The following is a 66,935-nucleotide window of genomic DNA, read 5'->3' as shown; positions in this document are numbered from 1 at the left end:
TGCAGTGACAACTTGCGCAATGCACGTAATAAGGCTGAATACAGCCGTGGCGGGATTCACACCGCAGAGAAAAACACTCGCAGTTCATGTGGTGGCCTGTGATGCGTCTTGCACCAGTGGTGTCTGCAGTGCCATGCCCATTTTGTCAGCTACAGAAGCCAAACGATTCTTCCAAGCCGGCATTTGCAAGGCATTCGGGCTCTTCAAAGTTTTGAACCTACCGAGGATCGACTGTATTGTTATGCTGCCGGGTGTCAAGGGTCATGACAGAATCTAGGTCGTTGCCGACAAACTCAGCAAGTATGCCTATTTATTCTTTGACCCAGCTCTACAACTGCCAAGGAGGCTGCTCAATTATTTTCGGCTCATATCTGTAGACCTTATGATTCCTTAGGAGCATCATAACGATACAGAGGTCTGAACTTCGTTGGCATGCTCTGGCGTGACTTTATGTCCCAGCAGGACATGATCATAAAGCCGCAATGCAAGTCATCCAAAGGCCCATAGACGGAGAGAGCACACCAACAGCGCATGCCTGCAGTAATTGCAATTCTGCCTACAAGAATCTATTTGTCTGCCTTGTGTGCTGTCCTTGTAACGATGGGGCTTAGGATACGACGATACACTGATCTATCCATTGCTCTCCCGCATCCCCCGGTCTACATTAAGGAGCCCTCGTCTGATTCACGCCCGAGTCTGGTGGTCCAGTGTCAGCGCCTACCGTAAGCGGCGGAAGCATTCAGGGAACAGCTGGCTGTTGCGTGCACACGGATGCGAAGAGCTCGTGACAGACAGGGACGAAATTGTAATAAGCGGCAGTCAGCGGTGAATTCAAGCCCTAATAATTTGTCTTGGTTGACTAGGGGGTTTAATGTAACGCACTATACGATGACCAGACGAATAAGGTTGCGACTAGATGACTAGGATCATTTGCGATTCTACCACAAAGCAGTGTTCATTCTCACTCTGCCAAGCCCTTATAAGTTGAAGCTGTGAACTGTTATTGATGGCTTCGTCAGGGGGTTTCAATCTTCCTCGACTTTTTTGCGGACTCTGCCGCGCGAGAATGCAATCGTATAAAGGCAGAGAATTCTCATGGAGCCCTGTAAGTGCGAAATTCAAGGATTGATGAGAACCGAGAAAACAGCGGACGAGAGTTTCTGGTAAAATGAGGTTGGGAACGGCGACATTAATGATTGATGAGGAAGCATTTGCAAGCTTCGCTCCCTACGGGAGGATATGTGGGTCTGCTTGGTTCAGAGTGTTAGTCGCTTCGAAGGATGCCTCGAGGAACAAAGCTACACTTCAACACAATCTGTCACGCCAGCTCTATTTAAAAAAGAATTATTTAAGAGTTGAATATCGGGTTCTTGAGAGAAGGCACGCAAGCGAAGGAATGGATTACTATCCAAAATTCCCTTGACTTTTTGTTGAGCTTGAGTCGTGCCTGAAGCTACTGAAATAGTTACCTTCATCTGCAAGAAATTCTTGAAAATCTCTCAGGCACTACCGTTAGTTTTCCCTCTACACTCACATTTTAGCGCCGGCACTCTCTGGCATACTGTCTCTAAATGCTCGCCAATGCGTTATTTGGAGATTCGAAGTGGACCGTGCCGCATTTACCGGCAGTGTTTGCATCTAAACGTTGCCTTGAGCGGCGTAGAGGCACTGGTAAAGCATATCCAGGGAATTCATTTACTATCCTGCAGACAGCTGGTGGGCTTGCGTTTAAAAGTTGTAGAAGGCTAGGTTACAGCTCAACACTATTAACCACGTGAGTCATACTTTGTTCAACATTGGTCGAAAATTGAATACTTGGTCTGTCAGCCCGCAGAACTAATTTTTTGCAGACTGCTGTAAACTTACTACAAGAAGAACCAGCGTTTTGCGCGTGTACCGTAGATGCTACGTGCAACTAAATATGAACGCTCAGAGTGCTAAGATGGGGCAGCTAGGCTCTCCATAGTTGTCTTCTCCATTAATGTCTGATCCCTGAGGGGCAGGGGCATGCGAAACAGGGGGAATTTGTAAAAACTACTCAATAACTTCGTATAAAAGTTGTTTCGAGCCTGGATTTCGTACGTAACGAACTCTACTACGCATCGAGTAGGACGACCATAATTAGTAGTCAAAGGCAACTAGAGTAGTAGAGAGTGCCTAAATGTACTTTAACTGGCTACAATCATAGTGAGCCATAGCTCACTAGCATGTGAGACATATTCAGAAGGAAGCTTTTCTTTCTAGGCCCAAGCTAAAAAAATGGGAGCTTAATATCTTTCAATGAATACTTTTATCACCATCGGACCTTTCTTTGCCTTGAATGGGAGGTCTCAGACAACTGCAGAATGAAGCTGGATTATTCCTGTCGATCCTCACTTGCGTCATTCAGCTCAGTTGCCGCGCTCACTGATTGCATTCACCAAGCTCCAGTAACAGGACTATCGGGCAAAAATTTTTCAAATAAGGCCACTTAAAATATTACGCTCCCTCAGACACATAGGTCTTGAGCCCGAACTTTTAGAGCGTGAGAGCTTGTCTCGTATGGGGAGTGTAGCTCTGATGGTCTCTCCCTGTAAGCCCTTGACCTGGTTTGGCCCGGCTGGGGTCCCTTAATATTTTTTGTACTGGCACAATTTGTAGCTTAATCCGGTTGCTGCGTGGCATATTACCTCATCACCCTAGGGAAAAGTTCGGCGGCATAAAAGAACTCGGGGAAGGCCGCGCCTAGTGAAGTGCCTTGCGGGATTGCCCATCTGATATCTGGTCGCTTTGCAAGAGGAAATCTACAGGTTACCGATGTATAGGTCCTATATAATCTAAATAGAGGCACTATTTCACCTAGTGTGGCATTTTAAAAGCTCTTTCTGGATCAAGAAGTACCCCTACCGCTAGTGGAAGATGGGCATTCATTTGACGTGGAATAGGTCAACCGGAACCTGCTTGGAATAAGTGAATAATGCTTTATCCAGATAAATAATTTGGCTTGTACTTGCCCTTGAAAGAGTTACTGGCTTTAGCAGTGGAAATTCAAGGGATTGCTGAGAGAAGCGGACTGCAGGACACAGACGGCCTGTTCGCTGCGGTACGCTTTCAAAGATACAGTCTACCCCGCTGCATACTTCATCTGGCATTTCCAATAAATCTTCTTATGTGTTGTATTTATGGTCTTCGTTTAGCTAGAGTCTGCTTGGGCCTTGAGTAGAGGCTCAACTAAGCACCCCAGTTCGTTGCTTCCGCCCTGATCCAGAGGCGTCTACGCAGCTTCGCCCCCATTTGCAACAGAGATCATCATCAGCTTCAGGTCACCACTGTTGGACGGAACTAAGTCAACCAAAAGCACGCTGCGTGCATCTTTACTTTTTTGATTCGCCTCTCCCATCGAGCCACGGGTGGCACTGCGCGCCCACATCGGGCCAAGGCTATACCGTAGAAACTTTTGCTACTTGATCCTGCCTGCATTTGACGCTTGAGCGTGTTAACACAATGGCATGCAGCTGTGTTAGACCAAATTACAAAGGGCCAGGTGTTGGAATTTGGGCTTTGGCCCTGGGGCTCCAGTTTGCAGTTGGTGCTTTGATGATATTCTTGGGTGCTCAGTCTACAGATGTGTCTGGCCTACAGAACATTGACCTTACACAGAGCTCGTTATATGAGGATGGAAACGCTTCCAAAGTTGTCAATGTCCTCGGCTGGTTGCATCTTCTGTTTGCCGTGGTTTGCGGGGCCTTTGTCGTGCTGGGCCTGTTTGTCTGCGGAATATTCTTGTGTCCTCTCTGTGTGCTTGGTTGGATCCAGTCACTCTTTTGTCTTATATCCACCTGTACGACAGCAGCATACCTCCGTGGCTACTTGGATAAGATGAAAGATCCTTCAAACGACAGCTCGGTGTTCAAGACGGGAGACCTCTTATTTGCATCACAAAACTGTGGAGGCTTGCTGCTCGCGTGCGTCCTCGCCTTCGCCGCATGTGTTCTTTTATCAAGAGCAACTAAAGTCAGCAGTGGAGAGTCTGTCACTGGCTCTGTCTTGTAAGTTTCACTGAATACTGCATAAGGGGGAGAAGCCTCCCTTCTTGCTCTGACTTTTCTTTGCGACCTGTTACTATATTTCCACTGTATACTGGATAACGTGTTATGGACTTTGCATGGGTAAATGTGAGATGCGTTAACGGGGCTACTGGTGTATGTAGAATGGCTCAAGGTGCCCCGGGTGGTTGCACCGTCTGGTGCAATTGATTGCTCTTCCATTGTCCACTCTCACTGTGTACTATGTTCGACGCAGGATGATTTTCTCTATGGGATTATATGGCGCAACTGGAGCTATTTTGGCATGTGGTGGGGGCGGTTTGTCTCCCACTCCAGCCCTTAGCGTCCTGTGGGTTACCTTGACTGTTATTGGGGCATTCTTCATGAACGTCCGCAGCTGTTTCTGCGAAAAGTTATGCAATGTCTTCATGATCGTTCTCTTTGGAGTCGGTGCCGCTCTGGCCTTTATCACTACCGTGGTGTTGGCTTGCATATATTCTACGACCACTAGAGACATTGACGCCCGCCCGGAGTTCATGCTCCTCGTACAAGTTATGCAGGACGGGAAGGGATTTTTTGCATCCGTCGGTCTCACTGCCGCTGCTTTCATCTTGTCCCTTCTAGCTGCGCTCTACGCTGCCCGCTCTCTTCTTTGCTGTGGACCGGGTGTCAGCCACAACTAAGCCAGCTGGTCCGCTAGGTAGCTGCCTAGCTTCCCAATACCGAGCTGGTAGGAGTGCTCTTACTAAATTTAGATGCGACAACACCGTCGCGCACACAATGAGATTCGTGGCAGTTGCTCATTCTGTCATCTAGCAGTGCACTTCCATTGCGCATGAGGTCGGCATGGTATCGACTTCGAACAGTAGATGACCCCTCGGTACTAGGTGAATCCATTACCAAACAATTTTTCAAGGGGGCACAGCCCTCCAGGGTCCGTGCGTCCTTCGCGTTTGTTAAAGTTCCTCGGTATTGTTTGTTTTTGTTGAGAACTTGGTCATGTGTAATGAGGATTAGCATTGCAACAAGCGCTTATCAAAACTGGCTTGGTGTGCTTCAGTGCTATGGCTGCCTGAGAATGTTTCTTTTGTAAGGTTATTGCGCGCTGCACTCCCTTGTAGGGATTTTTGCTCAGCACGCTTGTATGGCGTATCGGCGCCATTTGTGTTGCGCTGGGTACGTGATTTCTCTTGCGGAGTTTTGGTGCCGCTACGGCATACTATCAATTCCACTCGAGTTGCTATGGAGTAAGCTTTGGCCTTGGCAGTCGTTCAATGACCGTTAATATTTTCCTTCTCAAGTGGTAAAAAATGAGCGATACAAACGGGGGGAGGGAAAGACACATAAAATGTCAATCTTCGCGCCTGTTGCTCTAGGGCTTTGTGCTCATTTCATTCTTGACCCCCTTTTGCTTGTCTTCCTTTCTTCCCTACCATCGTGAGTCCGTCGTTAGTAAGGGTTCCCAGGCCTCATGAGTGCAGCCTCGAGCCTCTCTCCTGTGATTGCTGGGGGGAGTGCAGCCGGCAAATAGCGAGAAAAGTGTTTATCGGGAACGTCTGCATATTTGAAATTTTCGTAGTGGGGACTGTGAGTGAAGCTGAAGATACAAACAGTAGATGAAGCACATACACACACACAGATACGTACACACACAAGCAACGGACCTAACGCCTTTCAGGGGTGTACTTACTGGCTATGTGCAAACTGGCGATCTTTTTTACTACGAATGAGTACGCACAGAAAAAACAGAGCGGTAGGGAGACAGGGAAAGGGCAGAATGGGGGGAGCAGCAAGGAAGACATGAAAAGGTTTTTCTCAAGCAAAGGATAGCACACGAAGAAAAGGCCTAAAAGGCCCGCCGGTCTTGGCTGCTTCCGCTGCTTGCCCATGGTGATAGTGGAATGTTGATGCACGCTTGTATTTCGTCTGCCACTCTATAAGTCTCTTTCAGTAGTCAGTTTCCTTGCGTGTGTCCCCAGCAGTGCCATCTTTGCTGGTCTTGGGAGAGTGAAAGGGCGGAGGCTGCTGCAAGAGATAGGCTACCACGGTGTCTGGATTTCTGCGAGGACGGATATGCCTTACGAGAAGGGAATGAAAACGATGATTGACGGAGCAGAGAGCGATTGACTCAGAAGGAGCAAGACACAGGCAGAGAATGAGGCACAAGCAGGGAGGGGGGAGAAATAAAGGGGGGGTTGAGGGGCGGCTGTGGAGTGGCTGACTCTGGGGGCAGTGTTTGCTCAAGCTCATTATCGTCAGGATATGCGCTTTGCCTCTTTAGCCACTGCTCATAGTCCACGGCACCTCCGTCCCACTCCCATTCCTGATCTCCTACGGCGACGCCCACTTGCACCCCTCCAAAGGCGTCTAAAACGACATCCGTCTCCGGATTGAAATGTATTGCAACAGCTTCAGAAGGGAGTTCTGAGGGCGGCAGAGGAGGAGGGCTCATAGACACCTGGTAGCTCCCCTTGTCGAGGAGTCTGCATACACAGGGCATGGCAGATTTGCAAGGAATGGCAACCTGCGGGCATTTTCTGGATGAACGCAGACCGCCCGAAAGGCCAACAAAAGACGGGTTATGACAAGGCGTACTTTCCCCCAGCTGCTGAGCTACTACGGGGTGTGTGGGAAGGACAGTGTCGGTGCAGCTCTTCAAGAGCTGAGGTACAAACGAGAAGGAGCTCGTGAAAGCGTGTTTGACACGGACGAACCTGCAGAAGCTGCTGCAGTATGCAACACATTCCGCAGTCTCCCTCCAGATCGGCCCCACCGAGACTCTGGAGGGCCTCGAGAGGTCATGGTGGGGAGCGACAGGCTGTGTTTTGTGGGATCCTTTGGAGGTTGTTCTGCGGCTTTGGGCCCTCTTGTGCTGCTGATGCTCTTGCTGCCGCCATTCTTGTCGCTTCTGGCGCTGGAAGTGAGGCAGGGCAGGGGCACCCTGCACCCAGAAGGTGACGGGGAATGGCAGGTGCCACCCAGGCCTGGTGATGAGTTTTAGCGAACAAAATCCAGGGAGCGACTCAGGGGTTCCATCTGGGTAAAACCAAAGCTGCAGATACAGCAGAAACAACAGGGAAAGCAGCTCAATAGCAGCATCTCTAGGAGAAGCACCCGTGAGGAGGCGCGCAAGAAATCATTTATACAACGGCAGCCAAGACACGTTCGGGATTCACCGATACACCACAGCCCTGCCCTGTCGTGTACGCCTACGGCCAAGGCCTCACACCTGCGCCTTTCTCCTCTTCCCCCTTTCTCCCCGAAAGCTGTGCGCCCATAACTTAGCATGTTGTGCGCCTTGCGAGCTGACCTGAAGGGGGTCAATGCCGCCAAGGGAGAAGCAATCACTTTTGATGGGTTGACCGCCCCTGATGTGCTTCTTCGCCAGCCAGGGGACCCAGTAGAGGGCCCATGAAAAGGAAGATCCAGCATCCGCAGCATACGGGGGCCCTTCAACAGCTCCGAAGAACTGAGGATCGAAGTAACTGTCGGTGTTGCGGTTTGGATCCCCTATCCCCGTTTCCAAAAAGGACCTACACGCGAAGCACAGAGCAAGATTGCCTCCCAGCATATATATATATATCCATATACTGCGATATTTGCACATTCACCTGCATCGACTCCAGTAATCGCACGTCTGAAACAAAGATGAGAAGCCGCAGAGGGAGACAATCGTAGGGGCAAAGCAGCTGGGCGCCGCAACGCCTCCAGGTAGCCATCCCAAAGGCTGCCCAGCCCTCCCAAAGGTCCACTTATTTATGAAGAACCATGTGAGGAGCTAGACAGTCAGGCTCCGAGCGCCTTAGCTGGAGGAGAGCAAGTCAAAGAAAAAAGAGCACAGGCGCGCCGGCTGTTTGACACCCAGTCGCTATAAGATTTCGGGCTCCAGTACATGTAGAGCAGCAGACGATGAAAGCCTCCTAGCCTTTTTCGTGCAAATACTAGGAGGCAGACTGAGAAAGAGCAGCAGCAGTGGCTGCTGCTACTGCTTCTGCTGCCAACAAACCTCTTGTAGTGGTTCTTGTCCACAAGGGTCGGGTGCTCGCGAGTCCAGTCCACTGAATCCACCAACTCCTGTACAGCAGCAGCAACAACACCACAAGCAGCCTCCCGAAAGTTTCGGCGACAGCAGCTTCTGTGCAGCTGCAGAAACAGCCACTGTGAAAATGTTGCTCGAACCTTGAAGCGGTCATTTGGGGCCCCCTGGGGGCCCCTGGGTATATCGCCCTTCACGTCGTCCATACCCCACTTCTGGCGCTGCTGAGGCCCTGAAACAATCAAACGCGAGAGGACAAATCCGGCAGCAGCAGCCACAATAATCGCGGTGGCGTCAAGGGAACATGCGGAAGGTCGGTGATTGCAGCATGTCTATAGTAGCTGGAGGCACCAGTCAGTGCACACGAATTTACCCGAGTCGGCTTCTCTTCGCTCGTATTCCATGAGCCTTCCAGTCCTCAGGAAGGGGTTTCTAGGGTTCACGTAGGAGGGGGACCTTTCTGGGATAAGTCCGGGGGCTCCAGTGGCTCCATGGGGGCCCCCTAGCTCGAACTCGGGGGCCCCATAGCCGTCAGCTCCAGCAAGAGCAGCGGCAGCTCTTTTAACTTTTGCGTCGGGGGTCACGCGAAGCCACTCCGGCCCAGGTTCCTCCTCCTGTTGTTGCTGCTGCCTCTGCTGCTGCAGCAGGGGGTGCTCGGAAGCCTGGAGGATGAAGACGCGATCTGGATAGAGGGGTGGAAACACCAAAAAGCCGTCCCGTATTGGCTCGTAGCGCACACCAGGTCCAAAATAGGTCTCATAGTCAAAGCTGGAGAATATGCGCATGTCCGTATCTGTTGGTGGCAGTGCTTCAGTTCCGCGTCCTGCTGTCGCTGCCGCGCTGGCGCTGCTTTCAGCACTTTCACTGGTGGAAATGCTGCTGCTGCTGCTGCTGCTGCTGCTGCTGTTGCTCTTCCTCAGATTCAGAAGGAAGTCTACAGGATCCGCGGGGGGGCTTTTCAGAGGGGCTCGTCCTGCATCTGGAGCTTTGAAGGGAAGAGCGAGTGACCTGCCGAGGTGCAGGCGCAGCAGCAGCCACACAAGTAAGACATGTTTAAATACATATTTATTGGCAGGATCGGGCAGCAGTACCACCCAAGGTATGACGCCTTCAATGTGGCAGGAGCAGCAGCAGCATGAGCAAATGGCGCAACGGCATCCGAAGAGCACCTGTCATATCCACGCATTACGTCCTGATAGCCAAGGGGCTGCGCAGCAAAAGGACTTGCACCACCAAAAACTGAAGCATCTAACACGAAGGCCGTCTTAGAGTCTTCTGCAGCTTTTGCTGCCACTGCTGCAGCTTCTGATGCAGAAACCTTCACATGCTGCTTTGAACTGTCCTCTTCTTGGGGGCATATAGGCAAAGAGTCAGTAGTTGCAGTATTTGCCGAACCAGCAGCTGCGATTCCAACTGTTGTTCCTGAAGTAGCAAGTAAGGGCCTGCGGGGTCTCTGGTGATAAGAACAGTGTCTTCTCGGCGGATTGGACGAGGTTAGCGTAACTTTTGGTGCTGCTGCTGCTGAAAGACTCAGAAACCCCTGTGGCACAAAGCGCTGAGGCTTTGCAGCCCAGGGTCCGAGACTATGACATAGCTGCTGCTGCTGACTCTGCTGCAGTATTTGCACAGCATAGCTACTGCTAAATAGGCAAAAGCAGCAGAGCGCACACAGGAAGAGCAAAAGCGGTGCCAGCTGGACGGGATGCAGCGCCTGCAGCAGACATCTGAAGTACCAACTCATTGCGCTTGAGACGCACTGCTGCAGTAGCTGCTGCAGCAGCCGACGCTGCTACAACATGAGTGCGCCGCCGTGTGTTCGCTGGCTTCGAAGAATTCCAGACCGAAACGCAGAAAGCTCCGCATTCCTGTGTGTCACACTCGCACCAAGAGAAATTGCCTTGCCGAGCACTCTGATTGTATTCTCCTCTGAGAGGGAGAGGAATCAGACTTCATGACGGTATAACATTCAGCAAAGTGCCGTTGAGTGTGGGTTGATGACCCCTGCAGGGCCATTTGTGAGGGGCCCCACAGACGACTGCAACAGGGCCCCTATCAAACCACCGAAGGAGACGTCAGCGGTAATTTCGGGCTTCAAAGCAAAGAATGGTAGTCTTTGAGTTTATTATTCGAAATTCCACTCCCCATATGGTTTATTCTGCTTTCCTCATGCAAGCAAGGCAACCTAGTGCCACTGTTGTGTAGTCCCAGCTGTAGTGAGGGGCCCCATCCCACCCACCCCGGTGTTCGTGGAACCCCTGCAGTATACATATTGAAATTCCCTGTTCTCTAGGCGTTATCATCTTTGTTTCTGATTGCAATAGTGTCATGTGCAAATGAACGCTTCCTCGTTTTTGAGACACTTTCCCTGCCTTGCCGGCCTTTAAACCCTTAAGACATCACTGGGGGGCCCCGGAAGACCCCCACTCCCCCCCACCATGCCTGTGCCTTCAGATGCCCCCATAATCGGCATAAGGGGACAGTTCTGAGGCCCTTGGGGGCCCCTGACCGGTGACGCGGCGGAAGGGGCCCTTGTACGTATGTTGCAGTAGCCGCCGCTGCACATGCATAAGCAGTTTGCAATGCAGCAACAGCAGCGGCCGTCACAGCAGCAACAGCTGTAGAGCACCACCATCAGCAGCGTCTGTTGAGCAGACCAGCTGCATCGAAAGGGCCCGCTGCCGCCCCAGTAATAGCCTCGTCACTAGCGTCGGCGGCTCCCGCAGCACCAGCACCAATGGGAGAAATTCAGCCTCCTGACTGCTCGATTTGCTTTGAGCCGGCCACTACAGACCTCGCTGCTGTCTCCTGTGGACACGTCTTCCACCTCAAGTGGTATGCCAGCATTCAAAGAGAGGGGCCTCTAGGCACGTGGACGGGGGAGGATGTTGCGTGCTTCTTACAACTCCTGAGAACTCCCCTAGGGGCCCTCAAAACTCTCTTTTGTGCCTTTCTTTGCCTCGAGGACGGGCTGGCGGCTCTGAGGTGCTGCTCTTAGAGCGTCAAATATGTGCATGTACCTCGGGCTCCTTCCACAGTAACCTACAGGCACTTGTGGCCTCTCCGATGTATCGAGATCCCCCTCCGCTGCCGTGGGCTGACGCGCACTCTTGTCGGGGGGCTCACATAGGCCGTGATGCTTGCGTGTGAAGTGTCTCTACAGCGTGGATCAGTGGCTAGCCAGCAGCGGGCACGGCAGCAAGGGAGGATGCCCTATCTGCAGGAAGACTTGCGGGCCCCGTTTGAAGCTTCGCTTTATGTGGAGTTCGGCGCATGCAGGCAAGGGCATGCACGATGTGACAGTTTGCCTACTGCTTAGGAAGTGCTTTCTTGAGGATAGTTCTTGACGGAGGCTTAGGGCTTCCAATAAAGACGAACGGGAGTGGGTGGGATCTACACATTGGGGCTTTAGGGTTTGTCCTGTGTCTTGACTGAGCAGAAACTTTCCCTTCTCAAGAACCCGAGCCTCTCTTGGAAAAGCTGAGGGTAGGCGTTAGGAATCTCGGCTTTTTAAAAAAGGAAGGAATCGCTTTGGCTTTAGGGATTTGGCACTACGTTGTACAGCCTAGACGTTCGCTGCGACTGCCTCAGGGGGAGCTCATGATAGTTCGCAAAGAGAAGCAAGCCCTCGAGGTAAGCTCTTGCTTCTGCTGTTGGCGTGTCTCCTGCTGTCCCTCCTTGTGTCTCGCTCGCGCTGCAGCACTTGTTGGTGTGTTGCTGCTGCCGCCGCTACAGACACGTTTGGAAGAGCTGGAAGCCGCGGTCAGAGCTCACGCAGGGGAAATCGAGGCGGTGGAGAAGCGGTGTGCTGCGGAAACGGCCAAAGAGAGAGCAGCAGCAGCATCGGCAGCGTCAACAGCGGAGAAAGAGCTGCAGCAAACCCTCAGACAGCTGGTAGTCGAGCAAGCCAAAACAAGGAAGGCCCTTGGACAGTTAGAATTGGCAAGACAACAGCAAACGGCTCTTGAGAAGACACTCAAAGGGCACGTCTTGCTGCGGCTGCTGCCAGTGATGCGGACTGTGTACTTCACGCTGATAAGACCTGCGGGTGGTAGTGTTGATGCTGCTTCTATTAGAGCTTGGGGTGCTGCTGATTCAGTGGCTGCTGCTGCCGCTGCACACAACTCGTGCATCAGTTTGATGCACCTGCATGCATAAGCCATCATTCTTTATAGTCGTACGGCCCGTATGGTGAGGTTGCTTCAGGTTGATCGGAGATGCGCCTCCTGAGGATCGAGCTCAGCTGCTGCTTAATGACTTTAGATCGGTCCGCGTGCCAGCCAACTGCGCTGCTGAAAGGGTCCCTTATGCTGATTTCCGTGTGCTCCCGGCAAAAACGTTGAGGGTCTCTGTTTCCTCGACGTTTAGTGCAGCTGAGCTGTGTGCTGGTGTGTTGCTGCCACTGCTCAGTGGGGCAGATTGGAAGACGCCGTGCTGACCCTGCATAGAGCCATGACAGTCCTGCAAAGGTAGGCTCCCTTTTTTGTTCAGGTGGTGCTGTCGATGCTGCGGCTGTTGCTCTCGTTGCTGCATCTATAACGGTCTTTCATTTTTACCCTTTATTGCTGGTTTGTTGCAGGGACAAAGAGAGGCTCAAAAAGGAAAAGCTGCGGCAAGAATGGACTGCGAAGAAGCGCCTTCACGAGTATCTTCCAAGCCATACACCCAAAATCCCGAATGCATCATGACACTTATCTCTTCTTCTAGACCCTTATCCGTGATGACTCAGCACAAGCCATAGAGCTTGCTGAGGATGCTGCTTTTAAGAGATCCCCGCAGTTCTGGGAACCGAAAGAAAAATTCCAGTTCGACCTGTTCATTTTCCTGAAAGAGCTCTGTTGCATGCGTGGACTCCGCAGACTGCGCAAGGCATTAGAAGCCCTGCAAGACTCCTGCAGATGCGGGTAAGAAAGGGAATCAATGCATTGTCTTTCGCTTTCACGGCAACGCATAGTCGTGCTCCTGAGATCGCAAATGGTCTCAACACCGCGGCCCCTTCGCTGGATGGTGCGTGCAATGTTGCAGCTCCTCAAGCCCTCGATTGAAAGCCAACTCCGCCCCTTCGACTATTCCTGCGGATAGCTCAGCGGAGAGGACACCCACATCGATCACCGCAGCAGCCGCAACGGCATCGCTCCGCAGGAAACGCCGTCCGCCTTTGGACGCCCTTACATCGCGGTCCGAGATGCCAGAAGAGCGACCCTCGGGAGAAAGAGCAACAAATACAGCAGCTCATACTATCTCCGTCGAATCGGAGGATGAGGAAGACGAATTGGAAAGCCTGCGTAGCTCCGAATCCCTGCGCACACTAAGAGGGCTGTTCCAGCAGCAGCAGCAGCAGCAGCAGCAGCAGCGTACGCTACTTCGCTCTACAGTTCTTGAATCCGGTGTCAGGTCCTCAATAAGACCTCCCAAAAAGGGCCCCAAGGAACAACCCACCGGCTCGTCGGTATCGCAGGCCGTACTCGCAGCGAGTGGTAGTGGTGGGGTTGCTGCTGCTGCAGTACCACCCCCTGCGCGCACCGCAGAAACACCACCAGCAGCAACCCACAATGGCCCAGCGGAGCTTCGTCTACAAACAGAGGCGCAACAGCAGCAGCCACAGCAGTTGCAGCAGCACACTGCGCCTGAGGCATTCAGCATCAGCAGCAATGAGTCGCAGGATTTCTCAGACCCCCGGATGCTAAGAATTGCAGATTGCCTTTCCTTTCACCGTGAGGCAGCACCAACGGTAACCTCACTCCCACCAGTACCGAGTGCTGCTCCGATCGAAAGAGAATTAAATGCAGCAGGTGCCCTGCGACAGAGTGCGCGCCAGACTGCTCCCGCGGCTGATGCTCGCTGTGGAACGGCCGGTTACATTCACACCTTCAGCCACAGCAACAACAGCTCCCCCAAGGGCAACAACAGCGCAAGGGAGAATGAGATGCAGCAACCCGAGGTTTTTGACTTGGGAGAAGGCGAATCCTATGAAGACGACCCCAAGGCCGCCCTAAACGTCTTGCTGCAGCCAGTATATCCCCCATCAACTCCCCCCGTTCCTTCAGCGGACTCCACCAGCAACAGCAGCAGCAGCAGCAGCAACAGTAGCAGCAGCAGCAGCAGTAGCAGTAGCAGCAGCAGCAGCACGGACGACGTCGTTAGTGGATCCCTTTCTCCTGGTATGCCTTCAACCCCTTCGGCGGTGCAGGGTGCCTCTTTTTCACTCCGACTTGGATGGTCAACACCCCACACGTCCATGAGGGGGATACCAGGAGGCCTGACAAGGGGTGTCCCCTCTCAACCGCAAGCCCTCGCTTCATCGAGAAGTTTGTGCTGCAGCGCCTCAGCAACTCCGCGCACTGTGAGGACCTTCAGAGGAAGGGCAAAGGAGCTGCCCAAAGTGCCGATCTGTAGCCTTCGCCCGATGGATGCATTTCCATGCTGTCACTATGTCGCTGTTTGTGCTAGCCTCCAGATCCATATGTGTGCTTCTCCGTCTCACTCCTTGCCAGTCGCTCTGCCTTAGTCTGGCCTTAAGTTTCTCTTTCTGTCGATCCCGCTCGCTGTTCTCTGTGCTGCAGCACACACTTGTCTGCTGCCCGACACTGCTCCTCCCTGATATGCGTCTAGCTGAACCTGTGTCTCTTTGCTCAGAGAGCGGCGCCACTTGGTGGAAGCAACACTAAACTACATGACATCCGCGTCTTCTTCAAGCCCGCCTAGGCCTCCCAAGGCTCTCGAAGCAGCAGAGGCCCATGTAGATACAACGAGCAGCGGCCCATTGTGGAAGGGTCTTGTACCACGAAGGTGCTGATGAGCGAGAAAGCCGTTCAGGGCCTCGCTCGTTGCGGTGGCTGCTGCTGCTGATGCTGCAGCAAGCAGCCCTGTGTGAGATGGATTGAAGGTTTGATAATCAATAAGCTGGTTTTCGGGTCAGGATGCATCTAGTTGAAATTTTGCATATAATTGCTTGTGCTTATCTACATGCTCTGGGTCTTAGTGTGCGGTCATATATTTTCTCGCCTGTGTCTCTATACCTTAGTGCACCATTGTGTTGGGTAGGCAGCGGGTAAGCGAGAAATGAAGACTTCTAAACAGGCTTCTGCCTGAGGGGAATACCGGCTGTCGAATGAGAAAGAGAGGCAGGCAGGCAGGACGATAGATGTGTGGCAGCGAGACTTAGGGCAGTAACGGGGTCGCAGAGCACTAATTGACTCTCCGCAGTTCGCATGCTAGCGGCATAGCGGAAAAGGAGTTCATTGTTACAAAGGACCCGGAACAAAGACACCCTTAACAGCAAAGTTCACACAAGGATCTGCATAGCAGAAATGCCTACACGGCGCTGCCTCTGCAACGATTCAATGAGGTAGTCTGAGAAACCCTGCGAGCAGCACTCCATCGAGCAGAAACATTCGCTTCTTTGCCCGGGTTTATGAAGGCGATCCATAACATAGGCCCCTTGTGGCCCGAGAGGCTTCTCTTCTGGTGCTCAGTAGTAAATTTACAGGTGGGGTGGTTGGGCCTGGCTGTCCTGAGCTTGTTATGGCTTTTTCCACAAGAGTGAAACTCCTCCTAGGTCTGCAATCAGGCCCTTAGCTCGAATGCACACAAGATTTAGGTCAGTTTTACCTTTCTTCAAGGAATCTTTACTGTTCCTCTACCCTCCGTCCATAAGGTGCCAGCCTGCTGCAGGTAGCCCCAAGTTTTGAGCACAATAGAGGCATTCATACATGGTGTTGTAAGACACCCGAGCAAAACCTTTGTTAGTAGTGTGGGACTGAATAGCTTTTTAGAGTATGCAGCAAGGTTCGCAGCCTTGAAGGCCTTGTCGTAGCCATCAGGGGAGGTGGAGAGCTAAGCATCCCTCGGGTTCCACCCTTATTGGAGTTGTTATTACTACAGCTTGGAGCTTTCCGAGTATATCGAACCACATTTTGTTCAGTTACATTTTCGCTCTATTGTTAAGCTGCTGTCTGATTAAGTGTTCGGAACGCAAAAATACAGGTTGAGTCTTCCAGCTCATGCCCCGAAGGAAGTCGTGATTGTATTCGTTGTACTGCGTTCATTCCATAGCGTCAACATCTAGAAGGAAAGAAGAGCTTTATGCAATGTTGTACCCCAGCTCCCGAAGACATGGGGAGGTCGAGGTCGTGGCATGGAACTAGCAGGCGCATGCACCGCAGTGCAGATGAGTTTTTTGTATTAGGAATGAATCAACAACAGCCTGCGGCAGATATGGCTACTTTTTCTTTGATCTTCCAGCTCTATCTATGCTAGACGGATAGCAAATGTCACTGTGAATGGGAAGGGTAAAGCTTAAGAGACACAGCATGGCGTGGTGAGCGTGGACGGGACAGGGACTAGTGCGGGTTTTACGTCGCATCGTAGCCCTGGATACGCTGTGCTTAATAGATATTGTAGTACACTAAAGGGGAACCTCCGCTAACATGATATATGCTCCGATCCGCAGCCTCAATAGGATGGCCATGCGCGTACCATCTGTGTGGACAGTGGGGAGGCCACTGGCACATCTTACGCGAAGTAGGAGTTGTATGACTTTCCTCGGGCAAGAATTACAAGACGTCAGGGATTTGAATATCTATAGTTACGTATATCGAAAAAAACTGCTTACACGACGAAAAACCTCCGAAAAGGAAGACAGCTTGCGCACCCGAATCGACAGAACCCCACTCGGCTGTTTTCGCATGTCCACCTAGAGTCTTGTGCAGGGCGGCTGTCTTTCGGTCTCTAGGGCTTAATACCCGCTTCTGCTCAATTTAACCGCAGCACTTTGCCATTATCTGCCAAACAGCACTTCTATTGAGGATTAACTCCACTGTAACGCCCCGTGCTTGCCTGTGAGCCTGGGCAACAGTCTCGTGGGGGAGGGGGGAGCGGGACGCTGCTCGTAGTGCTTCTACCTGACGTTGCCTTGCCCCGCTTCGTGTTCAGAAGTCCTTCATTATTGCGCATCAGGCAAGAAGAGGAAATGTTCTGATCTAAGCATCCAGATATCCATGCGTCTAGAAAGCGAAAGCACGTTGAACTTGAATAGTGAGTGGTCGCTCCTACTGGTCTCCCCGACCTCGAAAGCTCAGCTAGTTCTTTTCCCCCCTTGCTAGGGCTTCACTCATTTTTCGATTCCTTTTCACGTTTTAGGGATTGATTCCTCTGCGGGTGTAGCAGCTTTTCTTCCTGTCTACCCCTCCACTGGCGGCTCAACGCTATTGGCCACTACAAGAGAGCATCTGCTGATCTTTCACCCAAACGAATAGCTTCTAAGGTCGTCACTTACTATTTATAAGGCGAATAATTGATGGATTTCACTTAAACCCCTGAATACTGGGCGCTTCCCCAGCAGCAGTCGGCTACCCCCCAGCCAGCTAGCCAAAAAGCCCAGGCCACCTCTTTCCCCAGCTGGAGATGGAGCTTACTACTTCACATGTACCTCCTAAGGAGTCTGGGGCCTTCAAGGATGCCCGAAAGGAGCTGTCTTCCCAACGTCGGCTTGCACAGGCGGAAGAGAAGACGAAGTCTACGCCACAGCGAAAGCCCATGGGGGTAGGCAAAGGTGGTGTGCGCTTGCCTTGGGATCGATTCTTTAGGTAAGCCCTGAAGGATAAACTAGGATTCTCGGTGTATGTTGGATTTGCGCTTCTTCGCGGTCTTGCATTGTAGCTCAATTTGGGCATTCCTGGGATTACCACCCACCTGGCCGCCCTTCGTTGGGATGGGAAAACTGAAGGCCCCACTGTTCGTCTTTGTAGGAGAATCTGCCGACGTACGGTTTAGATCGCCCTGTTATAAATATGAGGCAATATCAGACTTATTCGCTCCATGCTAGAATGGATTACTGCACAGGATTAAGATGTGCCCTTGGATGGCTGAGGGGTGCTGCCGCCACGGTGATCTGTGTAATTATGCACATAGTCCTGGGCAGCTGAGGCCATGGCTTTCTTTGTACAAGACGAAACTCTGTGACGCCTTTAAGCGGGTCGGTTGTCGCGCTGTATTTTGATGAACTAAAATGGCAGTAGAACAACTACAAGGCACTTTTGTATTTCCAATACAATTAGAAGGAAACAGACACAGTCACCAAGTATAATCGGAGTCACTCACTTTGCCTATTCGTCTTTCAAAACCTTTTTCCTTATGCGAGCGGCTCTGCCTTTAGGTCCTTGCGTGGATGGCCTCTAAACAGTCCACTCTAGGGGAAGCCCCGGAACGTTTGATATTACAGCCATCGCGTCAATCGGGGTTTATGCGGGTCATGCTTGCGATTCGTATCTCAGGGAGAATGCATCAACGAGGAGTGCAACTTTGCTCACGGAGCTCAGGAGCTTAGACACACTACCGGATACTATAAGGCAGGGTGGCCACATTTCCGCTGTTTTGCTCCACTTGTGTTGCCCTGTCAGTCTGTCAGTCATTTGCTGTATATTTCTCAGGCTGCTTCTTGTTCAATATCTGTGTTTCTCCTCACCCGCCTTATGTGTGTCTTTCTCTCCCTTTACGGTTTGTGTCCTTTTTCTCCGTCTCGTCTCGCTTCCCTCTGCTGTTTTCTGCTATTTCACTGTGGGGCATTAAACCTCGCATCCCTTTTACCGGGCGATGGTGCCTTTTGGGTCTTCCTCTGTTGCATTATTCTGTGCTTGATTGCCGTGCCGAGTCCGTCTTATCTTTATTTATTCTTGTGGTGGTATTTCGTGGTTCTTGCCTATCCTTGGGACCTCGGTTACAAGGTCACGAGCACCCTTTGGGCTGTTTCCGTCAGCAGCTTCTAATGTCTCTACTTTTATGATTTTCTCAGACCGAACTCTGTCAGCTGTCGCTTGCGGGAAGTTGTCCATATGGAGAGGTCTGCCGCCACGCACATGGCGTCGAGGAGCTTCGACCTAAGACGTGAGAGCGGTTTACTCACAAGGATATATCTGTCCGTAGTCTATTCGCCTTTGCTTCTGCTGCCTGTTGTGTGTTTCAATAGTGTAAATTCTATGCAGCAAACAACCTTGATCAGCCAGGTGACAGACCTATGACTAGGGGTTTTCTCCCTCACTTGCATTGTATTCTCATAGCTTTCTTCACTTTCCCTTTTCGTTTCGTTCCACATATCCGCTTTTAGCTAGGTATCTGCGTATGCACAAGTACAGCGGGCAGTGATTTCTCAGCAACTTACATGAATTTTTTGCGCGCCGACATACATACGTAGCTTTACATTGACCCCTGGGGTAACAGTGTTTAAGGGTCACAAGACTAGTAGTGGCTTTTTATTTACTCAGCTCGATAGCAGATCCGCCCATAGCAGCAATATTCACCTATTGCTTGCCTGTCAGCTGAGCTTGCCCCATATAGTCATACGGTGCTGATGGGACACAATCACCTAGCTAGCTTGCCAAAAGCAGCCACTCGTCGGGAGAAGTGGCACGTGTACTTGCTAAAGCGGGGCAAGGGGGGTCTAAGTGTGTTCATTTTTGTCTCTTGCATATGCTGGTTCAGGCAGCTAGGCAGGAGAAACATCGCTCTGTTCTTGGGAAGCCAGTCGCAGGGAACCGCATCTAAGGAAACCACCACAGGCACTGAGGAAGAGGAAGGAGCAGTGAACGGGGCCTCGCTAGAGGGGCAGAGGCAGACTGCTTATGTTGCAGCTAATAGTGAGAATCAAGCCGAATTGGGGAGGCTCCTATACATCTCAGATCAACCTAGGAATCTTTCACGTGGCAAAAAGACAGGAGACTCCGGAGAAACATGTCCAGATAGCGCCCGGGAGCGTTCCACAGTTAAACACGCGACTGTTTTACGACAGAAGGTCAACATTAGTACGAGCCAAGAGGAAAGCCCTGAAGCTGCACCGGAGCAGCGTGCTGTGCAGCAGCAGCAGTTACTGGAGGATCAAAAGCTGGAAGGAGATGCAATGATAAACGGGGTAGCTACAAGCGCAAGTCATCACCGAAAGAAGACAGGAGGATTGCGCAAGTGCCCTAAGCAGCAACATGACGAGGAGAAACAGCATCAGCAAGATGCAAGTATTCAGCAGGACCAGGAACAAGGGAGCACATCCTTTCAGCAGTCAGAACTGTCTTCACAGCAGCAAGTGCTACAGCATGCCAGTGCACATATATGGCGGGACATTCATCTCTCCCTTCAGATGTTGGAGGCTTCATCTTCAAGGTCTTGTTTTGGCGTTCCCTGTGGTCCCCCACTAAGCAGGAGCAGGGGTCCACAGAAGTTGTCGGGGGACACCTGCTTCGGTACGCCTGGGTCTTTGACGCCGGTATGGTGCCTACAAAACTCTCCAGCCCAATCTGTAGACGACATTGGCCCTACAGATTACCCTTCATGGCCCTTGGGCCCACCCGTGCACCAGCCGTTCCCCTGCGCTACTTCACGCTATGGGCCTCCCTTGGGAGTCCCTCTTCTTCCTAAGCCGCCTCACAACCCCGGGGATTCGTATAAACCTGCACACTGCTTTGCGCAGTGCTCAGTGGAGCCTGGAAAGGCCATCCAGGGGCCACAGACCCTCATCCCCTTATCTTCACGGCCCCTTCATTACGACAATGGAATACTTACTGTCCACCCACATCAGCATCACGGGCATTGCCAGCATTCACCATGCATGTGCCACTGTACAGCTGCTCATGATTCTGGGGAACCTTTCTCTGGGATGTCTGTACATCCTCTGGCGCGTCCAGTGCTTGTGACATCGGCCGGCGGCGTAGGATTGGGCTCAGTGCTAGGCTCTCCGTCCATCTGTCTCTTGCATAGTCCGTCTGGCTGCCCCACCCTCCGCAGCAACACTGCCGGGGACCACTGTTGGCATAACGGTCTTTCGGGACCTTTTTTTGGGGGAGGCGCAGAGAGAATTTTTTTCTGGATGCAACAAGTGCCCTTGAGAGGTAAGCTGCAATCTACGCGTTTTCAGTGCCCAGCCACGGTTACAACATGTCCCACACACATGACGCACATGCTGATATCTGCCCCTTCAGCTCCTAACGATGCTTGTGTTCTTGCTGCTGGCACTCCTCTTCTTCTTGCTGATGTTGGTGCTGCTGCTATTGCTTTCTGTACTTACTTTGTTGCTTTATCCACGTATTGCTTGCGGAAGATGAATGCAGCAATGGTGGGGCCTTTGCTTTTGTTCTGTGTGGGTAGATCTCGAAAGGGCTACCTGCGTGGAGAAGTACGAGGACTAAAATTGTCCTTTAGCCAGCAGCTCTCTTTCTACAGCTTCTTAACATTTCGGCCCGCCCTCACGCGACCCGCTCCACCTCACTCTTTTTCTTGCCGTACTGCAGCACAGCTTCCTACTCTCGTCTGCCTCTTTGCGTCCTTCCTAATGAATTTTTGTCGGGGAGGTTGTGGTGGAAGTGAGCAAAGAAGGTAGACAATGGCAAAGCATGGAAACAGGAGGAGCGCTTGAAATGCCGTCAACACTTATTGACAGGCTCACAAAGCAGCAATGGGGCAGTGACTTCAGGTGCACATACATCCGAGGAAACTGCGCCGTAGGGCGCTTCTCCTCTTGAAGCCAGAACTTTTCCAGCAAAGCAACAATGCAATGTGGATTGGCTGCTGCATTTTTATCAAAATAACGAGGGGCCTCCACTGACGCGAATTTTACACGCAATGCCCTGACTCTTTGACCTTTGTCGTTTTTTCCCACATTCTGGCCCTCAGCATGCCTCTCTGCGTCTCCGTCTGCCAGCGCCTTCGTTGGTTCTCGTTTTCAAACGCAAGTAAGACTAGGAGGAAATTTTGTTAAAAGCTTGTCTCTCCCTTCTCTTCGTTTCTCCTTGCCTTTCTTAATCGGTGTCCTCAACTAGCTTAGGTATTCTCCGCGCTGTCCCCTGTTCCATTGTCTGTGGGTAACTCTGGACCCCATGGCTTCACTCTCACTGTAAGATTCTCGCAGCGCTTTAAACGAATGAGACTCATTCCACCGGCCATCATCCATCTATCTCTTTGGATGTTGTACCCTTGTTTTGGCTGGTCGCCCTTTTGGTAGGCTATTAGATTGCCGGCGTGCCTGGTCAGCCGCTTTTTTTCCTGCCAAGCTGTCATTGCAGCCATCTGCTTTACGCAGCTAGCTATACAGCTAGCTGGTCAGTGGAAAAAGCGTTTGTTCCCAAAAGGAACAATGTGCTGCCAGGGGGGGCAGTACGCTCTCCAGCCTCTTATTGGCAGCGCGAGAGGAGCCGCTCCAAATAGGGGGCAGTGGGTAGCATGTTAATGTGTATTTCTACCAACAGACACGCCAGTACTTATACCTACATGACTGTCTCTTACCCCAGTACTCACCCTCTTCCACTTCGCTTCGGTGTGCATATATTGCTGGTTGTGCGCAATTACCCCAACTTTGGCCCTCTAGCCTCTTCCTAAGACTCTTTCTGTCAGTATTCAGGCCACCGTAGCTTTAGCCCGTAATCGACACAGCATATAGTTGGCTAGACGCAAATAAGGCAGCACGTCTGTTGGGACACGGCTCCGCCAGTGGGCTGAAACGCAATGGCTCTGTTCGGCCGCCCTGTTTTTGAACGCCCCTAAAGCACATGAAAAAGAGAGATCCCCAAGTACCTTCCACCTGGCGAGTCAGGCAAAAGCCCTCTGCCACTGACACCCCCCCGCAGCCCCCGAATGGCGTTTGTTGAAGATACACCTCCAGCTCCAAAGCGCCTTGACACGCAGCTATATATGCGCCCTTTGTAGCAGGATTTAGCCTGCCATGCCCCCAGTCAGTGAGTGCCAACCGCAGTATTAGAAACTGCCGCTGGCACCGTATCCATTCGGACTCGAGGTAGATGGCCAAATCTTCACTAGCGGCATGTGAGCAGAGCTACCGCCGCTGTGGCCCCTACATGTGTCCTGTAACGCCGCCGCATCATTCCGGTTCGCGCCCAGTGGTTGAATGTTCGTGTTAGTTACAGCGCTGCATCTTCCAGTAGGTGCAGCAGCAACGGGCGGGGGTCCCCTTGCTGTTTGCTTGTCTCCATTCCTAAACAGAGCCTTCCTCAGCAGATAGTCACAGAGGGCCCCCGGGCAGAAGCGCCTCGCCTCTGGAATGGAGCATGTGCCCCATACTGTGCGGCTGGGGTCCGCTGCGCCACCAGGAGATGCGGCAATCATATAATGAACGAGGCCCCCCCTCACTCCACCGCCCCCCCCCTCTCCCGCTGCTTCTCCCCGCACAATCTTTAGGATGCGCACTCGACCTGGAAATAGTGTCTCACAGGGATACTTGTTTGCCAAACCCCGCGAGAGACCTAGGGGTCTTACAGAAGACGAGGCAGCCACATGCACCTGCTGCTGTTGCTGTTGCTGGGTCTGTTGTTGCTGCCGTGTTTGCTGCTGCTGCTGCTTTTGGTGCACTAACGGTCCTGGAGACACCGAAGGATCCAAAGATGCACTGGCAGGGCCCCGTGGGCCTTCCCACCCGAGATCCTGCTGCCCCGGGGGAGCCTCTGAAGTCCCTGCCGGGCCCCCAGGCAGTGCACACCCCACTAAGGCGAGCTGTGTGCTTCCTGTTGAGTGAACCAGTCCAAACGGGGCACCAGGTGCTCCTTCTGGCAATCCCGTGGGTTTCCCCCTTCGCGGGGTGTAACAGGATGCAGCGTTGGCACACACAAGAGGCATGGTTTGCTTGGCGTGCGAGGCTAGGGGACCCTCTTCTGTACCGGAGAGCCCCAGGAAGCCGTCAGCTGCACCAGTGACGAGGGGCCCATATAGGCCTCCGTCGGTTCCCCAGGTAGAAGGAGGCCTTATAGAATGCCCATCCCTAAAAGGACTATCCGTAGGGCTGCCACAGGGACCCCCTACAGCCCCAGCCGCCGGAGGCCCCCAACCCCCATCCTGCCAAAAGCGCTCGCCTTCGGGAGTTGTACCAGACCACGCATGGATCTCCCCTGTGGGCTCTCCACTAGGGGGTGAGCTGTAGGATGGGGGGCATTGAAAGAGAGAAGCAGAAACAGGAGGGCCCCCTTCTGGGGGTCCCCACGCATACTGCTGCATTCTATGCTGGGTGGGGTCATCGAAACCCCGTACACTAGGCAGCGGGGCCCCCGAGAGAAAAGGAGGCCTTAGGTCATCATCGCTGGGTTCATTGACTGTGAAACCCGCGGGTACCCCAGACGTCCCCGCAGCCTCCATCTCGGGGGAAGACTTCCAGGAGCTCGAGGGCGCAGCTGAGCCATCAGAACGGGGAGCAGCCTGGGATCCCCCATCAGCAGCAGCCAGTCGAAGACGCCTTAGCGGCGTCCCCTGAATACCCGCCCCTCTCTGTGCTGGGAGAGGGACGGTCCCGCGGGCCCCCTTCAGATGCACGCCGCGGAAAGGCCCCGCTGGAAGATTCTGTCGGGGATGGTACAACGGGGGGGCCCCCACTTTGCCACCCCATGCCTGTGCCTCACCCTCTGAGCCGAATTTGCTCTGTGGGGATGCTGGGAGACCCCGGTCGAATGCCCTTGACGAGGCCCCTCTTGCGTGCTCTCCCTGCAACAAGTTGTCCATGCAGCGCCGCCGCCGTTGCCTCACAGGCTTTGTTCGGGGAACCCCCTTAATGCGGCGACGGGAAGCGGAGAAAGGACTAAGGGGAGGGCACTCCGAGTCAGGAGCATATTCTCCACCGCTGCTGCTGCTCGTGTCGCCACCACTATCACTGTTGCTGCTTCGTTCCGAGCAACTGAACTCTGACGAGCTGGTGCTGCTTTTGCTGCTGCTTTCCGATCCACTTTGGGCCTCTGCCACTGGTTGCGCTGGGATACTTTCCATAGCGTTTCCTTTGCTTTTTCTCAAGGCCCCTTGGGGACCCCCGGCCTTGCTTTCCCGGCTCTGCTGAGCCCTCCTAGCCAGGTACATTCTCTCCATCTGCTCCATTTGGTGTTTAAAGGCGAAAGAACTGTCCATAAGAAGGTTCTTCTTGGTCTCCCACGTATCATCTTTGGGGCCGTAGCCCTGCCAACGCACGCGCCATTCGGGTGTTTGGCCATTGTATCTAAAAGCCACCAGCTTCTCCACAGTGTAGATGTCGCCTCCTTCCTCCAGATCCGACATCGCCATTGCAAGGAAACGCAAGCACACGCCCCCGACCTAACGCACCATGAAGAAGGCCCCTCCACACGCAGGGGCCGAGACTGGCCGAGAGGGGCCACAGGGGCCCCCCTCTGAAAGTGTGCAACTAATCTGCAGGGATCCCCTAGAAGCAGGACCTATATGGAGGGCGCTTGCGCACAGTCGGATGACGGGGTGGGGTTCCACTGTGGAATCTAATAAGAGCAAAGTTCAGCCCCAGCCGAACGAGAACGGCTAGCCAATACTGCCCAGGGAGTCATGGGCTGCATAGAGATATGAAGCAGGCGGAAGAGCCTTCTAGGGGTGCCATAGCTGTGGGAAGGTAGACATAAAGAAGAAAAAACGCAGAAAAGTCCCACCAAATACATGCGCGACACGCAAGGACGAGAACAGTGGGGTACGTGGGCACACAGGAACGATAACGAAAGAAAAAATAACAAAATGCGAGTATACAACACGTAACCGGTTGTGCCTCTGGATTTGCTGCTTCATTCAAATCTGTTTATTGGGGAGACACCTTTGAGCATATAAAGCACCGCCCGCCTACCCGCTCTCCGTAGGTCGGGTCTCTCGCAGTTTCTCTCGCTTCGCAGAGAGGTGTTTCGCTGTACTTCTAATGCACCTAATGCAAAGCCCAAAATGAATAGCCGTGCTAACAATGTTTTTATATGGATCAAACAACAACAACGAAGCACATGCATAACCCTCCCCCTACTCTTCTTCAGCAGCAGCAGCCCCTTTCCTGGGGGAAATATATATCGACCTGGCTGACTTCTTCTTGGTATGGAAAGGGCCAGAAACTCGCTTACTACAATTTTCCAGTTGAGTCGTAGGATGTAATTACACTGGAGGGATGTACAGTGGCCCTTACTACGAAGGAGCCCACCAGGCTGCCCGTAGGTTGCATTTTCCGTTTGTGCACAATCCATTTCACCCTGAGAAAGACTCATGAAACAGACCTGGTAATAGAAGGTTCCGGTGTCCGGGGCAGTATTGTATAGCTTTGATACTCCCTTCTTCACAGATCTCAGTGCTTGACGGGGACATTGGGCTCGTCTCGACTTTGCATACAGCACCTGCTAGAAATAGGTAATGCAGAGATTTACGCTGCAATAATACTCTTGTGGTGGGGAATTCATGCTTTCGGCGAAGTCTAACTACTGCTCGCCTGCGTGATTTGAGCGTTCGTCGATTGTATCCTGTGTGGGACATGGGTACATTTGTGCCATGCATAACGTGGGCAAGCAGTGCTAATGTAATCTCCATTACCCTAGCTATATTTAGCCAAGAATAAGCGAACAGTTGGCCAATTGGCTTGTGTATTCATGTGCCTTATGCACTGCAGACTCTTGTCAGCCCTACTATTAGAGGCAGTGCTGGGTACGTTTGTGCTCGATGTCATGTGCTACTAGCTGTGATTGGTCCAGGAGTTAAGAGCGTGCGGCAACACGCACCGTAGCCCGTCCTCCCCCCTCCTGTCGAAACCCTGAGGAGCGCCGGCAAGGGAAGGCGAGAGCGCATTAGAAGAATAATCAAACATGGAGCGGGCAATGCTAACGTAACCAACACTTTCTACTATGCAAGTTGTATTTAGCTCAGCGTTATGAAGAAGTACCAAGGTTTTGGGTTGTTCGTGTACATCATATACTGGGGATTACTTCTAGTTCGATACAGTAATACACCTCATCGTTTGAGCGTGCGTTCGATGCAATGTGCATCTAGTTTCGTGTGAGTCACCATCTGAGGTTGCCGCAGGGGGACGATTGACTAAGTACAAGCTTAATAGCAAGCTATTTAGTGTTTCTCAAGAGAGCTCACTTTCCCTGCTATGGACCCTCGTAGTTTTCGATGAGTGTAGAGGATTACCTACGGTGCGGATGACTGAACCCTCTAAGCGTTCTGAGCATTCACAGTTAGTGACATCTAATGCACACGCACACAACATTGCGTCTTCTTGTGCGGAGTGCAGTCAGAATGTGCAAACAAAGATGGTGCCGCTCTGTATCAAAGTACGGCCTGCCATCCTTAAACTTGGTAGTGCCTCACCGTTTTGCCAGTCTGGCTTTAAGCAATAGTTGCTGAGGCATGACTCAAAGCTTCCCAAATATTCCGCGGATTTCGCCAGGCAGGTAAGCGACCCGAGTGGAGACAGAGTATAGAGCATATGCAAAGTCAAGCTGCAGCTTTGTAGAGAGATCCAAACGACCAAACACTGCGTCTCATCTAAGAAACATCAATCCTCTTAGAGCGGTCAATATTCACGTTGTGAAATAGTGAACTAGATTTTAGATGTTGATCACCTTTCCTTTTGTTTCTACTCGCGCAGCCTCAGTAGGATGGACTACATGCTACACATGTGTCCAAGGCTCATAAAAATATTGGTATAGACTCTTTTCAGTTCGAGAAGTGCCTATTCATGTTCCCTATATTTGCAGTTCAAAGTCCCGCTGGCAAGCGTATGCTGTTGTAGTGCTGTGAGCTACACGGAGGGAGCCGCAGGAGAGCTCGGTTCGAGGACTGATGAGCGATTACGACACACTAAGAGGAAGTTCATAGTAGAACATGGTGAGGCTCGCCAATCTTAGTGGTTAACGGAGGAGCGATTGTGGGACTTGCTGCAGAAAGGAAGGCTTCCAGCCCTGGTTAATTTAAAATGCTAGTCACCAGAACGGTGGTTCTCGCGTTCCCTGGTAATCGTTACTACCCAGTGCATCCTCTGTCAAAAATAGTGACCTTTATTTATGTGTAACGCTTGGCAAGCTCTCTGTTATTCCTATCCGGGCTCTCTGCATTGAGAGTTGTGCTTAGGAGCTCTCAGGCATAGGTCTCTGCATACTTTCTCATGCCTCTTTCGGGACTCAAAAGGCGACGATGCTGCGTGCACAGGTGTACTTTTGCATTTTTATGTGTAAGGCGTGGAGGAACTGCTGAGGGGATGTGGTTGTTGATCCCCTCTACACATTTTATTTCTCGTTTGTTGTCTCGTAATAGGAAGCTCGCACATTTCACACGACGGCGGTGTACCCCACCGCGCAGATGTGTTTGTATAGCCCCTCGTTGCTTGTTGACTAGTGTGTATAGTGTTCATTCCTATTTTTCCGGGCGGCTGCACTCTTTGCGTTTCCTATTTACATTGTTCTTCACGTTTCTGCCTTCGTGTGGAATGACAATATGGCGGGAATTTTCCCGCTGTCCTGTGCATAATTCGTCTCAGAACAGCAAAAGAACGCATGGCCCGAGTTTCAAAAATGGAAGTAGAGCCATAGCTGGAACAGCTACACTTTGCGACTGTCTACTACGCTATTCAAATTAGTTTTTAGAACAAGCGAAATTGGATAATTGGTGTGCCTGTTCTTGTACCTTATTTTCTGCTGAGCAGCGCTAGTTCGATGCAGCCGGAAGCATGGTTGGGGCAGGTGCCCGCTGGGTCTGTGGACCTAGCTCTGCAAGTTCAGAGCGCTTAGACAGCAGCTATCCGTAGTCAAGCAGTCTCTCCCCTCATGTCGAAATTCTCGAGAGGTGAGGAGAGAAACAAGAAATAACTTTTTCTTAGAACACTCAACGACCTAGTTACTTTGAATAAAGTCCGAAGTTCAGTTTTTTCCTGAGGCCGCCTTTGATGGAGCCTTACACCCTCGATGCTGGGGCTTAAGAAAACCCGTTTTTGAGTTAATGATGTGATATTAGATGTGACTGGAATAAGACTAGTTGCATAGCGTCACTTTGACGCTATGCCGATCATGAATAGTTCAACACATACTTAGAGAAGGCGGTTCCATACCTTATGAACCGTCTTTATAGCTTGCTCTGGAGCCTTAATAACTGCTTCTCTATGCACCCTGCTTAATCGTCAAAATGAGGAAGGGTTAAGGTCCATAGGAATTAGCAAAGGATCCTTTAAGGTCCGACTGCACCCTCAGCAGGCGCCTCAGTTTCACGCAATTTATTTCTTCTGCTAGCCCTACACCTCCGTTTCCACACCAGAGCCCTCAACAATACCAGGTCCTTCAAATAGCGCTTACACATAAGACCTGGAGCTATTCTGGGCGTCTTTAACATATGGGGGTAGCAAGGGTCTTCGAATGTGAGATGATTGCGTGCGTGTGGAGAGCCCAAACTAGAACAACACCATGCTAAAGATTTTTAAAGCCCACGCAAGCCTATTTAAAGGAAAATTGGTTCTTTAGCGGCTTTGAAATTAGTGCGAATGCTCTCTAAAAATATTCTTGCGATTTATGTCTGTTTCCACTCTGCTGTACGCCTTTAGGTCAGACCCCAACACCTGAAACAAGCGCCTTTTATGCTAGATTCGATTAATTGTTTCATCTCCCACTAACACAACAAAAATTACTATTCACCCATTGGAAGCTTTCTCTGCGTGACCTCTGCGTGCAAGCTAAGGGAGTAATAGCGTCTTACTGGGGCCCGATGAGAGTCAGTGCCGCTTCAGCCACAAGCAGCCACCGAAGAATATGCTTTTTTTACTTATCCATTCTTCGACCCTGGCTACAGTTAGGCCAAGTCCTCTTGCTAGCTTAACCTTCGCGGGAATAACATGCAACTACAACAAACCCTCAAAAACTTCCTTGCGCATCATCACTGTAGCCACGCAGAATTTCAATCCACCTATGATTGACAACAATGCATCTGCACTAAAGGCCAGCGGATGAGAGCCCTCATAGACTATTGACCATGCCAGGCACCTGCCTATTCAAATCATCGTACATAGGCTACGCCTTCAGCTGTGAAGAAAGGAGCCGGCGGCACGACTGGTCAGCGAACCACAGCCCAAGTCCACAGTTTCTTCCCATCACCACTGAATGATGATGAGTTGCATAGGTGTGAATCTCTAAATTTTGCATCTATACTTAGAGATGCTCATGAGCTCTACAAGGATTCCACATTAATATTTAACGCCCCGCCTGGCGATACATTGCGTGGAACGCATGTATTCATCAAGATACTGTTTCCCGAGTACTGTGATGCTCTGGCTGTAATACAGATCTTGAATATCTCGGTAAAGTATGAAGCATCTATAACTAGATGCACTATGACTGGGAGGACTATTTCTTTCAGGATAGCCGTAGTGGCACTCCACCTAAATTTGCCTTAGGCAGACACCCAGCACTAGACTCTATAAAGTTATTTGAAAGTTTTTTAGTGATCTTCCGAAAAGCTTCCCCCCTTCTTGCCCATGATACTTAGAGCTCCAACAAGAAGAGAGTCAAATAGCCATGGTACTAACAGCTGCATTGTTAGCAGTCCAAACATTCACAGCTAGCTGTACACTGCACTTTGCACACTTATCGTTGCGCCTGCTCGTATCGAGTTCAAAGTGCTCTGCAAGATATACGGCGTACGAATGGCCATGCAAATTATTTGATTCTCTACTAATTCTCAATTTAATATAGCTGGTAAAGTAGAGAGTGCCTAACTGTAGCTTTGTGCGCTACTCCAACCCCTCAATTATGGCAAGCTGTCCGCTGAGGCTCCGTCTAATCGCCACTCCCCAAGCAAGCAGGAACGTGAAGACCAGTAAAAATAATTGAGCGAATTTTAAAGCCAGACAGCAAGAAGAAACAAAAAAGAAGATAGACACATACTGGCTAGCAGTGAATTATACCAAGCAACCCCGACGTGGTGGCGCGATGGCTTGCTGTCGTCTGAATGCCGAAATATGTGAGCTTCCTACTACGAGAAAACGAACGAATAATAGAGTCTACTAAAAGAACAAAAGTAAGCACCAGTTCAGTCGTGCCTCCTCACCCCATAGAGCAACCATTCCATGCGGATACGGCCGGTAGATGCAGCCCAAGCGATTTTGTAGCCCCAAAAGAGGCGGCAGGAAGAATGCGGCGACAGCACACCTCGGAGTGCATGCTGACATATCTCAGTGTAGAGCACATAGGCAACTTTTGAAGTAATGCAGGTACATGGATGTACTTACTCTAGACAAAGCATGTACTGCTGAAGGGCAACTACTAGGGAACGAGAGGAATGCCGTAAATGTCAACTAGCTGTGTGAACCAACCACAGCCCACAATTTTCCTGCAAGCAGCAGCCCCTCCGTCAACTAGTGAAGCTACAATTCACCACCTGCTTCCTAATGACTCGCTTTTATTGTATCGTTAAAGATGGATCGTCCTAAAGTTCAGCGCTTCTACGGCTTTCTAACTTTTCCCGCATCCACACGTGTCACCTATGCCCAGCAAAGACCGAGAACAATTAGGAAAGCTTTCGAACCGCTTTAGGAAGCCAATACTGAGAGTTTTGTAGTACCTCCAGCTTATTGGGAATAAATGGAGAAATGAGGTCATAGATTTGTAAAAAATCACAAATGGTTTTGGCCAACTCGCCACAAAGCACATTTGGCTGTTAACCTGTACCTCGTAAAGCCTGTCGATCCATTAGGACCATAGCTCTAGGCTCAATGCATACAGCCCTATCGCCGCATACCATAATTAGGTGCTAATCTCTCATGAGCACTGCAAATGAAATCACGTACACTGGCACAATCCTCTGCCGCAAGGTGTGGCTACTGACAATGGAGCACCAAGTGCAGGCCTGAATCAGAAGGGCTATTTAGTATAGAACGGGGATGCGGGACAGCAGCGGGCAGACAAGTGACCGCTTTGTTTAAAACTCACTTAGCATAAGAGAGAAGTTTAAAGCAAGCAGCTGAATTTGTGCCAGCATAGAGCTGCCATTGCTACAAAAGGGTGCGAGCGGTTTCTTCCGTATAGTCACCTGAGTAATGGTAATTCGCAGTAGTCAGATTGTGATCAAATTGCAGGTGGGTCATAAAGGCAAGTCAAGATACAGTAATGAGGTTAGTATCCTTTTCAGTAACTGTACTCCTGCGGAATCCATGAAGCCTGCAGATGTCAGCTATCAGTAATTGAACGATATCCTGAGCAGTGCTAGAGCTGGGAATTGAGTGGGGCTTGCCAACAAAAGCGTAGACGGCCTTCTGACCCCTGACCTCCAGCATTCCAACAATCGATTTCACACTCAGGTCAGTTTTATTCCTTCAGGAACCGGATGGCTCTGCAACAGCGCGGCTTTCTGTGCTGTGTGGCTTCATTCGTCGACAATCTACGCGTGGCAGTGCACACTACACTGCCACGCCAGCAGGCGCTGGGCAACCGTCTGCAGCGATCGCAAAGGGCTTTTAGCCCCTAGACTGATGCCAGTCATAATAAAATGATCAAGCCGAAGAATGGCCTGAATGAATTCAGACAACTCTTGTTTGGGAACCTGACATTCTACTGCAGCTAGCCCACTCGATAAGAAACAGCCACATCACACCACGCAGTGCGTCCAGCTGTGACGCTCCATTTACTTCTCCGTAGGCAGACACTCAACCAGATTAGATTGATACTGAATAAGAACTGTGGAGTGCTTCTGAGTCCACGCTTCCCTGCCCAAGATCCTCAAGGCTCCGACATGAGGAGTGAAGAAGCTAGGCTTATGCGTAGATGAACCCTTTTAGGCATTTTAGCATTAACAGCTATTTTCACAGAGCCTATGGCGCACATACACATAACATTGCATTTTCGTGTATGCATCTAATACGGATCTGCAATAAATTAGGAGCACGAGCAATCCAGCTAGCCAATTCTTCAGTTCTTAGTTAACTCGAAGCGGTGAAGTACAAGTGCTCAAGTGGAGCTATGCCCTTTGAAACTACGGCATTTACGTGCAAGGAGATCCTACACGCCTTGAGATACGGCAAAACTAGAGATAAACTGTTGCCTCCAGAAGGGTGTGCTCAGGAAATACAGAAGGAGTACCGCTATTTATTGAGAAATGCCTATGGTATCCAGCAAAAAGCCTCCAATAGTGTTGTCAAGTGTCTATCTGTGAAGATACTCACTGTAATATATCACTCATTACAGCTACGGCTTTTAGTAAAGCTGGAGCTAGCGGCCGTTTGGTCTCCACTTTCTTCCATGTAGCACTGCAGAGAGAGACCGGTCGAGGGCTTTGAACAAAAGGCCCCCAGCGTTATGCTATATTAAAGCATTACGTAAAACAATAAATTGTGTACCATGCACGCTTTTAGTAGGGTGTGCTTTGGTGTGTGTTGCTGATAAAAAGAGGAAGACCTCTAATTTTTCATGTTTTTTGGAATACGCCCAAGAAATTTCCTCTCCTTTGCCGACCCAAAATCGCAAATATTGCTTGAAAGAATGCATGTGATCCTGGATGCCCAACACTTTGTGGGCAAAGTTTATCCGCAAGCTCGACTCTTCATACGGTCTCACACTGCCTGGGTAACAAGAAGACTCAAACCAGGCTCTTTAATTTTACCTGTTTGAATGCTCGAAAGGCACGGTGGAAGGTATTATGACGGTTTGCATTTTTTAATCAGAAGGATGTACACACAGACAATGAGGGGCCAAAGTAGCTAGCCAGATTACAGATTGACGCGATACGCGCATTATAGTTGGTTCGTCTCAAGCCTAAGAAACGAATAAACGGAGGCAGCATTATTCCACCATGCAGAGCACTTAAAGAGATATAATGAAGGACTCCGACTTAAGCGCCCATAGCAGAGTGAAGACTATGGAAACGCCCGCGATTGCCATGAACTACTGCCCAGAGACGCGCACAAGTCACCCATTAAGGTTGCATTACCATCAAATGAAGAGGTGGGCTCCGCGCAGTACCTACCAGGTATGGCTAATTGGAGCGTACGTTGCCGCTGGGCGCTCACGTCTGAAAAAATTTTGTCTTTGGTGGTACTGGATTTTGCTGAGCAGAAGTATTTGGGTTACCAGTGAGGCTGGGCGGTCCCCCAGGCTCTGGAACTGTAATGAAATCTATCTCGCCTATGGAAGGGGCTGAGTATCTTGTGTGGAGTCATAACCTCTGCAGCCTTGTAATTCTGTTAGCTGCCAACAATTAGTGAAACGTGGCCAGAGCAAGATGCACATCACTTTCAAGAAGGATGCACAATCTTTCTAGTTGCGTGTGTTGAGTCGCCTCAGTGCTCCTAACCCAGTATCATCCAGTCTACCTGCTTAGATGTTCTAGACTAATCTAACTATGAGCTCTATTGTTGACACGCCCTCTGTAAAAAATTAAAAGGGCATCAACTTTGCTGTCAGGCGGCCCAGTAATAATGATGGTATCGCTCCGTATTCTAGTTTGACAAATTGGAAGTAGGTGTAATATATCTTACTCATATCGAGAAGCTTCATAAGCTGCTTACAATGTAATTGCGACTGCATATCGGAATAGCTGTACTTGGGATTGTGTTATGCTGTTGTCTCAAGGCTAAAATTGGACTGTTTGTTGACCCTTTGGAACGACCCAAAGTCCACTGTGTAGTGTTCTAGGGTCTGTGTGCATCAGCTTCACAGCTATGGTATTTCCCTCGCGCGTGCGGATCTGCTGTACAAAAGGGAGCGCACTACTGTACTGACCGTTTCCGTGTTCCCCAAATTCACAGAGGGGCCACGATCGAATGCTGTCCTCGATCTGGCATCCTGACGTACAAGGATCTACTCTAGTGATTTACTATTGGACACGCTACCGAACAACACTGGAAGCTTTCCCAATGGAGCTTGTCGGCGGAAGCAAAACACTAGCCCGTCCGTCTTTCACCCCTCGATTAGTTTCTACGAAATATTTGGAGCCCGTTGAAATAAACTTTGCATATGAGCTTTGTTTGGAAGAAAGACGGCCTATGCATATCCGCCTACATGCTCTGCCGTGCAGATGACTGATATTTGTGACTGAAAAACCTAAGAACCCCGCAAGTGCCAGACTCGGCGTCTAAAGTGTTTCGTTAATGACCTTAGACCAAATTTTTGCTAATATGAGCTACAAAGATTTGATTTTAGTTATTTTGCGGAGTAGTGGAAAAAAGGCAGTGCGTAAGAACTCGTTGGTGGCCCTGTTTGCCGTTGATGCTCGTTGCAATTGGTAGAAACTGGCGGTTTTTCCGAACTTAAGCTTAACTCAATGGAATTGAAACCCCTAAAGGTTTAGCACATTTATATTCACAACTTGGAGCTCACCGTTCGCAGTTCTTTCCTTGTAAAACGGCGCGTATTGTACGCTTAGGCAGTCGCTGTTTTTTGTTCATAAATTCGAATTTGGGGGGTTTCGAGAAAAAGCGACGAATAGCATCAAGCTGGTTGTCAGACAACAAATAAGTAAGCGAGTATAATGTGGATTATCAAAGTTCGAAAACGAGTAGACATGCACTACTGTTTCCCTCGACGCCTCTGCACATTTTACCTGTTCACCCACCACCATAGCCACATTAGTACGGGTGAGCATTGCTGTTCTGCTGGTGTTTGGCACGGCTATGCCTTATTCGTTTTTTTAATGGCCTTGTCTTTCTCAGCGCTTTCTTTTTTCTGTTTCGCTGGACGAAGGAATAGGTTTGCATCTCTCGAGTGGCTCAAGTTGCCCACTTGTCGTGTGCTTCGGTAACAGCGAATACACAGGCATTCTGCCTATTTGCCTGCGAGTGTACTTGAGTGCCCTAGTTGAAGTGCGAGAGAGAATCGTTTCATAGACAGTCTTTGCGCGTGTGCCAGGGTGAAGTACACTTAGGCAGTTAATCGTATATCAATTCATGCTTCCTTGGTCACTGCTTAAAGCTTGCTGCGTAAAAAAGGCAGTTAATCGTACATCAATTCATGCTTCCTTGGTAACTGCTTAAAGCTTGCTGCGTTGTTTTGCGGCTAGTATTTCCTATTGAGACGACTCAAGGCTAAATAAGCGCTATAAACATACATGATATGTGATAGTATACCCTATAAGTCTGTGTGCAAGTACCACGACCGCTCAGAAAGTGAAGAGTACTCGGAGTCTCGCCGTGCCTCGTCTCTCACGGAGGTTCTCTGCTCGTAGCCAACAAGGGAGGATGCTGACTACTTAGGGGAACAAGAATAAGGCTTTTCTTCAGGCTTTGAGCGCGTTTCTGCACAATGTGACTCATAGATGAGAATATCGAAGACCAATACTGCGTACTATAGTCTTCAAAGGAGCGCGGGCTGCGCCGTATTACTAGTCGGAGTCTAGACTCCAACTGATTTATCGTTCATGGACAGATGCATTTTGATTAAAATGGCGAGTTGGATATTTCCTCTCGATGGCACCTGGAAGCGTCTGGGATCTGCGGCCGGCCTCGAGCAGTCTGAGGAGATTGACGGTGGCAGTGGAAACCATTGTTTTTCGGGTTGTTTGAATATATTTCGAAGTCTACAAGACTGTGCATCAAAATACTTCCGAAAACTATTGCCAGTAAGACATTGGTATGTGTGTGTAGGGTGCAGACACTCCCAGGGACTGAAGCCATCCAAAGGGCCACTAGGGAATTCGGCCTGGACGCGGGCCCCACAGCCGAGCCGATACTGATCCATCTCATTCATAAGACATTCGCAGTCATTTTTGCACTGGAATTCGCCTTTGGGGACTTGAAAAAAGGGATACGAATGTGAAACTACATCAGTGCCGGCTCTTTTCATGTTGGCCTCCGGAGGTTGCGTGATGCAGAATGTTGCGTAATGTGAAGGCGGAGAGCCCAAATCCTTGAAAAGCAATGGCATATTCGTGAAATCACTTAATTTACCTGTACCAGAGTATCCTCCTATTACCAGCCTGTCTTTGTCGACGAAGACACAAATGACGCATCTGGCGCCAGACTGTGCGATTTGCTGCGAACCTCTGACTACAAATTTGGCGACCTCGTCGAAATGCGGCCATATTTATCACAATGTTTGGTGAGTCAGGGATTTAAGCCCTCAGTAGGCCATGCAACGCAAATGTGATTCAGTATCTGATTCACCAAATTGTCTAGCAGAAACGACTCAAATTGGTCTTGAGCCATTCCGATCCCAGCTTCCTTCAACTCAAAGGTTAAAAGGATTAAGTCACATAATTTTTGGTGTTTTGTGAATAATTTTGTCCGTTGGCGTGTGAGTAGCCTGAGACGGTGGCTCTGTTCGCAGCCCCTGATATCTGCGCGGAGGTGCCCGATATGTAGGGGCCCATGCAGAAACTCAGAAGTTGTCAGCCTTCAGTTTGAGTTATTGACGCCTCCAGAGGGTACGAAGCTATCTTGGGTGAAGGAACCTTCCCGTCTCCCCCAGTATTGCGTGGGAGAATATGTGTCCGCGGGGATTGGTCCACAAGCAGACACAAGCGTTCATTTTGCCTTGCGTGGAATGAGTGCAACATTGTTGGTTGCTTTTTTCGATGCAATTTTACAGCTATCACTGCATCAGGTGGAGAAAATGAAGCGGTGCTCCAGGTATGTTTGGCTAGACATTTATCTTTCATCGAATAGCTAGTTGCTTCGTTCCATGGTTTCCACAGGGGTCTGAAGGGGCAGAACGTTTACTGTCGGGTTTAGATGTGTTCTGACCCCTACACAAATCGTAGTACTCTCTTTGTTTTTGCCTTCCTTCCCCTATGCAGATGCGGTTGTCTATGGCTCGTGCAAATGTCAATGCGCTCCTGGAAGCAGATGCCAGGCGGGAAAGAGAACACGAACTGCTGAAGGTGGGAGTACACAATAACATTGCTCATTTAAGTCAGCGAAGTAGAAATTTTGGTTTTCTCTTAACACGCAATGAAAAGTTAAGGACAACTAATGACGCCGCGCCGAAAGAACACGGATGCGAAGATGTCCCTCGAATCGGAAGCCGCTCACTCAAGCTGTGCACACCACATACATACCATTTATATAGTGCAGAAAACGAAATATTTGTCCCGCTGAAATTCCTGCTACATGATTGGTGCGTGCTCCAAAATCGAATGTGCATGTCCGAGATTCAGCGCAGCCCTTCCGTCCGTTGCCATTTATTGCACAATGCTGCGCGCTAATCGTGTTATTCCCAGAATCGCGTATCAGTGTTAGAGGACGAGATCCACTCTCACGTTTCGAGGGCAACAGAAGCTGAGGCGAGGGCAGCTGACTTTCGCACACGACTGGTCAGAGCGAATGCATCCAAAGACAGACTCGCTGCAGAGCTGGTACAAGCCAAAAAACAGCTCGACATTGAATCCACCAGGAGGCAATAGTAAGTTTGAAGCAATTCAAAGTTAGGGGCTACACCGAACACGCCGTATCAAGGTTGTGCGCTAGTTCTGTCACTGAGGCTCCTAGATTTTCACAGCTGTTAGGCAAAAGCCTGAACGGCTGAAGATGTCTTGGTGCGGTGCCATACTGTACATCAAACTTAGCCTCACATCCTAATGACTTTAGTGATGTATGTATCTGAGCCGTTTCGTGTCGCAGTCTAAGTGAAGCTACATTGATGAGCGAGACGCAGGCTTTCGAGTTTCTTCAAGGGGAAAGAGGCGTAGGCAAAATTATTCTACCCTTGCGCATGAATTAGACACCAGAAGGCCGGTTTTATTTAGTTGATTGACAAAAGCCGAATACAGCGCAATTATGACTCTCTACTATTGACCCGTATGTGTCTATGTTTTTGTGCCTCGTCCTTTCTCCCTTACATCTGCCCGTGACCTGCGAAAGAGACGAGCCGTACAGCAGTGACCCTACACTTACTGGTTTACCCTATAGTTGAGTATGACAAATATAATTTGAACAATTTAAGGAGAACCTACAGGACCTTTTAATGCTGCAGGAGGGTATCGATGGGGCCTTGAGGCTGCAGCATAGTGCCATCTGCGAATTGCAGAGGTAAGGAACTGCCGCAAGTTCGCGAAACGGGCACTGGGCGATTTGTAAATAGTGAAGCTGATAGACACATCCGAGCTAGTGGTAAATGAGGAATTTTAGAGTGATTAATGATGAGCAGACAGTACGCAGCTTGAATCAATCACATCCTCGTGAATGCAGTGTGTAAAACTGCCGTTTCGGTTCTTGGCAGCGAAAATGCCCGGTTGAGGTCTGAGAAAATGGAGCAGAGGAGACAACTCAAGGCCGAAATACAGCGCAAAGATGTTGTCATTCAACGGTAAGCTCAGATAACTCCAGATCCTTTACTAACCGTCAACTTTCAGGGTCTAAAAGTAGGGAACGCAGAGCAATCGTCCTGCAAAGCTTAGACGGCTGAAAATTTGATGCACGGGCAGGCGAGGCTTGTGGATGAGGCAAATCATGGCTCTGCGCTGACCCTGCGAATATCTCTGCAGACTCAAGTCCACTGAGATTGTTCGTGACCTCATAGCGTGCGTTGTCACACCTTAATGAGTTAGAGCATCTCTTTGTGTTAAGGGGTTTTCTTCCCACAGCAGCGTTCTCATGGCAAAGCGCACAATTGGCTATTTGCTGTATTCTACATAAAGAAAATAGTTCTTTATCATATGCTACTTGCTTTCCAATTTTCCCGAACTAAAATAAAGACGCGCCCTGTGGTGTTTCAACAGGCCAGCAACAGAAACGCGGCAGCAGCAGCTGCGGGGTGCAGCAGCGGAGTCTGAAGGGATGCCCAAGGTTTCTCGAGTGGCAAAATCACAAGCAACGCAGAAAACCGTTTCGAAGGCTACTCACAATACACGAATGTCTACAAGCTCCCGCTCGTCCACTACTACAACACCCCGTGCTAGTACACCCCAAAATTTACGTTCGAAACCAAAGTCGATTTCACAGCCTGTTACACCCAGGCGGCCTGCAGCTTGGAGGCTCGATGGCAGTGTATCTGAATGCGGCAACCGTCGTTCTACCAGGAATGCAGCACACGCCTTCGCCGCACCGTCAACCAGACGACTAGTTGGCAAGAAAGGGCAGGAAGGGGTGTCGCCTGGTAGCGCTACTGCAAAGCAAGTGGCCACCGCGCGGCCTCTAAAGCAGCAGCAGCGATTAGGGGTCTTCCTGAATATTTCGCCGTACAACTTGTCCTTCAGCCTGGTTTGTTTGTGGCTTATTTTTGTGTTTCTGACGCCGCTTTCAACAGAACGTATATTCTCTTAATTGCCTTTCTGCAGAGATCCTCCTGGAAGCCCGTACGAGATGCCCCGAACTGCCCCCAGCCGCCCCTATTGACGGGAGGAACCCCACAGAGGGTCCCTTAAGGCTGCCCGACGCTTGATCTGTAAATTTAGCGTGATCGTGTCATGGACCATTTATTCTAGAGGCAAAGGAGAATCAGTTGCCTGGAGGCTGCACTGAGCTGCTGCGGCGCGCGGCATCCCCGAATCGTGTAATTCATTTTGGAAGGGTATTTCCTTGATACTGTAACGATCAGAGAATGCCCTTATCTGGCTTTTGATGGCCTTTAATCTCAGGTGATTGGGGTATTTGTGCGTACACCCCGCAGGTGTGTTATGTACTTTCGTCATGCCAGGAGGCAAAACCACAGAATGGCTTTTCTTTGTTTATTGAAGATCTTTATAGTACATGCACCCTTTGGTATACTTGGTATTCCGATAAGGTTACGGGCCTTTAGTTTGCTTGTTCCTCCCGAGTCTAGACGCGTATTAGGGCGCATTGGAACTACCGCATAAATCGAATTCTGTTTCTCGTGTTACGACCGCATGTAATTCGTGGATTTTCCCCCCTCAATTCGACAGACTGTCTTGCCTTTAGGTAGTAACTACAGCACCTGGATGCAATACATCAACTCGCCAGCCGATACGGGAAGGGTTCTTGTGAACTCCCAGAGCAAACTCGAGTGGTAATTCTGAAAATGCATATTGTTCTCGGGGCATGTTAAAGCCAGTGCATGGAAAAACAACGTCGTGCCCACCTATAGGCGCGCCCTTAACTCCCTCAGAGTTGCCCGTCTCCACATAATTGTGCCGCTGGATCCCGAGCGGCGGTTAGTTCTGGCCAGCGTGAGTAGCACGACGAGGTGCCTTGCAGCAGAGCCCCTTCCATCTATCCCCATTCCTCAGACTTTTGCTAAGACTAGGGGACAGCCGCCCCGCCTCCACGCCTGCAGTGTTGTTTTATCTGATGGATAAAACTACTTGGTTTCGCGTCATAGCCTCTTCACCTCATTAAACACAGAAACAAAGAATTTCTGAGTTTCCTCTCTCCACTTTGACGCGATGCCGGCTAAATCCGAATACGGAATGTTTTGTGGCGGCGCCCCAAATGCACTTCGGGCGTAGAAACAGGACATATCGCAGGTAGAGGGCGAAAAGACAACGCCGATCCACCGTGACAAAGAAGCACAATCCTGTAACCGTGGCCTTTGTCTGCTAAGATCCCATGTAGCGAACACCGAGGGTGGGCGCCCTTAACGTGAAAGCGCGTTCGTCTGCTTTTCCCTTGCGCGGTGCAGCTACACTCTAAAACCCTGCCTGGATTAGGAGCAAAGGAAAAGGGAATCGACGGTGATAACCCGCGCGAGCCCCTTTCCTTTTCCTGGGGAACAGAAAGGCAGAACCAAAACCTCTGTCCTTATGCGGGTCACAAAACGGCTCTTGTCTTTCTATCCCCGCGGCTGCACCTTGCAGTCTTTCAAACCCAACATAAAAATGCCGGTGAAGGCCATAGGCCAATGCCAACGCTAAAAGAATGCAGAAGAGAGAAGCGCCAAGGAAGAGAACGGTTTGAGGTGCCAGAGGCGAGTGAACGAGAAATGAATGGTAGTCCAGAAGAAACTGCTGCCTCAGCGGCTTCAGCCTTTTCGCCGTGTCGAGTTTAGGGCACTAGCAAGTAAAACACGCTTACACAGCCCTCGAAGCCTGCAGAGCTCAGTTCCCTGTGGCCCTTAACCCCAAGTGTCAGGCCGTAGCCTGATCCCTGAGCCTCTCATCCATGCGGGCGGCTTGGCTCAGAGCTGAATGCAAGCTGGATGTAGCTGTTGAAACCTCCATCAGCGAAGATGAACATGTGGTCCAAGTTTTTGAACGTCTTTACCTCGAAAGTAGAACTCCATCCCGCGCAGACGGAGAGAGAACGTAGAGGCACAGTGTCGTCGCCAACGTCCAAAACCCTGTAGAAGGGCACCAGCAAAGCAGCAGGAAAAATGCGAAATAACGTGAGCCAGTGACACGCGCAAGGTGCGCACACAGAGGGACACCAGAATGACACCACAGAGACGAACGCACAACTTAGCATAGCAGAGAAGTGCGTGTCGAAAAGGGAAAGAGGAGGAGTATGGCAATGTCAAGAATAATATCTACAGGACAACACAGAACCGTAGAAAAAAATTACCGAGTGTGACAGAGGGAAGAAACGCCGTTGGCAAACGGAGGTTCTTGAGGGGCGTTCGTTTTCCCTCTGTTGTAGCACCCGTGGATCTGCACAACAGTTTCTATTATGCTTACGGGACAGGCTTGCGACTGAGATCATTTCCAGTATAAATGTAACTGATGTCAGTTGAGGGGAAGGCAAAGACGCTCCAAATACAACGCGTGGGGACCTGCACCAACCGATGCGAGCAAAGACAGTGGTACCTGATTCGCAGTAGCAACTCGCTCGCTTCATGCAGAGAAAGGCATCTCTATCGGAGCAGCAAGAGCGCGAGATCCGCATGCAAAGCGGCGAAGCGGGGGAATCCTCCCAGCTTGGGGTAGGCAAAAAGTGTACCTGGCAACAGCTAAGAAGCACAGCAGCCAACCCTCACGAGTCAGCAAGGGGTTTTCCTAAGCTAAAATGACACTCACCCCAGGGTCCTGAAGCACCCCTTCCATGTGCTGCAACGCAGCATTTGCTCGAGTCCTGAGCTCCGGATCCAACAGGACTGTCCAGTTACCAAGCGTATACACGATTTCTTCGACGTCGGCTGCCCCCGCCAGCCCCTTAAGGACATCCACTTTCCTCTGGGATTCCGACGCATGCCGCTCCAGTTGCCTCAGGTGTTGCTGTATCATCTTCTCTGTCTCCTGTTGCACCCGCTGTTCCCTCACTGTCTCCCGCTGGGCAGCAGTAACAGAATCGGCCTCCTCCTCGTCCTCCGCGGTCGGTTGCCTCTCCAAACGACGGAGTTCAAGATTTCGAAAAGCCCCAGGTGCTGCAGCGGGGGACGGCTTCTCTTCTGCAGCTCCCGAGAGCGCGACAGACAGGGGTGCTCCTCCACCTTTCGACAATAGCTGTCGTATCACGACGTGGTCCTTCCCATAAAGCTGCAGCAACACAGTTACCCCAATAAAACAGGCGTAGGCATGGCAGCCCTTCGGTGTGTGTGGTCCCATCATATGTTTCTTCCTGCGTACAGAAGCTGTTGCGTCCTGAAGGGACCGAAGGCTCCATGCAGCAAGCTGACTCCAGGACGGCCTCTAGCGCTCCTCTCAGTGCGCAGCTCACGTTGATATCAGGCAGCAGAGTGTATATAGAGCCGAAGCTACGCGCGAGCTCCCTCAGTATCCCTGTAGGGATAAGCGAGATGTCCAAGAAGTTCCAGAATGTAAGATCCACCGGATCGTTGTAGCTGCAAGCACGCGCGGCACACAGGCATCACAAAAGACACCAAACAGGGGCTGCTATTGGATCGGTCAAGTTCATCCATATCTGCCACCTTCCATCTAGGTAAGTATCCACGGGTCTAAACCCCTCTCCCTTCGTCCTTTCCATTTGGATAGCAGAGTCCGCCACTACGAAGCCGATCAGTCGGCGACCCCTCCCTGCTCGCTGCCTGCTCCAATCGGTTCATGTGTGCAGGCCCATCTTCTTGCCCTTCTCAGCAGCCACAGATGTCACTAGGGCTCTATCTCCTCTCTGTCTGCCCCCCTTCTGAAGCTGTGCGAAGCTCCCAAGTCCGTTATGTGTCCTCTTCGTGTTCTGGCGAGTCTAGCAGAACCCTCAGCACCTAGGATTTCTCCCCGTAGCAGGCAACCGCGAAAGGAGGAACCGGGTACGCCGTCTAACCTCTCTAGCTGCTTGCTCGTATACGTATGCGTGCCTACCCAGTGAGAATGGCCTTAATGGCCTTGAAGCTGCCCCCCGTTGCAGGAGCCACAAGTGTGTATGAATTGATGTATTTGTTCTTCCACTCCTGAGTCACCACTTTGTTCAAGAAATAGTTGCAAACCAAAGACCCCAGACTGTGGACCAGCAGGTCGGCCTTCGCACCGCCCATCGCCTCCACATGCGTCTCAATTTCCTTCTTCAAACGCCTAAAATCCATCTACACCCAATTAAGGAGCCAACACACACAGCCCCGAAAAATTACATGCACCATCAAAGACAGTTTCTGCAGAGCAGTTCTGCCTTCTACAAGCCTCCAACAAGGAGCTTTCTGAGGCCGGTGGTTTCTACGGAAGAGGCAGCGCCTATGCTTCCTCAGACACGTGCAACGTGTGCTTGGGGAGAAAAATACACCGCACACTTGCTGCCGGCTCACCATTTCTGTGTACATTTACGCGGGAGATTGTGAGTCTCCGCTCACCTGCCAGGGCGGAAATCTCCAGTCATACGGAATGCCAACAAGAGACTGACCTTCCTGGTAGCCGTTTGCATACAAAGTCCGTAGCGTCTCGTGGAAGTAGGCAGTGCCAGGAACCCCAAATCTCTCATTGTAATAATAGTCCAAATAGTCAAACCCGTGGGCTCCCCCAAATGAATCTACCTATGGAGAGGACAGCCATTACCAACAGCATGACGCTCTCCATCTGCTGCTTTCTCTGCCTCCTGCTGATACGCTGCTCGCTCTACTGTTTTACCCCTTTCTCTGAGGCATTCCCCCCAAACCTTCTTCTATATCTGTCCGACCACCTGCTCCCCCGCGCCTCCCTTTCTGCCTTTCTATGGGTGTATCTTTCGATTTCCCCTCGCGTTATTGCCTCACCTCTACAACAAGTCCTTCCTTGCTCTCGTACTTCTCGCCCGTGGCGTCCACATTTAGTTGCATCATGTCCAGCCAGCAGAGCTGGTGGGACTGTGGGGGCCTCACCAGAGAGATAGAGGCCCACAATCTGAAGGGCACAGGGTAATCTACTGGCGACGGGCTGCAAAAGGGCAGTGACGCGCCTTGAGCGCTAGCCATCAAGCCGCTACCCGCAATTCCTGGCACAATAAAGACTGGATGTGCAGGAGGAGAGGCTGTAACGCCTGCTCTCCCCTCTCTCCTGTCACGTATATCATCCTCTTCCTTACTCGAGTGGATGCGGACACCCAGCACACCTGCTAAAGCTTCTGCTGGAGATGCTGCTACAGCCAGTGGTCCTGCTGCAGCCGGTGGTCCTGCTGCAGCTGGTGCTGCAACTGCAGCAGAAGTTGCTCCTGTCTCTCTTACTGGGTTCACACATTCAGCCCTCACGCAATTTTTCACAGGGTTAGTCGTCTCATGACCAAAAACACCCAGCCCAAGAGAAAAGTAAAAGACCACTGGCAGCAAGAGCAGAACAGGAACTGGAGGGAAGCTACAGCTCGAGTGTGGAACAATCAACAGAAGCCTGCGTTGTATGACTACCATGATGATCTGAATTTTTGGACTGCAAGAGGGCTGCTTCGTATATTATGTCGTCCATCGGCAAGCTGCTGGCCAGAAGCCAGAGTAGTTGGACCGACGGGGGGAAACGACACGCACACCACCACATGCAGGAAACAAAAACCGCAATGAAGCTGTGAGGTAATTCATGGCTATCAACAGGCAGTATGGCTTCTCTCACTTTACTCAGATACCTAACACAACCGCACCGACGAGGGGGCCCCCAACTGGGCACTGGTCTGGTGAAGTTTACGCCCGACCAATGCGGTCTTGGCGAAATTTCTTTGGAAGTGTGTGCAGAGAAACAAAAGCACCCTCACTGACTCATTTCATGATAATTTCCAGGTCCCTCTGCTGCAGCTCCTTCTTGAAACGCGCAAACACCGTAGCAGCAACGAAAGACCTCGGCAACAACCCCGCTCTTCTTCTTGTCGCCATTAAAGGGTTTCATGCTCCCCATGGAAATAAACAGCGTAGTTTTCGCTTTTAGTTAACCCCATAGGTGTGAATAAGGGATGAAAACGCCCTACAGAACCAAAAGGCTTGGCCACTAGCCGTGGTTCCCATATGCTTCCTTTCTCATGCTCTGTCGTTTCCCTTCTACGCCGCACATTGTTCTCTCTGTTTTATTAATCCTTGTATCTTCATGCATCTAGCTGTCTTTCTGTCTCTGGTGACTTTCCTGTGCTGCTCGCTGCTCGTATTCTCCCCTCCGTCATCCTGCATAAACCCTTCCGCTTCTTCTATTACTTCTCACCTACGCTTGTGTACTCGCCTTCGTGTCAGCTTATCGCTTTCTCAGCCTGCGTGCCGTTTCAGCCACTTTCGCCTCCTGCTCGTTTGCCCCTCTACTCCTGCCCACTCTTCTGTCCGTTGCAACTGGGCGCCACAGGATGCCACAAAAGAAGGGCCAGTTCTACGCTGTAGAAAACGTCTTGGCCTGCAAGTAGGTTCAAGGGAAGTTTTATTACTGCATTCGCTGGAGCGGATACGGTGCTTCCGACGACACATGGGAGGTGAAAGAGTGCTTCAGTGCAGGGTCACTTTCGCACTTCACGCCCAGGCTAAATGCTTTAGAGCAGCTATGGCTCAATTCAGAGGCACCAAGCAGGGCTCGAAAAAAAACAGATAGGAGAACAGCCGCAGTTCATAAGGCCAGTACGCAGAGATCGACTAAGTCAAAGAACGGAAGAAAGGCAGCGGCGCCTGCGTCCCTCAGGAAAGCTGCACCAACACCCGTTGGCAAGAAGAAACGGAAAACCGGCACCAGCAAGAAAAAAAGTGCCACACGGCGATGATAGGTGAGCACGGCGAAGATGTAGAGGCATTTAGACAAACAGGAAGACGGAGTAACAAGGAGGAAGTACAGAGGCTCAATAAATCGGGGGAATGCAGGGGCAGAAGCAAGCGGCGCCATGTGAAGGAACGGACAGTGGGGACCTTTTGTTTCTTTTTCTCCCTTTTTCTACGGCTGAATCCCGGAAAGCATTTAGGCACCAGACACTCTGTCCGTTTTGTGTTGCTGCGCCTGTAGCGCTCTCGATGCTCCACGTTGTGTTTCTTCTCATGAGGGTGGTTTGTCGCCTCCCCGTAGATGCAGAAGGGAGCAGAGCTAAGTGAGCTTTGGACATTTTGATGTCTCGACTTGTTTGCTCTTGTGGAAATCGAGGGATCTTCAGGGCGCCCCCGGTACAGCTTTGCCTGGGGGCCTCGCAACGAGAGGGAAATCTGCACTGCATTGATTCCAAAACAATGCAGTTTTGATCTAGGGTTTATCAGCATCTTGGATACAAAGAAAGAATTTCCGCTGATATCCCTTGCCATCGAAGCCATGGGACATCATGGGAAGTGTGAGGCAGGCGTAGCCCAGTAAAAAGACGGATAGGTGCGGCTTTCTTACAGACTAGTGCTGGAGGCCACAGATAAAAAGCATCGAATGGGAGTGTAGCAAGTATTAACGAAATTGGGTGAAGGACAATGGGTTCGGTGGAAGCAGTTCGGAGGAAAGAAACCCTGCAGACGTAGTTTGGACGAAAGGCAGGGAACGAGCTGCGCGCTTTATTGGGGCATACCCGCCCACTTAGTGCTTATCAAGCCCCAATGCTTGGGAAGATACGAAATGACCGTATACGGATGTACGTATCCCCAAGAACCGGAGGAAAGCCAAACCCACACACGAGGGTCCAGTCAAATGCGGAATATGAAGGAGTAGTCGTATAGCTCCTCAGGTCCTTGGAAGACGCGCACCCTGGGAAAAGATATAGGGGTGAGGACACACTTACAAGCTTGCTATCACACTTGTTACATTCAATATAAAAGTAGTGAAGAATTGGTTGCTTGATGGTTCTGTTCGTCTTCCTTATTTGCTGCAGGGGACTGTTACCTCGGTTGACTAAGGATGCAGCGGAGTGTGCGTTTAAGCTAAATATTGTGTGCGCAACTAGCTGTGAACTCTCCGGGTGCTTAGAGGCTGCAGACAAGCGAACCCTTGCCGGTCCTATCTTGAGCGTTTATTGGGTATGGAGTTAAAGGGTACTGGCCGACGGATGCCTTAGATGGAGGGCTGCAGTCGTAGCATCGCATTGTTCGATGTAGCTGTCTACTGCCTGTCCATTGGCTTTGGATGCAGCGAAATGTCAGTGTTCCCCAAAGCAGTTATACTGCTTTGCTCAAGCTCTATGTTACTTTAACGATTCCAATTTCGTTGGCAACGGTTTGGAAAACACTCTTTCCGGCATTGGGAGTTGAGGTCGCACAACGCTTGTAGGGGGGGCATGGGCCAGCTTGCAGGGTGATGTGAACTGTACAGCTCCACACCCGGTTGATAGAATTAGTTTTTGGCTGTTGAATGGTTTGTGGGTGCGTCGATGAGACTAAGCCGACCGGGAAAGCATGACGATCGTGAGGATAGGTACGTATTTGAAGATTTTTCTTAGCGTGATAGGATATGCTTGCTGGAGGCAGGACCACTCTATGGTTATTTTCCATTAGAGAAAGTCGATAGCCTGCAGGGATTGCTGTAAGCTAGGCCTTTAGAGACGCCATGGCTAAATGATCTCTGCCTGCGTCAGCGGGACAGCAAGCTTTGGTACATTCACGGAATCTAAAGTAGTAAGAATTTAAGTAGATAGGAACAATTGGAAAAAAAGTTTTGCTCAGCAAAAGTCACAGCCCAAGTGAACAGCTGCTTTTTCAGCGGCACATTTAACGTATACCCGATTTCAGTAAAGGCGTAGCAGGCTGGGAAGCGACTCAGTCATCTATCGACTGGGCGAAGAGCCTTCAACATGTGACGGACTGCTTGAGGCTTCTGGAGCAACTAAATACACTTCATGCATCTAAGAAAAAGCCAATTCGGGGCTTAGAACAAAGATTATTTATCTGTGCATTATCGATTCGCCCTAGCCCACAGTTTGGGGTTAGCAAGAAAGGAAAACCAAGGAAAACCCGCTCTTCGAAGCAGCCCCAGACCGCCCCCGAGCAACGCACATGCTTCTACTGTGGGAAACTGGGTAACGTAATCCAATACTAAAAGCGCATGCAAACAGCTAAATAGCCCGAGCAGCGCAGAATCAAGCTGCTTGGCGAGCAAAGAAAGCGCATACGGGAAACGGAAACATCCACACGCAAGTGTCGGTAAATAGAAGTTGATTACAGAGAATAGAGTTGCAGTTGGGAGTCCACATAGGGCGATTCTTTGCTTATTCAAGTTCACAGTGACGGCCAAGAATTGTTAGCGTCACTCGACATCGGATGTGAAGCGAATCTGTTACCCGAGAAGACGTAGCAGTCTTGCAATTTGCCTGAGTAATAGTCAGCCCAGTCCCGACGACTCAACCTGCTAACGGGTAGCAAAAATGCGACTATTGGAATACGATATTCCAGTGCCAATACAAGCCAGAATTGGGCTTTATAAGCTTGGTCCGTGACTTCTGGTTTGGGCCAACGCACCACAATCAAACCCGAGGCATGCCGTGGATGACCAAACAGAAGGCACTCATGAGGCCAAAGCGACGCATTGTGGAAGTTGGTGTCCCATGAAACGCTAGGGAGAGGCAGCTCCCTCTCTGTATAGCAGCCCGTATTTCATCTAGAGTGCCTCAGCAATGTGAGGCAGAGTCTCCATGCGGGTGACTCAGCAGGACAGTAAGACCAGACAGTGCCGAGGAAGCACCCTGTCTAGATGGCACAGCAACTGATTCCTTATTCAAAATTCAATAGAACTCCAGGCTTCTTACAACAGGGATGGGCAAATATCAAGAAGGAGTGAGGGAAAGTGCTATATACTGGCGAGCTGCCAGCAGACTGACCACCTGCTGGCCTTCCAGAGCACCTGTTGAGTTGGTCCACAGGTCAGCCCCAAGCTGCGTCCCGCAGAATTGAAAGCTCTCGCTTCATGAAAAGGAGGATAAGAATCAGGAGTATGATTCGTTTGAGACATTAGGGTGTACGAAGTGGCCAGTGCTTGTGAGCTAATCCAGTGTTTGTGCCGAAAAAGGACGGAAAAGGACTCATGTGCGTCGACTTCAAGCCCGTGAGCATTATCACTGTAGGGATAAGACTTTGGTCCCTTGCACTCATGAACTAGTTGACAAAACGCTTGGCTCAACACTCTTCTTGACATGTGACTCCACAGTAACTTTTAAATCCCTATTCACCGTGGTGGAGGGCACAAAACGGCGTTCCATGCTTGGAATAGAAAACTCAAGTACAGCTCCCTTCCATTCAAACTTGTTAATGGTACAGCTTAGCCACAACGGAGAGAGTTGACCGGGATTTATGCGGGTTCATCAAGGACACCTGTGGGGGGTGCGGGGGCAAGCAGTGGTATGAGAAGGCACGCAGACCTTCGGTTTACAGCATACCAATTGCTTTCGCGAATCCATAACTCCGTTGCAGGAACTGAGCCAAATCCCGAAAAATTTTAAGGGCAATCAAGGGAAGGTTTCGAACTTTGTGCACACGCAAGGACATTTGTGAAGTTCCGTGAGCTTGCATCTACTTGCCAATTGGCATTCATGGCTTTCCTTGAGCAGCTGCCCATCTAAATCATTTTCAGAAAACTAGTTCCTTGACCTGGATAGGAGAGGCAGATGTCTCAGCAAGAACATTTATCGGCTACATTCAAGCGCCTCCCGTACCAGCGCTGCCTTACTACACATTTTATTGCTCTCCAACGAACGATGGTAGTGACATAGCAGTGGGTTTTGATCTCTTCAAACACACTACGAGTATCTCAGAACACCAATTCTTGCTTGCTATTCTCATAAGCTTACCGAAACCGAGCAACAGTATACAGTAGAGGGAAAAGAGCTTTATACGGTGTGGCAGGTTGTGGACGAACGCCAGCATCACTTGAACAAGCATCATTTCACTATCCAGCCAGTAAAATTTAGGGTACTTCCCAAGAGTCATCAGGAACTTGGTGATGCCTGTAGTGCGCTTTACTTCAAAGTATTGCAGGAGCCACCCAAGCCAAAGAACAACTCTTGGATTATAAGCTCATCGTCGAGCTAGCACAAAGCCCTAACGATTTATGATTATTCAATGCACACTCTCTTGCTCGTGATAGTTCATGATTTCTGCCGAAGCTGCATTTAATGTATCTTTTGTCACTCATGCAACTACCGCCAACATCCAGAGTGCCAAGAATGCCAAGCACAAGCGAGTTCAGGATGGCCTGTTGTGCTCCAGAATGATTCGGGGACCCCGTCACTCATACGTCCAGAATTCATTCCACAGTACCGTTTTACACAAAGCAGACCATTCTGTTTCCAAGCTATGATGGTATTCACACAGCACAATGCAAAAACTCTTACGGCGTTGCTGGTGGCGTGGGTTGGGACCTGCGGTGGAGGAGTGTGTACTGGTTATCGACGCCATAGGCAAGTATGTCCATCCAATCTCTTGTATGAGCCCTCTACATCTTAAGAAGTAGCTCAATTATTCTTATACCATGTATGAAAGCTTTTTTAGATTCCAGCAAGGATCTGAAGCATGCTAGTGCGTTCTGGCGTGCCTCCATGACATCCCTCCAGATTGACCATAATACAACCACTGTGAATCACTTTAAGGCGAATGGACGAACCGAGCACACCAACAGCACCAATCTGCAATATGTACTACTCTGTGGATATTTAATCACGTTCAGTCGGCTTGATTTATTCCGTGTGCTGATTTGGTTCGTATTACGATAGTGCCCTCGTCTACCCGTTGTTCTCCGGCATGCCTATTCTTCATTATGGGCCTCTATCCGATCCGGGCCTGAACCTGGTGGCCGCGGGGTAGCAGTCACACGTAGCAGCCGATAGATTTGGGAAATAGCTGGTCGGTCCAGGCGGATTTGTGTGCAAAGCTCAACGGAGACTGGCATGGAGTTATGTCAGACGCCGGACGGCAGTGTGTTGCGAGCTTGTAGATTTGGTCCTGGTGAACTGGCAAGCTTTGCATGACGAATTGAAAGGTATATGATTAAGCTTGACGCCGCGTGGCTAGAAACATTCGCCATCTTTTAAAGAATGAGTGCTCTTTGTTTCTGTGTCGATTTCCTTTACAGTTGGACTTGCCACAGAGCTATAACAATTCGTCTTTTCACGGAGCTTCAAATCAAATGATAAAAGATTTGTTTCGTGCTTCTGAGGCTGCTGTAGGAGGTTTGCTTAACTTGTGTGCCTTTTGATATCCTGCACATTTTTTATTTGTCGGTTGCCTTCTCATAACAGCAAGCTCAAATAGTTCAGCGCTCCGAGTTACAGCAATCCACAGCACTACCGCAATCATGTTAATTTAGTACCACGTCTACTATTGGCTAGTGTGTTTTTCTCCTTCCTATGTGTTTCACCTGACTAGTTGATGCATACACTTACACTCTTTCCACGTTTCTGCCTGCCTGGGGAGTGGCAATAGGACGAGAAGCCTCCCGTTGTCCCTTGTGAACTTTGTCGCAACAAAGCGGACAGAAGTCTGTGTAATGTTATCCACAGCCTTGTGGGGTACCAAGTACCAGTACTTTGAAGCACTAACTGGGGTAAAAACCAATATGCCAGGCTTTGCTCTGGTCGTGAAGGATTGGCTGTATGTAGCAGGCTCAGCTACATTTCCACACTTTATACTGCACTGATTATATTCAATCAAGAACTACTAAATAACTCGCCGATTGGTTTGTCAGTTTATATACCTTATTTCTAGCGGAAGACTGGTAGAACGATACATGAGGACGCACTGTAGTGTGGCTTTGGGCTGAATGCTGCGTGTACGTAGTTGTGAACACTTGGAGTGCTTTAAAACGAGCTGCTAGGCGCACCCTAGGTGCTCCACTCTCCTCATGTGGGGACCTTGGGACTTAGGTGAGGAAGGTAGGAGCTCGATTAAAAGCACTCGATAACATACATTTGACTTGGTTTTGGGCATGGAGCTGAGTGTCTCCCGTGGCAGCCTCTGATGGAGCATCACAAAAGGGACGTTGTAAGTCCCATGACTCTGTTAGCTGCAAAAAAGTTGATAGGGGGATCTGCTCCGGAGGTCTGCCTTCCAGTGTTACGGCAACGTAGGAGATTCGGCACTGTAATACTTCCAGAAGCGCATATCGGCGCACCGGTGGGCACAAGCACACGAGAGATGACAACACCAACGCAGCATGAAGATGGAACTTATGAAGGGGAATAGGAATAACGCGGAGGCTGATATGGCTAGCTGGGTGAGCACAGAAAATGACTTGGAGCCTAACAGGAGTAGGGGGGATCAGCGAACCACTGAGAACGCGGGACAGGAGAGCATAGAAGTAGATGAAACCATACGGAAGCGATAAGGAGGGAGTTTATGAGAGGAGGGGGAAGAACCTTCCATTGTGGTTATATTACTTCAACATCTAGGCAATTGCAGTCCAGCCTAGAGAGCCCAAAGCAGTTTGTCTTTGTGTGCTGTTGCCCAAATTCCTCAAACTACTATCGTTCCGCTTGCATTTTCCTTGCAAGGCGGAAACCTTACCAAGCAACACAGATCCTTTATCTGGGTGCTGTGCAGCACTGGTCTAGCCGTGGAGGAGGCGAGTGAGGGTAAAGGTGCTCTACGGTGCCCTGGGAGCTTCAAGAAACATGGGATTTGCGTGAATCGCAAAACTGAAGTATTGAAAGCAGAGAAGATAATGAGTAGAAAGATGATCAGTATATCCGTGTGGTGTAGTGGCACCCCAATGGTCGGGCCCGAGCTTACGGGGTGGACGGGTGTTGAGGTTGTGCGCGGGTAAAACGCTGTTTTAATTCTTTTACCTCCTCTTCCTCTGCCAACTCAGGGCGTTCCCCCCCCCTAAATGATGGGATATGCTCCTTTCTTACGACGTTACCTGGGGCATCTTAGCTGGGGGGTGGTCTGCAACTACGTGATATATGTGTGCTCCGAGTCTGTGGGATCTCATCTCTCCCGTTCTAATCCTCTTGTTCCACCTATTTTGTACTTCTAATCCTTTTCAGGCTCCTTCTTCTTTCGCGGTCAGTGATATCCCTCGGGCACAACCCTTCCTTCCCGTTGTCTCTCCGATTTATCTCCTCCCTTGAACGTGTTTCCGACCCTTCGCCCAGCTGACTTCTTGCATGGCACCCCCTCGGCTCTGCGCCGTTCATACCCCCCGCTGCTTCACGTCTCTCCGTGCCCCCCTCTTTTCGCAAGCCGCAGCACATGGCAACGTTCGTTGAAGGCGAGGACTCTCGGTATCCCGTTGAAGACATTACGGCCGTGAAGCGGGTCTTTGGGAAGTTTTATTTTAGAGTCAAATGGAAGGACTATGACAGCTCCTCGGACGACACATGGGAGCCAATCGAATCCTTTCAGCGTTCGACAAACTTCGAGTTCAAGGACAGAATAGAGAGCCTTAAAAGATGGTACTGGGAGAGTGGGCAAGCAGACAAGGAGCGCTTAGAAAGGCAGCTCCTCAAGCAGCAGCAGCAGCAACAGAAGCAACAGCGCAGGCAGAATAAGCAGCAGAGACGAGTTCCAGTCGTGCAACGCAAGCAGCCACAGCAACCAAAGAAGGATTTGCAACAGCCGCCCAAGCAGGAATCAAAGCAGCATCAAACACGCAGGAGGGGAAACAAGTCGCAGAAACCACAGACAAAGGCACCTCAATTACGCCCGCGTGAACATGGTGTGCCTCTCCCGGCGCTCGTGAATGGTAGATCTGACGGAGGAAGGAGAGCGGCCCCCAAGGGCCCACAGGAACCCTTGAAACCTCTTGAAGACCTTCCTGAAGACAGAAATGAGGGCATGCTGCACAAGGCAGTGGGAATTGGTTACAGAGGCTGGGAAAGCAGGTGCAGTAAGCAGGCAGGAAGTCCTCTCTCGAGCGCCGGGAACCCTTCTTCTCTTCTCTCGTCCCCCTTTTCCTCCGCTGGTTCCTCCTCAGAATCTGACTCGAGTTACTGCGAGGAAGGCGATCGCAAAGGGAGGCAAAAGCAGGAGCTTCAGAATAAGCACCAGGGCAGGAGCAGAGTGGTGGGGGGCCTCAGGCGGAGTAGCAAGAAGCAAAGGCAGGGCTTCCCTCCGCCGGAAACAGCCCCAATAGAGCCGTACCTACCCCGGTTGGTCGAGCAGAGAGATTTGTTGAGGCTTCAGGAGAGGCAGAAGCAGACTGGAGGGAAACTAGGCTGGCATCGGGCTGTTTCGGAACCGTGCCCGCGGTCGGTCAGCCTCTCTCCGTCCAGTTCTGAGGCAGATGGGAGGAAGCAAAGACGCAGGCAAAGAGATCTTCAAAAGAAGCAGCAGCAGCAGCAAGTGGAAGCGAAGGATTCGGGGGCAGTAAAGCTTGAAAGGAGAAGAGGGCCGCCCCGCCGCTGTCGTAGGGGGCTATCTATGGGATATGGGAGAAGCCACCCCATTGAAATTTGCAGTTTTAGTGAGCGCAGCAGGAGCAGAAGCGTCGAGAGAAGTGTCGGTGCCGCAGCGGCACCAACAAAAGGCGCCAACTCCAGTCCGCTGCAGAGTTGGCTAGAGAGAGAGGAGGAAGCTCCAGATCTTCGTCCAGCAGAACTAGGGAATAGAGGAAATGCTTACTTAGAATTTAGGGGGCACTGGGATCCGGTGGCGAGAGCAAAACATCGCTGCCGCGAGCTTAGGCAACTGCAGCAGCAGTTGCAGCAAAGGCGGCACACCATTCCGCGAAACCGGGTGCCCTTGCTACAGCACCGCGAGCGTGCTGCACTCGCAGAGCAACGCAAGAAAAGGCCCCTGGAAGGTCTTCAGACGGCGGAAGCCGTAGAGATAGTTGGCTTGGTGGTGGGGGCTGGTGATGCAGGAGAGGTAGAAGTCAGGCACCAGTGCACTGAAGGTTGCTACTGCCGATCTGGATACGAGTAACTAGTCGGTGACTGCGGAACAACTTTTGCATGCACGCAGCGCTTCCCAGCATCAGCCCTCCGCGGGGCACTTTTGTTCGGTGCCTCTTGAATTGGCCGCGCGAGCCCTACATGCTGAGCTCCCAAGTAATAAACGCACGTTGGTCACCTTTGAAGCCCTCGCAAGTGGAGAGAGGGTGTGTAGGGTTAACCCTACAGTAACGCAGTTTCGTGTCGTCAGGTGCAACGCCTTATGGAAGGGCAGCAGCGACGCACCGGCTCCCGGGAGGAGGCGTCCTCGCCTGGCAAGCATATTGGGTATACCAGTGCGGATTCGGCATAGATTTATGTGGGGTCTGCGGCTGCTCAAGCATTTTGCCGCACCCGAGGAGTTCCCATCTGTAAACCGTCCACTCCCTTTATTAGCGTCTTTTGCAGGGGGTGGTGTGGAGAGAAGAACCAAGTTCTGTGTGTAGGTGCTCTCCCGTCTGCACATGCTTCTCGTGGATGCGCGAAGGTTGAAAAAGAGCAACACACCGCTTGCGACTAGGGACTTAGATAGTGGCGGCTCGCGAACTGCCTTCATCCAGCCTCGCAGAGCCTTGCATCGTAATTTAAAGATGTACATTTATATATATATATGTCCATATTATACTAAATGCGCCTGCGGAGGTACGCATTTACGTACTACGGTCCTCATCAGGCAAAGCCAAGGCACATCATGTGGATTATAGGATGTCGGCTCTTTTTTTTTCCCCTCAATGGTCGCGGGTTTGACAAACACCCAAAGCTAAGGCAGTCATCTGCTTGTCCTTGCAAACGCATGCAATGGCCAGCGAGACATTTCTGTGGCTGCGGGTGTTGGGTGGTTGGCGGGGAGGTCAACGGACCCTCAGGTACCGGTGTCCTTGTAAGCCTCCAACTGCTTCAAGTATTTGCGATTAGCGACAAGCGTTTTGAATGCACACAGTCTTTTATTCCCCCGTACTGAGCTGCTTTACATGCGACGACTTCGCCGAGCCGCCGAGCGGGGCCTCATTGAGCAGCTAAACAGAGGACTTATTAAGCAGCTTTTTGTAGTGAAGCTGGATCCAGCCTGCTGTGTTCGCGGGCCCCAAAGCCAGTGCCCCTCTCGCGTTGTCGTGGTATACAGAGAGCCACAGTGGCTATCAAGTGCAAGAGCAGGCAGCGCTTCCGAAGAGGTAGGATGGAGGGACCTCACCGAGACACTGACGTCGGGGAGCCTCTAGAGTAGACAGAAGCTTGAGACGACTCCGCGGGGCAAGCAGAACAGAGGACTTCTTCTTTTCACTGAATTGCCTTCCAGAAGGTTCTGTTTAACAGCGGAACCGCAGCAACTGCTTTGCCATTGCGGGGGCATGCGGACTAAGGGCCTCGGCCCCACAGCTCTCACCATGTAGGGGTCTTCGGCTAAAACAGCGACCATCGCTGGATAGGGGATAAAACGACGAATCAATGCATATATTCTGCTAAATTTGTTTTTTGTTTCGTTAGGGCTGTTGTTGCAGCAGCGGCAGAGTGCCCCTGCGATCCACCCCACGTGCCCTCGTGCCCCTGCCCGCGGATTCCACGGCGCGTTTTTTCCACTGATTCCCCTCCTTGGTAGGCTTTGAAGCAGTTGCGAGACACTCTCCACATCAGCAAGAGTAACAGGCGGAGGTGGAGGGGTAGCATCCCCTGGGATGCAGCACCAGCTGGACCACAAGCTCCAGAAGAAGTGGCTAGAGCATCATCAGCACTGCATACAGCAGTGCACACAGGACTCGTGCGCAACAGGTGGACTCACAGCAGCAGCAACAGAAGCAACAACAACGGCAGATGGCAGGCGGAATGGGCGCCCGACGTGGCAGGCGAGCCAATACCGTTGGACCGCCTCGTGCGAAGAGGGCTGTGCCTACCGCTTCTGATGATGATGAGGAGGATGTACCCGAGGCTTTTTTCGACATAGCCGTGTCAGGCAGCAGTGGCGGCAGCAGCACTGACAGCGCGGACTCAGACGAAGAGAAGGGATGTAGGGAGCTCGTGGAGTCGCTGCAACGCCAGCATGACAAGCAGTTGCCCACCGGAATTTCGCCATTAACAGCGGCAGCGCGTAAATGCGATGAATCGGCTGAGGGGACGCTGCAGCTGCTTCGCGAAGAAGATTCGGAACAAACTCGTGAGCTACTGGTGGTGTGGCTGCATGCGCTTCGGGTGCGGTAGGAATCTGTCTTCATCCTTTACCTCTGTCCTGCATGCGCGTGCGTGTCGTTAATGCGACGGTTCTGCTTCAGAGTTTGGCTTTGAAGATCTTCTGGCCGCCGTAGAGGGCAGCACGCGGCATGGAGAGCTGCAGCAGCAGCTGTCTGCACTGTCTGCTCCTACGCGCCGCGCTGCTGCTGCTGTTGCTGCTGCTGCTGAAGCAGCAGCAACAGGCGACAGCGACGCAGCTGAAGCAGCAGCAGAGGCTGCTAAGCAGCTGCAGCTGGACTCGGGTGTGCTCCCAGAAAGGCTACCGATGCACAAGCAGCAGTTGCAGTTGAGGAAGCAGCAGTTCGACTTCGCACAGCGCGATGCATCCAAGTGGATTCCCTTGGTTCAGCAGCAGCGGCAGCGACAGCAGCAGCAGTTCGGATACACTGCAGCAGCTGCTGCTGCTGCCTCGACGCGGACCGTACAGCAGGCTGCAGCACTGATGAGGCCGCAGGGATTCGAACAAGCGCTGCTGGATGCAGTCAACAGCTGCAACACTGAGCAGCAGCAACTGCAGCAGGAGCAGGCACTGGCACCGGCTGATCCGATCAGAAGACGCGTGAGAATCGCTGGCTCTGCTTGCGACTCCGAGGGCCCTGTGAAGCGCCGTCGATACACTGCACGATGCACTTTCGTAATGCTCTTTTTCTGCGGTGTGGCCTAATCTGCTGCCGGCAACTGGTTTTTGCGAATTTTATTTATGTTTTCAGCAAGAGCAGCAGCAGGCCGCGCGCTTGCGATTTCTTCTCTCTCAAGAGCACCGACGCCTGCACCGCCTCAAGAGAATAAAGGCCAAAGAGGGCAGGAAGAAGCGGCGGCAGCTGGAGACGCGTCAGCAGCAGCAGCTGCTGGAGCGGCTGCAGCAGGAAAATCCGGAGCTTGCCCAGCAGCTGCAGCAGCAGCTGCAGCAGCAGCATGCGCAACAGCGTCTTTTGCGCCAACAAAACGCGAGAGCCAAGTGGGCTCGTATCGCTCAAAGATTCGGTGGCAGGGATATGCAGGCGGAGATCAGCAGGCAGCAACAAGTGCGCTTGAATCCCCCGAACAAACCGTGTTCTTTGTAGTGTGAAAGGCTGTAACTCTTTGCGGAGGCTATCCTTCTTGGGGGCAGCGGCAGGCCGTAGGAGGGATGAGCAGAGGCAGCTTGAGGAAACATCAGAGATTTTGATTGCTCAAAAGGAGAGTGTGCGTCTAACGGCTTCTGCATGCTGCTGCTGTTGCTGTGTTACAGCGCGGACTGGACGATAGGAGGGCCTTGGAAAAGGCTGCAAAGGGGCAGCAAGAAACCGACGGTATGTTTTGTTGGTCGAATGTTCGTGAATTCGGTATGCGAACGAACAAACACGCTGGCCCCTCACATAGGCGGATCGCCGATACTGCCGCTTCTGATGCGCTGCATTCTTTGTGCACTGCAGAAAGCGAGAGTGACGGCTCTGGAAGCGCTGAGGAGGACATAGAGGATGAGGCGAGAACCCCGAAGACTGCGGGGGAGAAGCTCGCTCTGCTGCGCTCTGCTGCTGCTGCTACTACTGCTACTCGTCGAGGCACAGGAGATGAGGATGCAGAGACACCTGAACTACCGAACAAAGGCCTGTTTGCCCTTCCCTTCTTGCGGAACGGCATAGAGAAGGCGAGGCAGGAAGCAGCGGCCCTCAAAGCCAAGATCGAGAGGCGCAGGCAACAGCGTGCAGCAGGCATCCCTAGCAGCAGCAGCAGCGGCAGCAGCAGCGGCGAAGAGGAGGAAGAGGACGCGAGCAGCGACTCTGGAAGCGGCGAGAGCGAAGGAGAAGGGTCTGATGAGGTTGGTGAGGGCATGGCCGCAGGCAGTAGCAGCAACCCTGCAGCAGCAGCAGCAAAGCTCCGTGCCGCTGCTGTGAGACGAGGAATGAAGAGAAGGAAAGAAGCAAGGGCAGGGGTAGCTGCTGCCTGTGCGACAGCGACTGCAATCCTCGAAGCTGACCAGCAGCAGCTAAAGGAGGCCGAGGCCTATGTTGCTTCGCTGCTTGACGGGGGTGGTGGTTTGGAAGCCTTAATGAACCCTACGGAGGCAGTAGCAGAGGTTAAAGGCCCTTGCCAGCAGCAGCAGCAGCAGCAGGAGGAGAAAGAGCAGCAGGAGGAGCAGCAGTTGCCGGTGCAGGGAGGGAAGCAAAATGGCGAGGAGGCGGAGAATGAAGGTCTACATGTGTCCTCAAAGGCAGCCATTGCGTTGCTCTCCCGCACTCTTGAGCAGCAGAAGGCAGAGCAGCAGGAGCAGCGGAAGAAGAAGAAGAAGCAGCAGCAGCGAGACTACGCGAAAGAGGCAGCTAACAAGCAGGCTGAGGCCGAAGCGCATCTCAAGAGGCAGAGGGAAGGGCACTGCGACACGAGTCCTTCCAACCCGTGGCTGCAGCAGCAGAAAAAAAGCAAAGGCGGCAGCAACGCAAAGGCAGCACCCGCCCCTGTTGCTGAGGGAAAGTCAGAACCCTTCAAGACACTTCAGGACGGTTTACAAGACTTCGTAGGTTTGGTGCCTGTGCTGCTGGGCATGATGGCGAAGGGGTCTCTGTTTTTGCGGGCGCCATGCTTCTGTTGTGATTGCCATGATGCCGCTCTCGCTGTGTTTGTTGCGGTTCGTAGTTGCAAAGCGTGGCAGATGACGCCGGTGCTCCAGACGAAGACGCAGATGCCACTGACCCCGCTTGCTCGGAGCGGAAGCTGGAAAAGCGGCAGCAGCGACAGCATCAACAACAACGCAGGGAGGATCAAGGCCTGCTGGTGCAGCAGGCATTTGTAGAAGGCGATGAGGAGGCAATGTTTCGGGCGGAGGCAGCAGAAGAGGCAGCTGAAGGGAAGGAAGAAGACTGTAAGGCGCATAATTGCAGCACACCCGGTATACAAAGAGAGAGAGTGGCATCGTGTCCGCTCACATCCCACAGACGCGCGTGCATGCGTTCCACTCCACCCCTTGGCTCTCCGCCTGTACGTGCTGGGAAGGGGCAAAAGGTACTTGCCGCGCTTTGATTGTGTGTCTGCGCAGCTTCCTTCCTACCCGGTTGGGGAACGTGGGCAGGAGCCGGTGCGAAGAAGCCACGCCGAAGGGCTACAGCTGGCGCTGCGGCTGCAGCCGTAGCTGCTCCTGCAGTTGGGAAAGCCTTAGTCGTTCTCAATACGAAAGACGATAAGAAGAGTAGCAAATATTTCGTTTCCCAAGTACGCCAGGCCCACAACGGAGCCTTGCAAACTGCGCTGTAGGCGCCACATGCAGAAGCACGCCCTCAGTTTGTTTTTCGGGCGTAGTTGAAGCTGTTTAAAGCTGAAAATGTGCATAAGCCTGAAAGACAGCAGCAGGTAGCACTGCGGTGGATTGCGTTTTCTCTGTACAGCTGCCCAAGTATGTTCAGCCGGAGGAGTATGCGGCGAAGATGCGGCAGGCTGTGGGCCCTGAATGGAATAGCGCAATGGCGCACAGGAGACTCATTGCTCCTAGGGTAAACGCGCGATGTCTAACCTTAGCGTGCTGGTTGTGTTGGGCTGTTGCCGGAGGTGCCTTCAGGCTCTCGTTGCCACCCTCGAGTGGGGTATTGGGGGGCGCTGGGCTGACTCGTCGATTGTGTGCCTTTTTTTCCCGAGTTTCCATCCGATTTCGCAAACCAAAGCAGCCGTCCAGTCTCTTCTATTCCGCTGTCTGATTTTACGCGCTTTTTGTGCCCTCTTACGTGGAGGCGCTGCTGCCGGCAGACGCCTCCTTCGCGTTTGTTCTCTTTTCGGGACCGCTGCTTACCTGGGCATTCTCTTGTAGCTTTGTTTGTTTGTTTATTGGCCTCTCTCTTTGACTGTTTCCTCCGTGTGCTTGTGCCGAGGAAGCTTCAGGTGTGGGGTTGTTTTTGCTGCTGCTGTGCCGGCTGTATGCAGGTGGACGTTCGAGTGGGAGCTGTAGTCCCCCCCCTCCAGTCTGCGAAATTGTTGGAGCCAGAAGCTAGAGAAACGCTTCTTAACCTTTGGACACTGAAGGGCAGCAAAAAGAAGAAGAGCCGAGTTCGCCTCTAAGGCTGTTAACCAGCTGCAGCTAAATTGGTGCAGCAGCAGGAGCGGCCACGCCCATGCGAAATTTACCGTGCACAAGGCAGTTCCACTGCTCCCTCCAATGCTACAGCAGGGATCGTGAGGGCTGCTAGTAAGAGCTACGACTGCTACTTAGCGGTCTTTGGGCAGCGATAGCTCTGCTACAGCGGAGATATAAGACCCAGGGGGATGTTCCCACACATTATACGCGGTTTGCTTTGCTGAACAACTAACCCCTTTGTGATTTCTGCTGCTCCCCGCGAGCTGCAGCAGCCCCCCTGCAATTGTAGCTCCCTGTTAAGTATGCATCAAGATTTTCTGTGGGTTTCTCGCTGACTGCCACCTGTAGTGGCTAGTCAGTAGCCGCACTTCTGAAGGCTTTGGCTCAGGGTGTAGCGCCACTCGAAAAATGGTTCCGCATGGCGGATCCTACTCGAAAACCCTATCAAAGTAGAGGGATAGAGTCCTCACTAGAGCGCCCCTTCCGAAACGGCTTGTGGGCATTCTACTGCCAGTGTAAAGCTCTTTTTATGGTCTCCATACAGAGAGACTCGTCTGCAGACTCAATGCGAACATCACAGAAAGGTAAGTACTGAGTACTTTTTCGAGAGGAATTCCTGCTTTGCCCTGTTCGTGCCCCTCAGCGTTCCCAACAAGACGGGGAAAGCTAGGGTGAAGGCAGCTGCACCTCCTGAGCATTCTAAGCGTTCACCGCTGTACGCCCATTGCATCTCGTGAACGGGCGCACCACCCTTCCACTTCTCGTATCGAGCTAACCAAACTTTGGAAGAATAAGATATGGGAACAGACAAACCGGTTTTTAATAAGCTCCTAACCCTTAGCCTAATCTAAATAATGCATCAGCCGAAGAGCATCCCGCAGGCTGCAGTCTTCCTAACCCGTCACACAGAAGGCCTTAGGGGAGAGAGACAGACAGACAGATAGTCATGGTACAAGCGCTTTGCTCGGAATCCTCTATAAGCAATTGAAGTTTTTATTCGCGTCCCGCTTGGAAGCGCTCAGCACTCAGGCACTAACAACTGATTCGTGTTGCACGGAGCTGCAACAAATACACGCGCATAAACACACTCTAAGGTTCCGCAACCATTCACGCAGAGTACTTTTTGATTAAATATGGCTTGTTCCGTCGAAAGTGCCGAGGTGTAGCTTGGCCGCTATAGCTGGGGGGCGCGCTGCAAAGGTGTTAGCCGAAAGATATATCTACGGCGGTCCTTATTTGGTGTCTCTGACCCGGAGGTGCACTTTTTGAAGCAAGAAAACTGCAGTGAAACTCTTGGGGGACCTTCTCTGCTTAGTAGGAATGTTTCGGACCATCTACAGCTGCTGAACGGAAGGCTTGTCTGCATGGACGAGTGCCCATTTAGACACATAGGGGCTCCTCGCGGCTTCCAAGGCTACGCAATTACTAGTGTCAATCCCCCTTATGCGAACGCCTTAAAAAGTCCTCTAGCGAGAAGTGAACCGTCAATCAAGGGGGATTACCCTGCCGATGCATGCAACCGCCGGGCCCCGACACAGAAAAAGCCCTACAAACGCATGCCACGACTGAGGACTCGACAAAAGTATTCCCCATTCAGAAATAGACGCTGTGAGCAGATTCTAGAGCTGTTGGGGTGCTTAGAGCTTGCCATATGGAGGGCATTTTTTTCGTGCTGCTGGGACTACTGCGCGCGCGGCGGTGCGTCCCGAGCGACAAGGGTAGTTCCATGTATTTAAATATGTATGAATATATGTATTGACAAGCATATTTTGCCGGCAGCAGCAACCGCGAGCCGAGCCGACCGGCCCCTTTGACCCGGTGTAGACGCTTCGTCTGCTTCCGATCTCTTGGAAGGCAGCGAAGCTCGAAGTCCCCTTAGGCGGGGGAGAGGGGCCCTGTTGGGCCCCCTACTACGTGCGACGCAGAGTGGACGGCAAAAACAGCTGCAGGATGGACAAGGGGGGCTTAGAGGCCTCGGCGGATGAGGAGGTTCAGGTGTGTGCCTGCTGCTGCTGCTGCTCCTGCTGCTGCTGCTGCTCCTGCTGCTGCTGCTGCTCCTGCTGCTGGCACGGCTCAACATTGCAGCAAAGCCTATAGCGTAGGCCAGCCAGCATGCATGCAGGGCCCTGCGTGTGCTGCTGCCGTTGCTGCCGTTTTCTCTGAAGGTCTTAGTCGGAGAATCGCAAGACGGAACTGTGACAACGTTCCTTGCAGAGGCAGGCAACCCACCAGCAGCTGCCGTCGAGCTCCCTCCCACGAAGCGCACATCGGGTGCTGTCGTGGCTTCGGATGTGGTATCACCTGCAAAAAAGGCATCAAGGACGGCGGAAGCAGAAGCAGAAGCAGCCGAAGACATTGAAGACGTCCTGTGGGATGCTCCCTTCGCAGTGCCCGCGACCCCGCCGATAGTAAGGCATGCGACATTGTGTGCAGCACTTTTTGGCGATGGTGATGATTAGGATCAAGCTGTTGGTGTTCTTGTTGTTGTTGCGCCCATGCGCCTCCCTTCCGCACCTCGCTCCCTTCTTCGGCAGGGGATGCCTTGTTTCCGAAGGGCATCCTCCCTGTTGCGCGGGAGGAGGAGAACGCCTCCCTCTGTTTTCCTTCATCTCACCCCCACCCTTGGCTGTGCTTCGTGGTCTTCGCCCCTCTTCCCGCTTCTCCCTCGTCGCTGTTGCTGACGCGCCTCCCAAGTGTCACGACTCTCCTCGCGACTGCCCTCCGTGCTTGCTTGCTGTGAGCGCTGCAGCCCACGGGCCCCCCAGAAGCTGTGCGTGCTCCTGCCGATCCTAAAGCTCTGTGTGCAGCTGCGACGGCGGCAAGACAGGTACAACACGCCATAAAGCGGTCCCTTCAGCCTCATCACCCGTTCCGCAAGCAGGAGATGGGCACATAGAATCTGCGCTGGGAACGGAAGGGAGGAGGCGGAGGCGGACGAGGCTAAGCAGTCGCCGTCTCTCAGGGCTCTGTCTTACGTCGTGGAAGGCTGTTGTATCCCACCCTCTTTCGCTTGCTCTTGGCCTTCCTTTATTATGGGGTCTCTCCCTCTCTCTCACGGATGCTGCCTAGCTCTATAGGCCGCCGCACGCCGTAGCTATTCGTGGCTGTATCTCTTGGACTGTGCAAAAGCTCCTCTCTTACACAGCGTCGTGGGCACCCACGCGATGAATCGATGTTTCCTTTGAGTGCCTTTCGCTGCCTGCTTCTCTCCTCAGCCCTCTTTTCTCCGCATTTGTGGGCTCTCTTCGAACACACACTTATGACCTACACAATCAAGCTTTTCTAGAATAGAAAAGCGCACTTTTGCTTTTTCCGCCGCCTGGTTTTTCTACCCCGATCGGGTGTCAAACGCAGAGTCCTTTCTGTGCTTCGTCAATGTCTCCTGGGATGCCTGATACACACCTTGCCTTCCCGCGCGTGGATCTCTTTCTTTCTCTCTTCCTTTCTTTTTCTCTCGCTCTATATATATTTATGGGTGCGTGTGTGTTCTCTCGCTCTAGCTATATATATATATATCTCTGTGTGTGTGTGTGCTTGTGTCTGTGTATGTTTTCGTGTCTGTCTCTGTCTGTTTGAAAATGTATGTCAGCATGCGTTTCCCTTGCATCTTCTACACGCATACACATATGAACACAACTCTGTACTTTGCCACCTGATCTCCGAAAAATGCCGTTTTCTCTGTTTGCAGGCTCTGCCGGAGTGGGAGGTAAGCGGAAATAAGCGGTGGCTATACGCGCGAGATCGCAGCCAGTGGTTCAATTACGGCTTAGACCACACTGCGTTTGCAGAGTATCTGCAGCAGCAGCTCAACCTCAGACTGCAGCGCAGCAGCAAGCAGCCTCTTCTTGTGCAAGACGACTGGCAGCAGCACCAGCAGCAGACCCAGCACTCGCAGCAGCAGCAGCTTAACGCGCACTGGGACCAGCAGCCAGCGCACACCGAAGCTGTGCTGCTTAGGCAACAGCAGCAACAGCAGCAGCAATACTTGCAACAGCCGCGTGATACACCCTCCAGGACTGCACACGGGGCCCTTCACGCAACGGAGGATGCGTGGGGAGCTTTCGGACGGGTGTCGAACGCTGCCGCTGCACCAGGGCAGCAAGCTGCTGCAGCGCAGCTGCCGGCAGCTGCGCTGCAGCAGCTTGCTGCTCTGAACAAATTCCTTAGCGAAGAGCACCAGCAAGAGCAGTGATGCGGCTGCCTCGGGAGCCACTATGCCAATGCCTCCGGCGGGGGAAGGGGGGATGAGCACACAGGACGGGAAGAGGCCAGGCTGTCTTTACTTGGCAAAAAGTACAACCCTCCCCGTGCCTGTGCTGCCTCCGTGCAGACCCCCACCCGTCGCTTTAAGTTGGTATGCAGCTCCTCGAACAAGCGACCGCTGCATATATATATATATATGTGCGACTGCGACGCTGAACTGGTTTTTCGTTTTTTCTGGTGTCTGCAAATGTTATCTAGCAAGGTACCAAGCGAGTTTACTCGCGGGCTCGGGCTGATACGCGCATAGTCGGCATGCAGGGATGAGTGCCGTCTCTATTTGTAGGCAAGGGGGTGCGTGCAAGTGCTGAGGGTGGAAGGAAGGACGCCATGTATGGCGGCGAATAAATGTAGTGTTGCTTGCGCAACAGAGGCGGGCGCGGGGGGGGGGGGGGGGGGGGAGGTTGCCTGGGCTATGGGGGGGGCCGGTGGGGCCGCTACGCCGCTGGACCATAACTGCCTTGGTGTGGCTAGGGGGGGATGTGGGGGTGTTGGCGTTTGTGACGCCGTTCCTGCTGGTCGGGAAGGTCCACTGACCAATCCCAGGTCAACAGGGTGCGTGGTGTGGCGGGCCCCGGGGGGGGATGTTTGTGGGGGGGGGGGGGGGGGGGGGGGGGGGCGGGGGGGGGGGGCGGGGGGGGG

The 66,935-nt window shown here is 51.6% G+C and overlaps 8 protein-coding genes across 8 annotated transcripts; 5 read left to right on the top strand and 3 right to left on the bottom strand.

Moving 5' to 3' along the window:
* Positions 1-3,483: 3,483 nt before the first annotated feature.
* Positions 3,484-4,708, top strand: LOC113147228. Its single transcript, XM_026337091.1, has 2 exons — positions 3,484-4,028; positions 4,282-4,708. The coding sequence occupies exons 1-2, from the start codon at positions 3,484-3,486 to the stop codon at positions 4,706-4,708; spliced, it is 972 nt and encodes a 323-aa protein (XP_026192876.1).
* A 766-nt stretch (positions 4,709-5,474) lies between these two features.
* Positions 5,475-8,846, bottom strand: LOC34621931. The gene is made up of 7 exons (XM_026337092.1): positions 8,435-8,846; positions 8,205-8,293; positions 8,032-8,168; positions 7,336-7,558; positions 6,779-7,077; positions 6,248-6,508; positions 5,475-5,622 (listed from the first exon to the last, which is right to left on the bottom strand). The coding sequence occupies exons 1-7, from the start codon at positions 8,844-8,846 to the stop codon at positions 5,475-5,477; spliced, it is 1,569 nt and encodes a 522-aa protein (XP_026192877.1).
* An 8,698-nt stretch (positions 8,847-17,544) lies between these two features.
* On the top strand, positions 17,545-21,230 carry LOC34621929. Its single transcript, XM_026337098.1, has 6 exons — positions 17,545-17,645; positions 17,902-18,034; positions 18,333-18,407; positions 18,851-18,942; positions 19,537-20,933; positions 21,190-21,230. Exons 1-6 carry the CDS (start codon positions 17,596-17,598, stop codon positions 21,228-21,230), a joined length of 1,788 nt encoding a protein of 595 aa, XP_026192883.1. The 5' UTR covers positions 17,545-17,595.
* Positions 21,231-22,276: 1,046 nt separating this feature from the next.
* On the bottom strand, positions 22,277-25,089 carry LOC34621928 (collagen alpha-1(I) chain). Its single transcript, XM_026337097.1, has 3 exons — positions 22,812-25,089; positions 22,612-22,699; positions 22,277-22,448 (listed from the first exon to the last, which is right to left on the bottom strand). Exons 1-3 carry the CDS (start codon positions 25,087-25,089, stop codon positions 22,277-22,279), a joined length of 2,538 nt encoding a protein of 845 aa, XP_026192882.1.
* Positions 25,090-36,189: 11,100 nt separating this feature from the next.
* Positions 36,190-38,148, top strand: LOC34621927. Its single transcript, XM_026337096.1, has 5 exons — positions 36,190-36,366; positions 36,874-36,980; positions 37,094-37,349; positions 37,543-37,626; positions 37,966-38,148. Exons 1-5 carry the CDS (start codon positions 36,190-36,192, stop codon positions 38,146-38,148), a joined length of 807 nt encoding a protein of 268 aa, XP_026192881.1.
* Positions 38,149-41,794: 3,646 nt separating this feature from the next.
* On the bottom strand, positions 41,795-45,453 carry LOC34621926 (phospholipid--sterol O-acyltransferase). The gene is made up of 8 exons (XM_026337095.1): positions 45,350-45,453; positions 44,772-45,051; positions 44,373-44,552; positions 43,891-44,111; positions 43,292-43,415; positions 42,652-43,110; positions 42,313-42,407; positions 41,795-41,978 (listed from the first exon to the last, which is right to left on the bottom strand). The coding sequence occupies exons 1-8, from the start codon at positions 45,451-45,453 to the stop codon at positions 41,795-41,797; spliced, it is 1,647 nt and encodes a 548-aa protein (XP_026192880.1).
* Positions 45,454-54,086: 8,633 nt separating this feature from the next.
* Positions 54,087-62,017, top strand: LOC34621924 (plectin). The gene is made up of 11 exons (XM_026337094.1): positions 54,087-54,256; positions 54,336-54,398; positions 57,724-57,917; positions 58,033-58,550; positions 58,702-59,016; positions 59,223-59,283; positions 59,407-60,488; positions 60,608-60,833; positions 61,008-61,180; positions 61,354-61,458; positions 61,883-62,017. Exons 1-11 carry the CDS (start codon positions 54,087-54,089, stop codon positions 62,015-62,017), a joined length of 3,042 nt encoding a protein of 1,013 aa, XP_026192879.1.
* Positions 62,018-63,983: 1,966 nt separating this feature from the next.
* On the top strand, positions 63,984-66,225 carry LOC34621923. Its single transcript, XM_026337093.1, has 5 exons — positions 63,984-64,028; positions 64,199-64,441; positions 64,783-64,860; positions 65,722-65,976; positions 66,157-66,225. The coding sequence occupies exons 1-5, from the start codon at positions 63,984-63,986 to the stop codon at positions 66,223-66,225; spliced, it is 690 nt and encodes a 229-aa protein (XP_026192878.1).
* The last annotated feature ends 710 nt before the right edge of the window (positions 66,226-66,935 follow it).

This window comes from Cyclospora cayetanensis, unplaced genomic scaffold (assembly GCF_002999335.1).
Source record: "Cyclospora cayetanensis isolate NF1_C8 unplaced genomic scaffold, CcayRef3 CcayRef3_contig_164, whole genome shotgun sequence".
Taxonomy (NCBI): domain Eukaryota; phylum Apicomplexa; class Conoidasida; order Eucoccidiorida; family Eimeriidae; genus Cyclospora; species Cyclospora cayetanensis.
This window is presented reverse-complemented; position numbering and strand designations above follow the sequence as displayed.

Coding starts and splice junctions, on each gene's coding strand:
- LOC34621923 (XM_026337093.1), top strand. CDS start 63,984: ATGGACAAGGGGGGCTTAGAGGCCTCGGCGGATGAGGAGGTTCAG. Junction 64,029..64,198: donor CGGCGGATGAGGAGGTTCAG/GTGTGTGCCTGC, acceptor TTTTCTCTGAAG/GTCTTAGTCGGAGAATCGCA. Junction 65,977..66,156: donor AGCAGCCAGCGCACACCGAA/GCTGTGCTGCTT, acceptor GCGCAGCTGCCG/GCAGCTGCGCTGCAGCAGCT.
- LOC34621926 (XM_026337095.1), bottom strand. CDS start 45,453: ATGGACGACATAATATACGAAGCAGCCCTCTTGCAGTCCAAAAATTCA. Junction 44,553..44,771: donor AGGAAGGACTTGTTGTAGAG/GTGAGGCAATAA, acceptor TCCTCTCCATAG/GTAGATTCATTTGGGGGAGC. Junction 43,111..43,291: donor CTCTGCTGCCTGATATCAAC/GTGAGCTGCGCA, acceptor GTGTTGCTGCAG/CTTTATGGGAAGGACCACGT.
- LOC34621928 (XM_026337097.1), bottom strand. CDS start 25,089: ATGGCGATGTCGGATCTGGAGGAAGGAGGCGACATCTACACTGTGGAG. Junction 22,700..22,811: donor CTCGAGTCCGAATGGATACG/GTGCCAGCGGCA, acceptor GGCGCTTTGGAG/CTGGAGGTGTATCTTCAACA. Junction 22,449..22,611: donor CCTGACTCGCCAGGTGGAAG/GTACTTGGGGAT, acceptor TACGGGCTAAAG/CTACGGTGGCCTGAATACTG.
- LOC34621931 (XM_026337092.1), bottom strand. CDS start 8,846: ATGCGCATATTCTCCAGCTTTGACTATGAGACCTATTTTGGACCTGGT. Junction 7,559..8,031: donor GACAAGAACCACTACAAGAG/GTTTGTTGGCAG, acceptor CTTCGCGTGTAG/GTCCTTTTTGGAAACGGGGA. Junction 5,623..6,247: donor GAGCAAACACTGCCCCCAGA/GTCAGCCACTCC, acceptor TTGTATCTTCAG/CTTCACTCACAGTCCCCACT.
- LOC113147228 (XM_026337091.1), top strand. CDS start 3,484: ATGGCATGCAGCTGTGTTAGACCAAATTACAAAGGGCCAGGTGTTGGA. Junction 4,029..4,281: donor TCTGTCACTGGCTCTGTCTT/GTAAGTTTCACT, acceptor TGTTCGACGCAG/GATGATTTTCTCTATGGGAT.
- LOC34621924 (XM_026337094.1), top strand. CDS start 54,087: ATGGCAACGTTCGTTGAAGGCGAGGACTCTCGGTATCCCGTTGAAGAC. Junction 59,017..59,222: donor AGATCAGCAGGCAGCAACAA/GTGCGCTTGAAT, acceptor GCTGTGTTACAG/CGCGGACTGGACGATAGGAG. Junction 61,181..61,353: donor GCAAATATTTCGTTTCCCAA/GTACGCCAGGCC, acceptor TTCTCTGTACAG/CTGCCCAAGTATGTTCAGCC.
- LOC34621929 (XM_026337098.1), top strand. CDS start 17,596: ATGGGGGTAGGCAAAGGTGGTGTGCGCTTGCCTTGGGATCGATTCTTT. Junction 18,408..18,850: donor ACACTACCGGATACTATAAG/GCAGGGTGGCCA, acceptor TGATTTTCTCAG/ACCGAACTCTGTCAGCTGTC. Junction 18,943..19,536: donor GAGGAGCTTCGACCTAAGAC/GTGAGAGCGGTT, acceptor ATGCTGGTTCAG/GCAGCTAGGCAGGAGAAACA.
- LOC34621927 (XM_026337096.1), top strand. CDS start 36,190: ATGGCGAGTTGGATATTTCCTCTCGATGGCACCTGGAAGCGTCTGGGA. Junction 36,367..36,873: donor ACTTCCGAAAACTATTGCCA/GTAAGACATTGG, acceptor AGCCCTCAGTAG/GCCATGCAACGCAAATGTGA. Junction 37,350..37,542: donor TACAGCTATCACTGCATCAG/GTGGAGAAAATG, acceptor TCCCCTATGCAG/ATGCGGTTGTCTATGGCTCG.